At 43.5% G+C, this 72,089-nt stretch overlaps 1 pseudogene; it reads left to right on the forward strand.

Moving 5' to 3' along the window:
- The first annotated feature begins 9,343 nt into the window (after positions 1-9,343).
- On the forward strand, positions 9,344-51,555 carry LOC147709181 (uncharacterized; annotated as a pseudogene).
- The last annotated feature ends 20,534 nt before the right edge of the window (positions 51,556-72,089 follow it).

Genomic DNA, 72,089 nt, shown 5'->3' on the forward strand with positions numbered 1-72,089 from the left:
GCGGGTTTTGGCACTGTTCTAGGTCTTTAAATACAGCTTGCTCAAAAGCAGTTATGGCCGCTGGTATTGTATGTGAGGGCGGGATAAAGGTGGAGTTAGGTCTTAGACCTGTGTCACCTTTCCTAACCGATTCCAATGGGTCGATTTTTCCATCAAAAAATGCTTTTAGTTTCAATTTGCGGAAAAACCCTGCTAATTCGCAGTGCATTTTGAATTTATCAGGTTTGGCTGTGGGGACAAAACCTAGCCCCTTTTCCAAAACTTTGATCTCCGCCGGAGTTAGTATTCTGGTGGATAGGTTGGTTACTAGACTCAGACTCCGCTCGGACCCGGTTGTTGGTTGCTCCGGGTGTGATTCGCCACTGAGTCGTCTTCCTGCCAGGTTACTCTGGTGTTCCCTCTCCTCTTGCCTCTGCCTCTCCGGCCGCTCTCTAAAAAAGGCTGTCTGTACTGTTGTTGATAATTGGCCTGGGGCATGAAGCCTGGGTTCCAGCCCATGAATGGATAAGGTGGCTGTTGGAAAGCATAGGGGTGGGGACCCATCCCCATTTGTGGGGGGTACCACTGTTGGTGGTTGCCTTGATTTCCATGTCCACTTCTGTTGGTTCTGTTGCCACGGTTCCCTCTTCTTTTTGTTTGTTTGAAGGAGTTGTTACTAGAACCGCTGCTATTCGATGAATCATCATCCGAGTAGTCTGAGTTGTTGGCATTGCGTGCTGGCGGGGTGAACGAAGCTGCAGAGTAGGGATATACTTTCTCGAACTCGAACTTTTTTTGGTCTTTTTGAAGTTTTGTCACCTTTGATTGCATTAGGTTGTCTTTGTATTCGTTCAACTCCTTGTTGAGTTCATCTAGTCGTTTTTTGTAGCCGGTGATAGTGGCTTTGAAGTGAGACTCTGTTTCTCTGATCTCTATCATAATGGATTCCGAGAGTCTTAGGGCTGTTTTGATTATTAAGACCATCCAATCGCGTGTGCAGTGCCATGCGATTGCGGCCCAGTCCTTCCGGAAGGCTGCATCATTCAGGAAGATGCGTGGGGCATTAGCCACCAGCAGGCCTTTCGGGGCTGTGTTGGTTGTTAGATAGCCCTTCAGGATTGTGCCATGAAGGACAGTACGTATGTGCTCTTTCTTTTTTTCTGACAGGTTGTCCCATTCAGCAGTGTTGGCTATTGCCTGTGATATGTGAGGGTCTGCAAAGACTGCAGCATCCGACATCAACTCCTCGATCTCCGCCTCAGAGTATGTCAGACCCAGGTTCGCCATCGTGAGATGTAGGTTAAAAAGAACAAGTAACAATAACGAACTATTATTGTCTTGCTCACAGTAAAAGAGAGCTCTCACAGCTGTGCGCTGCTATGATATATATCAACAAGGAGAGAGGTAGGGAGAGTCAGGGACACTCTCTTAATCCCCGGTTAAATGTCAAACAACAAAAGAAGAGAGGTCTAGTCTGGTTAAGCACAAGGGTACCAGAAATTAGGAGCGAGAAGATAGGTGGATAGTATAGATCACAGTCACTCTAATTCAGTGGGATCACAGTCACTCTATTTGAGTAGGAAAGCCCTCACACACCGACCTGGTCAGTGTCATGCTTCATCATCGGGCCCCACCGAAGAGACCGAGAAATACTGCGGAGCTGGTCGTGTGGGGAGGACGTGTTGTGAAAATTAGTAATTGTATGTATGTCTATATCTGTTTGTTTGTATATCTTCTCTTGCAGGTGCTGATACACCCCTGAATTTGGGGTTTTTTGGATTGAGCAATTTGCTCTCCTAACTTTTTAAGCACTTTTTCACCTTTTCCTTTTTCACTTTCACGTCCCCAGGTTAGGGTGGACTATTAGAGTGTCCATACCGCCGGGGTTTTAGTCCTGAAGAATGCCATGGTGAATATATACCACATTAAAGGCAGAAACATGTTGACTGATTATTTTAAACTCGTGGTATCTAGCTGAATTTAAACAAAATCCTAATAACCTTGGCTCTTAAATTCAGACACATATACCACTTACACGTGCCTTAGGGATCACTCATTAAAGTTTTTTTGATACCCTGTAAGTCACTTTTAAATTTATAATTTTCACAACACGTCCTCCCCACACGACCAGCTCCGCAGTATTTCTGGCGTCGCAGCACACCGAAGAGACACTCGGTCTCTTCGGTGGGGCCCGATGATGAAGCATGACACTGACCAGGTCGGTGTGTGAGGGCTTTCCTACTCAAATAGAGTGACTGTGATCCCACTGAATTAGAGTGACTGTGATCTATACTATCCACCTATCTTCTCGCTCCTAATTTCTGGTACCCTTGTGCTTAACCAGACTAGACCTCTCTTCTTTTGTTGTTTGACATTTAACCGGGGATTAAGAGAGTGTCCCTGACTCTCCCTACCTCTCTCCTTGTTGATATATATTCCAATATATGCCAAAGACAGAAATGGAGGTGGTCCAATCAAATTTCTCCACAAATTGAGAAAGCGAGGAAGCATGTAAATAAGTCTGTTTCAGCTTATATGAGAGACCATGGAATGGGTGCCATCTACAACAACAACTTGCGTTATTACATGCAAGATATCTACAGAGGAGATGGTGTGCACTTCTCAGATGAGGGCAACAGAGTTTTCATACAAAATTTAAGACTGTGTTTTGGTACCTACTTATAAGTACCTAGAACTTACACAGAACCCAAAAGCTCTTTTCAGAGCTACCTTAACTATAATTACTCTTTTAAAATTTCGAATGTACCTTTTTTCACTAATTTTCCCTTATGTTTGCTTCCCGGTTCGCTACCCGGTTCGCGTAACGGCAGCTAACCGCGTGAAAAATTCAAAAAAAAATTTTTTTCCGACATATATGAGCCTCCTCAGCCACCCTCAGAAAGCCTAGGGGGTCAGGATACATCTCCCGTGCCCCCTTATACTCATTTCCCCACATTGTTTTTCCGCCATCTTGTGATAAAATTCGACTGAAACACAAAATGGCGAACTCCCGTTACGCTACCGGTAAGCTACCCGGTTTGCGTACCGGGACGCGCCTCTACGGCAAAAAATCGGGGCACTTTAATATCCCCCTCATCAATCCTAGGGGGTCAGGAGGGGTCTACCTTGACCCCTTTCATCAAATTCCCCCTTCGTTTTTCTCCACCTCTTGTCTCTCGATCCTACCGAGAGACAAGATGGCGGCCATTCCGGACTGTTTAGAATGTTGACAGACACCGGAGATCCACTCAGCTTCGCTTCATGAAGTTCCGTTACGCGTCAGGTACGCAAACCGGAGCGCTAACCGGAGCGCTGTTACAGATATGTCTGTTTTTAAAAACGTTAATTTCTCAAAATCCACTGGAGCACATATATTGAGACATAGCAAAGGCACGTCGGGCAAACCATATCTACAATTTTGCCAAGTTTCGTGTAAATCCATTCAGCCGTTCGAGCTAAAAGTGATTCCAACCGCCCTATGGAAAAATAAATGGGAAAAACGTGTTTTGGGACCCCCCTTTTTTCTCGACCCCCCCTTGACGAACCCCCCCCCCAATTTTCAGGGGCTACTCAGAAACAAAATGTGCCATTTTCCTGGAAATTTCAGCCAATTCCGTATAAAAACGCCAAAGTTATTCGACATAGAATTTTCAGAAATCCCATAGGAAAAAAATCCTAACTATATATACCTACTGGCGACCGCCAGTAGGTAATATATATATCTCCACCTCTCTGCAACACAGCTCCCTGGTGCATACTGGAGGTTCCTGGTGGGCTAGTTGGCTCCCAGGGACCCATAGTATTTAAGGGGAACTAGTTCCCATCTGCAAACGCGCCAGGGAGAGTGTTTGCGGAGTGCTGCAGGGAGGGGGCGGGGGCATCCGGCGCGATTATGTTTTTTTAAATTGATTTATTTTTAAGAAGGGGGGCTGTGTGTCCCCCCTTCTTTTCCTAATTTATTGGCCCTGGGGATCCCATTTCCCAGGACCTGAGCCCTTTTTTTCAAAGTTTCGAAGGGGGCCGCATGGCCCCCTCCCGAGGCCATAATTGGCCCTGGGGAGCCCATCCCCCGGGACCTGGCCATTTTTTTAAATTACTTTTTTGAGGGGGGCTGTGCAGCCCCCCTCCTTCAGCCATTTATGGCCCCGAGGGCCCCATCCCCCAGGGCCGGCCTTTCCTTTTTTTTAATACATTTTTTTAATAATTGTGAAGGGGGCCGCGTGGCCACCCTCCCGGGCTACTTTGGGTTTCGGGGACCCCATCCCCCGGGACTGGCCCTCTCCATTGGGGACCGAGGGGGTTTCCCCAATCCCCCCACGGTCCCACCGGCTCCCCGCGTCCTGCGGGAGCCGGCATTGCTTTTCAACATGGGGAGCTGCTAAGATAGAGCTCCCTGTGTGGAAAAGCAATTGTGTTTGGTATTTGGAAGAGAGAGCAGGTTTCCTACTCTCTCTTCCAAATACCAAAGCAGTTTGCTATGGCAAGGTGGGAGCAGCGAGGCTCCCGCCTTGCCATAGCAAACTACAGTGTCCCGGGGGTGGGCACCCCGGGACACTGCAGGAGCTGGCCCTGGGGGGTGGCGGTCCCCAAGGCCATCGAGGGCTCCAGGAGGGGGCCGCGTGGCCCCCCTGCCAACATTTACAAAGCCCTGCGGGTGGGGGGTCCCCGGAGTTTGGTGGTCCTTAATGGACCCCCAAATTTAAATACTTAGTGCCCCGGGGAGGCGGTGGTCCCCGGGGCGTGTGGGGGGCTCAAGCCTCCCACACAGGATTTTTTATTTTAAAAAAAAATAGCCCCGGGGTGGCGGTCCCCGGGCAGTGGGGGCTGTGTGTCCCCCGCTATGCTTAAATTAATTAAGTAAAGCCCCAGGGGGTGGTGGTCCCTGGGGCTTGGGAGGGGCTTGGATGCCCCCCATGTTAAATATTAAAGCCTTGCGGGGTGGTGGTCACCAGGGCTGCGGGGGAGCCGTGAGCCCCCACAAATATTTTCTTAAAGCCCATGGCTGGCGTTCCCCGGGGCATGGGAGGCCTAAGAGCCCCCTACCCATGTGTTTTTAAAGCCCCACAGGGTGGCGGGGGCTGGGGGGGCTGTGAGTCCCCGCACATAATTTTGATAAGCCCCGTGGGTGGCGGTCACTGGGGCTTGGGGGCCCCTTCGGGCCCCCATCACAAATCAAAGATTGCCCCCGGGATCTGGCCCACCAGGGGGCTAATTATTAACGAAACGCGGGAGCCCACGCTTCAGTTTATTTTTTTATGTCCGGATCCGTGCACCCTGCAACTACTGAACGGATTTACACCATTTAACAAAAAGGGTTCTTTCTGAACTAAGAACTACCTCTTTGCCAAATTTGGTGTAATTATGTTCAGCAGTTCGGGCTGTAGCCGTGTCTAAAGTTTTCAGAGGGAAATTGCATGGGGAAAACACGTTTTGGGGCCCCCCTTTTTTCTCGACCCCCACTTGCCGAATCACACCGAAACTTTAAAGATAGGAGCAGACCAGAGCGGGCCATCAGTTTTGAAAATTTCGCGAAGATTCATCAATCGGCGCCAAAGTTATTGGGAATATAATGCTGTAATGTTCCTATGGAAAATCGGTCCTAACTATAACTACCTACTGGCGACCGCCAGTAGGTAATATATATATAAATATATAGGATGACATATTTCAGCCATTAAAAAGAGTAGTAAATAATACGACTTTTTTGAGTACTCAGTATGCCCTCATATAACAAATGCTGTTTGGAGTAAACTGTCTATGATGTCACATGATTTGCACAACTATTGAAGCAAAACATATTCCTTATAGAGAAGGAGTTATTACATCAGTGGTAGCTGGCCCACGTGGGCATCAGGGCTCTATCCTACTTATTTTTTATGATAAAACAGAATAATAAAATGTTTTTTTTTTAAATGCAAATACTAACTGGCGCATCACGTGGCTTGAGTCTGCTGTGTCATGCTTGTGGAGAAGGCAGCAGTGTGAAGTTGGTAACGTCTCATGCGCTCATGCTTATGAGCCAGTACAGCATTCACAGAACCTACTCATTGCTCAACAATTGTTGCCCCCATTGTGCTACCCTTCCTGGGTTGGTTGGAGGTAGAGTGTGGAGGGGGAGGGAAGAGTCGAGTGCTATGGGTCTCACCTTGTCTTCCTGCAAACTAACTGAAATTTCCGCTGCAGCATTTTCCTTCTTTTTGCCGCTATTAGCCAGGAGCAATATATGGTGAAAAACGGAGCTTCTTCTGAGCTTGTAACACATCTTTAAACATCCTCATCACAGTATCTCACAAAATGCTGTCTCTGTAAGGTATTGCAGCCATACCAGGGTTTGCTCTCTGAGCCCTAAGCAGGTTTGTTGTTATTCACAGACAGACAACTGGTCACATAGGTTGTCCTCTGATTGCCATAAGAATGTTATGGGTTATGCCCTGAGAACTGAGCCAATAAGGCAGGTGACGAAGTGCAAATAGAGAGGAAGAAACACTACTCATATTAAAATCTCTCTTGGGAAAATGTGCCTCTCCCCTTACCCCGCTGTTTGCAGAAACATGTGCAGGGTGTCTTTTCCCGGCTTTCACAAGTTGGACTTGTGTAGCAAAGGCACAAAGACCACACAGAGTTCAAAATGGACTTACTCCTATGTGCATTACTGGTCCTATGTGCAAGAGAATCTGTGCAAAGAATAGTCACGGTACAGCACTGGCTAGTAGTGCCAATCCACAGTCTAAGTACTGTACATTGTTGCCCATATCCTTCCTCATCATATTCAAACTATGTATTCGATTCCACATTTTTCGCTTAATATGATTAATAAACTATTCAAATACCAATAATTATTTAACCAAAATAGTTTATTTCACTGAATAACGGTTAAAACACTGTTAAAACATCACAGACAATTGTGGCCAAGATAAAAGTAATACGTCAGCAATGACAATCAATGTAAAGTTAAAACGTGGTGTTCAGTCTTGGTGGCAATCCCCCTAGCTTCAGTATTCCCAATGTTGGAATAATAAAACAAGTGAGAAAATCGAAAGACCAAGTTCATTGACATAGCCTGACCATAGATTGCTGTTGCAGTACCAATTACTTTGGCGGCAAATGCACCTTGGACAGGTTAGGAGGAGCGGATCACCAGTGGTTCCTTGGTGGGTTTACTTAGGGGACAGACATTGTAGATTTATGTCCCATACTGCACTAGCCCCGTATTTTAACTTCACCACACATGCGACCAATCGGTCCTTCTGTCTTTTACAGACCTTTTGCATATGGTGCAAACCTGACCGACCTTTGAGCGGCAGTCTGCGGAAAATCTTTGTGACAGTGAAACGGCTGTTCCTGCCTCACAATTCCCGCCTTGATGGAATGCGGGTAAGCTCCTTAATCACATCCATTGTACAGGAGTTTGTTTGATGTGCCAGCTTATCTGATGTACCAGTACTGATAGCCACCCTTTCTTCCACTAGAGGAGGAATCACTTACCATGGCTTGGTTGCCCCATCCCCTTACATCCATGTCCTGAGGAAGGCTCGCAGGCCAAGGTTCAACTAGCCTATGTGCCACAAGCCGAGTCGAAACGTCGACGAACATATACCCTTTTACCTGGACCCTACCACCACCTATCCCTGATGTGCCTCACAAGATAACAATCTGTGATTGTAAAAATAATGTAAATAGACCTTGTAAAATACTTTGGGTCAGGCCAACAAGATTGATATGCTTAATCAATCCCACATTGAACTTCCCTATTCTTCTTCACCTTACTCTGGGATTACTTCCCGTCCACCAACTTTTGAGCACTCTCTTCTTTGCACGTTCCCCTTGGAGCAACCTCTTAAAGTGTTATTGCATCATTTGAAAAGCAATATATCCTTGCTACTCAATGGAATAAACTCATTGTTTTTCATGTACTATTGGCTGCTGCACATCCTCATTTTTCCTGTGGAATTATGGTTTACTAAAAGAGCGTGGTATACATTTAGCTCTTAACTAAAAAAAAATATGTAATTTATTTTGGCATTGGTTTGAGGACGATTGTTTTTCTATACCGAACTGTACCCAGGTCCAGAAACTTGTATTGGGTATACCCCTTAGCTGTAATGGCAGTAGAACCAAAAACATGGAAAAAAACTATACCAATAATAACGTATAACCATTAATTGGCTTTTGACTGTGATTTAATAAACTAATGTTCAATCACCCATTAACATTTTTATCCTGAATGATGTTGTTATAAATCTTGAAACTGAGTGAGTGATTAGTTTGGTGTTCAACTGAAGTAACGACAAACAGTGGCCTTCAATGTTGGAGGCCCAGTAAGCTTAAAAGGGGAATTAAATGTTTCATCCTCCATTGGTAAAAATAATAAAAATGAAGAAATGCAGGTGTGCACTGCTGGTTGGTAGTGGGCATGTCTACGGACTCCAGCTGTTGGTTTCTGGGAAATGGAGTCATCTGTGATGCTCCTACTCTTCTTCAAGCTACCAGCAAAGGAAGTTACGTTTGAATTCTATGTCAGGAGCGGAGGCTTCTGATTAGGCTGTCACTTTCTCCTATTTTTCCCCAGCAGCCATTAAAAAGGTATCAACAAACTCAACAACACTACATTTCCCATGAGCATCAGGGAAAATGGAAATAGAAAATGACTCTGCAACTGTCCAATCCTAGTCCAGGGCTTCCCAATATCCTTCCCTGCTGGCACTCTATCCTCCTCTTTCTTCGCTGCTCCAGCAGCATACAGATGAGTGTTTTTCTTTTCTGCCTAACTGTTTTACTGTTTTGCGGATTTATATGCTGAAGTGCTTAATATCACGCTGGTTAATGCACTGTGGTTTCTTCCCCGGGGGGGTTGACATAGCGACTTTGTGCGTGAGCCGCGGGAGCGTTTTCCGCTCCTTTCGCAGTGTGTTGTTCCTTCAAGCTCTGTGCGCGGGCGGCCTCCCACCACTAGGGGACCGCGCTTGCCTCGCTGCCACTCTGAGGAGCTTACCCCCCGGCAGGCACGAGTCGTCGAGTTCCGCTTTCTACTCGCCTCGGGAAAAGCGGCTCAACGGAGTCGCGCACCGCGGGGGAAGACTGGTGTGGTTCGATACTGAGAAAAGGAATTGAGCAGCGCTAAGGCTATTTCTGAAATCAGAGCCCCTGCCTGGAGCCTGAACACCCGCGAGGCGGGTAGGATATTGATCGAGTCTTCGGGACCGGCTCGGGCAGGTTTTTCACGTGTTGTCTCATAGCAGAGGCTGTTGGTCCCACCTTAAAATTAATTACCCCGCTTCGGTGGGAAGAAGTGAGAATTGTTCAGGGTTCTGCCCTACCTTTAACCCCTATTTACATTGGCTCCTTGGTGTGGCGCAGGGGCACTATGGAGTATGATGAGTACTACGAGGAGGAAGAGGAGCAACAAGTCATGTACCTACCAGTAGATGACCACTTCTGCCAGGTCATGGACTCTTCCATTCTAAAAGCGGTGTCGCGGGTGGTTGCACCCCTAGAGAAGAAGATTGACCAGCTACAGGCACAGTGCCAACCCCCTGGACAAGGGGCAGACCTTTTGGGGAACAAGGACCCCATACCTCAGAGCCAACCATTGACGGAGACCACAGATCCCAAGAGGAAGCGCCCTGCGGATGCGGGGGTGGATTCCGACGCGTTTTCACGATTAAAGAAAGCCTTTTTGGACGCAAAGACCGCGGATACCCCTTCCACCTCAAAGGAGGCACCGACTGGCGCTTTGGGGGGCGGTCTGGACGACGCGACCACCGTCGATCCGGATGAGTCACCCCAAACCTCGGATGGTGATAGGGAACCGGATATTTTGTGGCTCCCCGCCCAGCCCACTCAGGAGTCCAGCTCAAATCCCAGTTCTGACATGCTTAATCCTGACGAGTTGCTTCACCTGCGCTCGTCGCACTGGGTTCCCGCTCCTAAGGTGGCGGCCTATATGGCGGCTAGGCTTCGCAAACCTTTGGACCAGGAGGTACGTAGTTGCCTTCGGGCAGAGTGCCCACGACCCACCTTGGATGGTAAGGTTACGGTAACCCCTGAGATTGATCCCAAAATGTCTACCTTCTTAACTAAGTTTGTGAAGAACCCCAAGAAGGGTATCGACCATTCTTGGAGGGCCTGCTAAGATAAACTCTTGGACACGGCCGGGCCGTTGGTGAAAATTTTTGATATGGCCGAAGACGCCAAGGCCTCGGATCCTTGATCTCCCCGGAGATCCTTTCCGGGTGGGCGCAGAGAGCGATCATTTTCCTGGGAAATGCTAACGTGGCCATTTCGACGGAGAGAAGAAGACCTATTTTAATCAAGATAGACCCGAAGTTGGGGGAACTAGCCACATCAGAGGCAGGTCCGATGGCGGAGGGCAACCTCTTCGGGGACCCGTTCGTAAAGGAGCTGGGCAAATTCGTGAATACCTTCAATTCTTTGGACAAGGCTCAGACGTCCGTCAAACGAATCTTCATGCCACGCGTTTTTGGCGCAGCCAGTCGTGGAAGGGGCTGCTCGTCTGGCAGACCCTACAACAGAGGTTCCTACAAGGGAGGTGACGCACAGAGGTCAATACCAGGACCCAGAAAAGTTTGGGAATTTCTACCACAACAGAGGCTATCAATGCCGCCATGGTGGAAGAGGCCGAGGAGACAGCGGCTACAATAATCACAAAGGTGAGACTCCAGAATGTAACAGGCCTGAAAGTGGGGGGCAGACTTCAGTTTTGTCTTCAGGCATGGTCTTCGCTCACCTCCGACGCCTGGGTCTTACAGACCGTCGGTGGGTTCCAAATAGAATACTCAGGTCTGCCCAGGCAGCCCGTTCGTCCCAGACCTATCAGCTTCACGCAAGACCAATGCTTTCTGATAGACAGATGGTAGCGGATCTCCTGCGGAAGGGGGCCATTGTGCAGACGGAACTGCACCCGCGAGGTTTCCTCAGCAACATTTTCATTGTAGAGAAGCAGGACGAGGGCTATCGCCCAGTGATAAATCTCAAGGAATTCAATTGCTGGCTCATTTACCGCCATTTCAAGATGGAGGGCATTCACCTCCTGCGGGATCTGCTTCAGGAAGGGGACTGGATGGTCCGGTTGGACCTGAAGGATGCCTACCTCACGATCCCCATCTTTGCTCCCCACAGACGTTTTCCTCAGTTACAGTGGGGTCAGCAGATTTACGAGTTTGCCTCCCTTCCTTTCGGACTGTCGTCCGTTCCATGGTGTTTTACCAAGGTGCTGAAACCGGTAGTGGAGCACTTGCGTACGGAGGGCATCCGTCTTATAATTTATCTGGACGACATGCTCCTCCTGAATCAATGCCCGCGGACGTTGCTGACCCACCTTCAGAGGGCAGTCAACCTTCTAGAATCCTTGGGGTTCATAGTCAACCAAGTCAAGTCGGACCTAATCCCATCCAGGAGAATGCAGTTCCTAGGTTTTCTGATAGATTCAGTGGAGGCCACCTTGTCCCTGCCTTCTCGGAAACTTTCCAAGATCAGGCACGAGTTGAGACGCACCCTGGCACGTCCAACGATCCCGTTGCGACACCTAGCCAGGGTGGTGGGTCTCTTATCGTCATCCATTTAGGCGATATTCCCGGGACCCCTTCATTACCGAGCCCTTCAACGCCTCAAAGCGTTTCATCTCCGCAAAGGTCTCACCTACTCCCAGGTCGTTCCCCTTACGGAAGAAGCCAGGACGGAGCTTCGATGGTGGATAGAACATATGGAGGCCTGGAATGGTCGGGCGATCTTCGGTTCCAAACCAGACTTGGTGATAGAATCAGACGCCAGCGTCCTGGGCTGGGGAGCGCGTTGCGGCGCTGTTTCTACAGGCGGAGTATGGTCATCCGCAGAAAGAGATCTTCACATCAACTGTCTGGAGTTGATGGCGGGGTCGTTTGTGGTGAAGTGTTGGACAAAAGACAGAGTTCAGTGCTGTGTCCTTTTGAAGATGGACAACGTGGCGGCGGTGTGCTACATCAACCACCTGGGAGGAACCAGGTCCAGGGCCTTATCCGATCTTGCCCGGACTCTTTGGGAGTATTGCTTATCCAACGAAATATCCCTGGGGGCGGAGCACCTGCCAGGCTCAGCCAATCAGGTGGCGGACTGGTGGTCTCATCATTGGACGGACACCAGTCTATGGCAACTTCGCCCGGATGTGTTCAAGGCGATCCAGGACAAATGGGGTCCGTTCACAGTGGACCTCTTTGCTTCCCGTCTGGACGCCCAGCTGGAGCGTTATTTCAGTTGGCGACCAGACCTGGAAGCAGCGGCGATATATGCGTTTCTGCAGGATTGGAGCATGGAGAGGGGCTACGCGTTCCCTTCTTTTGCAATGATCATGAGAGTGTTAACCCAGGTACAGAGACACCGAGCGGATCTGGTGGTGATCACCCCAATCTGGAGGTCGCAAGCCTGGCTTCCGGTTCTGATGGAACTTTCCTGGGATTTTCCAATCCCTCTACCCCTCCAGATCTCCTCATGAATCCTCAGGGGGATCCTCACCACCTCCTGACCACAGGCAAACTGTGTCTGATGGCCTGGCGAGTTACAGGCAGCGCTGGCAAGTCCTGGGACTTTCGGAGGACGCTGCCACGCTGTTGGCCAAATCCTGGGCAGACAGTACCAACAAGAGGTACCGATCAGCATGGTCTCGGTGGAGTAGTTGGTGTCTGAGACTACAGATTGTTCCAGTGGGGGCAGACATTGTCCACGTCCTCAATTTTTTAGCCTCCCTGGCAAAGGAAGGCTTAGCGTACAGATCAATCAATACCTTTAGGTCAGCCATATCGGCAGGGCATATCCCGTTGGAGAACCACCCGATAGGGGAACACCCCCTGGTCTGCAAACTGCTGCGGGGGATTAGGTTATCAGTTCCTCTGGAACCCCGCTATTCAGTTTTATGGGATGTAAATAAGGTCCTTAACTTATTTCGAGAGTGGCCGTCCAATAAATACCTGTCGAGGAAGCAGATTTCAGCAAAGCTGGCAATGCTGCTTTGTCTGATCTCGTGTCGCAGAGTCTCAGACATGAGGGCCTTGGACATTACAGGTCGTGTCTTAACCCCGGATGGGGTTACCTTCCATATTTCTAGGCGCACCAAAGGGGACTTCCCGTCTATCTCGTATCCTGCATTCCCGGGTGCCCCGAAGCCATGTGTGGTTAGGGCGCTGAAGGCCTATGAAGTGGCGACGATCGATATACGCCCACAGGGTGTCAAACAACTGTTTATTGCTCTTACTAAACCACACGGGCGGTTTCATCCCCTACTATTGCGCGATGGGTGCGATGGGTTATGCAGGAAGCTCGCATAGATATTTCCCAGTTTGGAGCCCATTCTGTGAGGGGAGCGATGGCGTCCAAGGCATATTCCCTGGGAGCTCGCCTGGAAGACATTCTGAAAGCTGCAGACTGGTCTTCAGACTCCACCTTCAAGAGATTTTACTTTAAGCCAGTGGCGTCTCTGGCTTCCCTGGTGGTGGATAAGCTTTGAACTAGCCTAATGAGAAGCCTCCGCTCCTGACATAGAATGAGATATTTCCTAGCTAACGTACAGGAATGTTTCAATTCTATTAAGGAGGCGGAGGCGAGGATTAGCCCACCCGGTCTTCATTTCAACCCGCCCAGAATTACTGCGTTGGGACGGTAAGTAAAATCTTTATGATGCAGTTTCCTACTGTACTGTTGAAGGTTATGACGTTCTACTGTTCACTGTCCTGTTCAAGGATGTTGTTATGCTCATACGTCGATTATCTTGTAAACTAATGTGATTGGGCGTTCACTTCCTGGTGCCTTACGTAATCTGTTTGTACCATAGGTTTTGAGACGGGCAAGCAGGAATAACGGATGAAAAACTGTGGCAGTGTCGCAGGAAGAAAGAGGAGGATAGAGTGCCAGCAGGGAAGGATATTTGGAAGCCATGGACTAGGATTGGACAGATGCAGAGTCATTTTCTATTTCCATTTTCCCTGATGCTCCTGGGAAATGTAGTGTTGTTGAGTTTGTTGATACCTTTTTAATGGCGGCTGGAGAAAAATAAAGGAGAAAGTGACAGCCTAATCCTCGCCTCCACCTCCTTAATAGAATTGAAACTTTCCTGTACTTTAGCTAGGAAATTTTTCATTGTCATTCAAATAGTATCTTCAACTATACCGCCGACATGTGTTTCCCAACTTTTGAGATACTTACTCTAGACAAAGTTTGGATTGCTTTTTTGCGTTTTATTTCTCGTTTTATTGCACCTGGGGCAATCCTGAGACCGTGCCATTGCACTGATTCTCTAGATTTGGACTTGGTAGGCTCCGGCGTTGGAGCAGTCTGCACGTGCTTGGCACTGATAGATCTTCCTGACAGGGGAGTTGCTATACCAATGGTGTAGCAGGTTCAGTTACCAATGGGCTAAGGGTCCCACTGCACCCAATATTACTACCCATTTTCCTTATTTGCATTAGGGACCATTGTCCTCTCCCCATGCCATTGAGTAAAGTTTGCGCCATATAAAATCGCATTAAATAAATAAATACATAAGGGGGCTCCTACATAGCTCTACATTTCTTGCTGCCAGATGAATTACCTACCACAACACGCATGTCACCTTTGTGAAAAAGTGACCAGATGCGTTTGTACTAAGAGCAGAAAAATGTAGATTTGGCCATCAATGATTTATGCGAATCTCTAAGAATGAGCATGGGGTGAAAAGTCCCTGTGAGGCCTCTGTAGAGCTCTGCGAAGATCATTATAGAAATACATTGAGAAACAGAGAGATAAGGTCAGGACTGAGACTGAAAAATGGCCGAGGTGTGAATATAAATTAGAGCAAAGATGTGACTGCAGGAGAGAAAATAGAAATGAAAATATGCTTCTGAAGGGAAACTAGTGGGGTGTGCGACGTTGCATGGAAACTTTCATATATTTGAATTATGCTGCACTATTTCTCTGTAATGTCACGGTGAGTCCTAACATAAATCAATATATATTCTCTACAAATTTGGCAACTCTATTTATACTGTCCTCGGCTGGATGACCCTACGCACCTATAAACAACTGACACCTCAGTGCTCCTTAAACAACCCCTACAACTAAAGGTCAAAGCTACCCTTCATGAAGCTGAGGATGGGGGTAATCCCCATTGCCGGTCACCTCCCAGCCTGGAAAACGGGCAAGGTTCAGGCAATGTGTCGGCTCTGCAATTAACATAAAGAGGACATAATACACGTATTGTGCCTGTGTCCCACTCTTCTTGAGGATAGGAGGGCTCTGCTATGAAGGGGTTTGATAGCTAAAGATATAGGCCTAGATGTATCAAGCCTTTTGCGAATCGCAAAGGCCAAAATTCGCAAACGGTGTTTTTGCATGTTTTGGCATGCATCAAAAATTCGCAAAATAAGGAATCGCAATAATTTGCGATTCCTTATTTAGGCATAGCATTTAAGGAATCACAATTTTGCGATTCCTTAAATGCTATGGATGTCGCATTTTTCATTTGCGAATTTTGGTTAAGAAATCGCAAATTACCACCAACTTGTAGTTGATGGTAATTTGCTAATTCTTCTAAAAATGCACAATTTGGCATTTTTGAAGGTGGCATGTGACGCACACACATGCCCATAGGGCATGTATGTGCGTCATATGCACACACATGTACATTTCTGGGGTGCAGCAGGGTGTTCTTGACACTCCCTTGAAATAATTCTCAAATTTGCGATTAGCAAATTGCGAATCACAAATTGAGATTTATTTCACAATCATTCCTATGGGCCTCCTGGCCCATAGGAATGAATGGGAAAGTAGGCCCACATGCATCAAGCATTTTTGGAGTCGCAAACGGTGCGATTCCTTAAAATCGGCCGTTTGCGATTCCAAAAATGCTTTTTGGAATGCATCAAGCATTTTTAGAAATCGCAACATTTTTGCGATTTCTAAAAATGCGATTGCTTTTAAGAAATCGCAAATGTGCGATTTCTTAAAAGCAATGCATGATTACTTTTATAATTGCGAATTCGCAATGAGGGTGTCAAATTTACCGAGTGGTTGAACCTCTCGGTAAATTTGCAAAAAGTGTTAAAAACGCTGCAAAAGCATTTTTTACACATTCATGTTACGGACACACATGTCCTTAGGACATGTGTGTGTGCAACATGATGCGAAAACAACATTTCATGGGTGCAGGGGGGGTCTTTAAACACCCCTCTCCACCCTTGAAATGCAATCAGGAATTGCGATATTCTAAGTGCGAATTCGCACTTTGCTAATCGCATAATATTTGAGAATCGGTAAAAATTGCGATTTTTACCGATTCTCAAATATTTTGAGAAAATGTACATGCATCCCATTTTGCATTTCCTAATTTGCGATTCCCTAAAAATCGCAAATTAGGAAGTGCAAAATGAAACAATTATGCATGTGGGCCTTATTCCTTAATTGAAAATTCGCAAATTGCGAATTCGCAAATAAGGAAGATTAAGAAATCGCTAAAAAATAGTGAATTTCTACATACATTCCATTTTGCAGTTTCTAAATAGCGATTCCTTAAAAATCGCTTTTTATAAATCGCAAAATGGAATCTTGATACATCTGCCCCATAAGATCTTGCAGAGAAGCAGTCCTGGCCTGCTACGATCCTTTGAACATCATCCTAAATTGTGCCTTGGTTAAATGTATTGACCGTTTCTCTAGGAAGATACAGGCTCACTATCGTGCAAGTGATGGGGTAACAAATAATTTGACAACTATTGGGTCCTCGCCCCGACCACTCCCTCCCAATAATATTCCCCCCTTTCTTCTGCCTACTGACAATCGGACACGTCCCAGCTCATAGAAAGGGGTTATGCACATTAGTTGCTTATCTATTTGCATAAAGTTTCCATATATTCATGTCCCATTCTCCCATTAGAGTAAAAATGCTAACTTCCGGTCTTTTAACTTTACACATGTGTAAGTAACATGTAATATAGGCCACCTTATATGATTCCGTTTTTTTTTTACTTTTACTGTGTTAAAAATGTATTTTTAAAAAGAGGCAATTTTATGGAATATGTAAACTGTGATCTGATGCCATCTTTTCTAGTTGCAAAGGTTTTAACTAATCATGCAATAAAGTCTTTAATGTATAGATTGTGCATGAGAAATTTATAGCTCAAACCCATTGCTTTTGATTAGCTCGTAGCAGTATTTTCAGGGCATTTATTTGCCAAGGGGCGGGGAGGTTTAATGCAAATTTGGAAAATGACTTAACAGAGTCTTGCCACCCTAAAGTGAATCGGGAGAAGCATGTGTACCAGAGCTTTAAAGTCCTTGGCGGAGTGGTTAAGATTTCTGCAAAATATATTTATCCGGAGAGTGCATTCAGGGAGAATGTGATGGCGTTTTGTGTCGCCCTGCTTCCCCTTGCATGACACAAGGGTGAAGCAAAACCTTTGATAAATCTGGCCCATTAGGCACAACCTCGAACCTCTTTGCATGTTCAATAAGATCTCTCTCAAACAACACAATGTGATCTTAGAATACCAAGACTACCTTCATCTCCCTCAAGATCTCACCCATAAGCCTTTGGGAAAAGCTACAATTATGGCTAGCCCATGAGAGAGCGCAATTTGAATGAAATGTATATCGTAGCCACATTTAGACGTATATGTTATAAACGAAGGAATGAAACGCATATCGTAATGTGAAGTTGAGGACTACAGCATAAAGTCAACTAAAGTGATAACATGATATAGGAAATGTAAATGTATTTACTGTTAAACATGTATTAGATTTAGGAGGCCCATATACATAATGGGTAAATGAAGAAATACTTACGAAATGTAAACATGCACAGTAGAATTCATGTACGTGTGTAACTTTTAAACGGAGAAACGTGGAGAAATGTATGGAGAAAATATGAGGATAACGAATAAGCATAAAACCTCGTATTCTGTGTATTATATATTCTATGTAAGTTGTATTCAAATAGAGGAAAGGATATACTAAAAGCGAATATATAAATGTATGTTAAAGGTTATACTGTGTAGCAGAAGTTTGTAGGAATGCTGGAAGAGTTTTAGGTCATTTGTGATTATAACCTGACTGACCAAGAGTTCGCAGGAGCGTAGTCCAATGTATGTAATTTAGTGGACTTACAGGAGTCGTAAATAGCTTGATGTGGACGTGAGAGCCAAGAAGTCTAGCACTTGTTAGATTTAAGGTGACAACGCCGGACGGAGTTTATGGCCTGAACGTGATGAGAAGCGCTTAGAATTTGAATTGTTTTTGAATGACCATTCACAGGACCTAGAAGGTCAAAGAATAGCAGTTGTAAGTTAAAGTCTTGTTTAAGTTCATATGACTTTTGATCTGAAAGTGTCAATAGAAGTCGCCAATAAGAAGACGAAGATGACATCTAAAGAAGAAAGGTCAACTTAACGGACGGCGAAAGAGATGAAGCAATGGAAGAAGCTAGAAGCTGACATCATCGGGGAAAGTCCGTGGTGGGCGTCAAGGGGCGTTCCACCCACACTGTGATTGTGTATTTTAGGGACAGCACCCCGGGGTGAAGATAGCAATTAGCCATTAGTGAAGGGAACAGCGAAGCGAATTGCTCAGAGAGAGAAGGGCGAAGGGTAGATGACTTGAGCAGATGCGCTGAGAGAGATCAGAGCGCAAGAGAGCAGTAGGCCGAGGACCCTTAAGAAGAGCGGATGGGTAGGCAGAGAGGGTACTGCTTCTTAAACTTAAGTTACCTTTAGAGGCTAAGAGAGTTTGAACTTCTTTGGGAGTCAAACTGCTGACACCTTTTTAGGTTAGGAACTTGCGAAGTAGGGATGTCACCTAGCATAGAGTAGGGACAGAGTTAACGTGATACTCTTCTCTTTCTGTAGATGACGCCAAGGAACCACTTCACATCGAAGCTTTAAATTGCTGATATTGGAATTGATTTTGTATTCTTTTGTATACTTTGAGGTTTATCCTGAGCAGATTGTAATCGCATCCAAATTTGACTTTTATATAAAACGTTTAAACTTTATCAGTTGTAAGTGGTTCTTCAGAGTGGCGTCAGTTAATGGGGTTTGTCTAACCTATGCGGGGGTTGTCTTTTACTCAATGACAGATACTAGCGGTCCAAAATAGATGAATGAGATAAGTTATTAAATTGATCATAAATTGATATCAAAATCTCATTCCCCGCAGTTGGTAGCAGAGTAATGATGGTTATCTTCTTGAGGAAGACGACCTAGGCCAGGTTAGTTTACCCCAAGGTCCCTAGTCATCGTCGACCAGAAGAAGAATTGCAGCCGAAGACGGTGCTGACGAAGCGTCGAGAGAAAAGCAGCAGAGTCGGTCGAGAGTGAGTATAAGGGTCATGCGTTGTAAGATTGCGGTGTTTTATGTTGTTCCAGTGTTGTAATGTCAAGCGGAGTTGAATGCCTGTAGTGTGATTGAGGGAAGGTTGTGAGCGCGCGCAACCGGATGAAATCTTATGTCCAGAGGACTTAAGTGGTTCGGGTGTATCGAACACCCAGAGTAATTTGTCTACCATTGAAAGGGAGTCATGAGGTACCATTGATTTCCCGACAGACCGATGATAGGGGGAGCGTAAGAGTGAGTGTATGAGTAACGGACGCTGGTCGTACGTTTACTGTGTGTAAGTAACCTATCAGTTGAGGCGATCGTCTGACCGTAAGAGGGAAGACGTTTCATCAGTTGAGGTGACAATTACAGTTAGACTGTGGCCGTACAGTCAGAGAAAAGTGATCGCTTGGACGGAAGTAGTCATTTTTCGGTGTATGAATGAAAACGCATGTGAAATCGTGAGACGGGTTGAGAAAGAAGGAGAACTGCTGCAGAGGGAACGAGTGACGTCAGCATAGAACCGCGCTGAGATTGGTTAGTTTGTCAGACGTCAGCGAAGAGTCGCACTGAGATAGGCCGATTAGCAAGAGCCGCGTAGGGATTGGTTGGTTGGTTGTCATCGGGACGTAAATAAGGAAGAGTAAAGGGAAAATTGTAGATTATTGAAAATGAAGTGTTTTAAGAGTTTAAGAGCACTCTTTAGGAGAAATAGAAGAAACTTATATGCCGGAGAGGAAGCTCCACCAGAAGGCACACCAGCTTATTATATGGCAGTGAATGTAGGCTTGCACTCGATATTATGGATTTCCGAGTGGAATAAGCTAACTGAAGGGAATAAGGAACTGGCGTTTCCGAGATTCGGAACGTTTAAGCTAGATGTGTTGAACGAACTAAAAGCGGTAATGCTTGCAACAAGACCTCTACCGAGGCCAACACAGTTCGAAGCACTTAGTGTATGGTTTAGAACAGCACACGAAAAGAGTGTAAAGAGGCGCCAAGAAAGAGTGAGAAGATCGGTAAAAGCAGTGCAGGATGCTAAATGGGACGATGAGGCTAAAAAGTGGAGGGTACAAAAGATAGAAGCAGACAAACTGTACCCGATGCTGGAAGTTACGGGAGAAAAGAAACCTCAAGAGGAAGATGAGGAAAGCGAGACAGAAGAGGACCTGATAGAGAGGCTGTTAACGGATAGACCACCTCCGTACAGCGGAGGGGCCGCAAGTCCTATATTACCACAAGAGGACGGAGCTAGATGGGGGGAATATAAATCGATCCCAGTAACGGATTGGGATGCCAAGAAAGTAGAGGAAGTACCTCAATCTAGTTCCGAACAGAGAGTAGTGGGAAGATTCGTGGTCCAGAAAATGCCAGAAACGCAACATGCAAGGTCTTATCAAATGCCGGATGCTCTACAGGTACCTGTTACCATAGGCCCTATTGTGTCAATCTACAACCCAGAAGGGGTCCAGCAGGAGGAACAGGCACGATGGGATAGGGAAAGAGCAGAGATGGAGAATAGGGATACCATGATGAATCCTCAGAGACAGATTCTAGCACCAATGAGTCGGAGTACCCCATTAGATTCCGCAACGGGTCCCAGGATAGAACAGGGAGGTCAAAGAGGGCCAATGGATTTGAGGGGTCCTAAACCGAAAACCCATAAGGAATTAAGGGAGTACCTGAGAGAATGGGATACGGCTGAAGAAGCTCGGAATAGAAATTTAGAAACGGGAGCTGAGTGGAGAGATCAGGATAACAGGATTCTCTCTCATTGTGGAGCTGGCGAGAGCAGCCCCGAGTGGGAGAGAGGGAGCCAAGAAAGCAGAAGAGATACTTGTCCTATTATTAGCGGCAATAGGCAAATGTGCGACGACAGGAGTGCAGGGGGTGGCGAAGTGCCTCGCGTCACCTTTAGTGAAGGAGAACGAAAGACGCAGGAGTACCGTAATACTTTCAGATGCACTCACCATACCCCGGATGAAACAGTGCAACATTGGAATCACGGAAACATGGAGAGTCGCGAAGCGTCTCGACATGCATCCGGTGATAGTGGACGAAGTCATGAGAATATAGGGAGTCGCGGAACGTCTCGCCACACTTCTGGTGATCAAGAACGAGATCACGGGAACATGGAAGACCGGCGAGGGCCTTTCATTTTATTGAGCGACACCAGACAGCAAGCGAGTTACAGTGATTTAGAACAGAACGGTGGATCCTATCTCGTATCTGGAGAAACCGAGCCGAAACGACGAAGTGTAGGGATGGGGGATGGAGTGATGTTCCACCACACCCCACGGGAAGATGGAAAGGCTTGGGATCTAGAGAGGTGGGAACAAAGGGATGGAAAGAAAACTCCTCATAACTCACCTGTGTTCAGGCGTAGGGCGCATAGTGGAGGTGAGAGGGGTATGAGCGAACCACCTAGGACTGACATACTGAGAGCTGAAATAAAAGCAAGACGGATTGATGTAATGAGCTTAAAATCAGACTTGGATGAAATCATTGATGGCACAGTGGCAATAGAAAGATTAGAATTGTACGCACCAGATGAAGTATTGTTCTTAGCCAAGGATGTTACTCGGAGAGCGAGGTCAGCTCATGAAAATTTATCTAATTTGGCAAATAGGTATATGATAGACCTGTCACGAACCAAAGCTTTACAGCCCAATCATAGGCTGAATTGCACAGACCTAGATTTGGATGAACGTAGAACGATTGGACTAAGAGTACACATACGGGAACTAGTCATGTGTATCAGAATATGGAAAGATCTGGAGAGATGGGAGGAAAAATGGTCTAAAAAGGGATCAGTCAGAAGAAGTACAATTGCGAAGTCCCAAGATACAGACCTAATGCGAATGGAAGCTTTCCCTTTGCGAGAAATCGCGAACGGAAACTACGTTCACGTACCATGGAGTAGGGGGGATTTGGCGGCATTTACCAATTCCTTCCCAAAGCTTAGAGAAAATCCCGTCGAGTGGTACAAACAGGTAGAAAGATTCGTGAAGATCTCGAAGGTACTGTGGATCGATTTGAACACATTGTTCGATATCGTAGTACCCGGAGATTTGTGGACGGCATGCAAGCTTAGTGTTGAATGGCCTACTTGTGAGCCTCCGAGAGATACCCGGACGAATGGTCCATCGGTCAGAGTCATGGAAAAATACGAGAGGGTCATAACATGGCTAAAAGAGAAAGTGCCAGTGCACGATATAGACTGGGTTAAGATAGATCGAACTACTCAGGAGCCGAAGGAAACAGTCCATGAGTTTTATGAGCGATTGCTGAAAGCATTCAAGCAGTACAGTGGGTTAGATGTAATGGATCCTAAGGACATAGGGCAGTTTGTGTCGAAGTTTGTTCTCGGATTGAGACCAGACATAAGCCTAATGATTCAACAGCATTTGATCTGTTGGCAAAACAAACCTTTAGACGAAATTCTGAGGTATGCAAGGTACTGTAGCGATGAGATAGATTCGAAAGCGAAGAAACTCAAGGAAAAGTTAATGCTGGTACAAATGCAAGCAGCTGGAAAGGGTGGACAGCGGCAACAGGGAATAGGAACGCAAGCAAAGAAACAAAATAATCAGAGCAGAGATGAGGAAGAAAGACCGAGACCAAGAATGGATATTGCGACACTGAAAAAGACAACGAGATGTCATCAGTGTAACGAAGTGGGACATTGGAGACGTGAGTGTCCTTACAATGTTGAGACAGGGGAATTAGAACAAGAGGAGGAAGAGGTACAGAATAACGTGGTTAAGGGAGCCGCAGCCCCGAAGGGAAAGTTTATCAAAGGGGGGACTCAGACTCCTCGAGCCCCGTTTCCTCAACCACCTCGCATTTCAAATGGAGGAAAAACCTACAGACAGATGCCATTGTTTGTAGGAGGAGAGGAATGCTACTACGTTGATCCACTTACAGGGCAGCGGGTGAATAGGGAGGAAGACTGTACTCTAGGAGCCGCCTTGGAAGTAGATCAGAGAGGACCATACGTAGAGGCTGAAGTAGCTGGATGTCCTACAACCTTTTTGGTGGATACGGGGGCCACTCGATCCACGCTGAGATCAGCGGTAGTCCCAGGTCTGCCAATATCGGGAGAGACGATTCAGGTGGTAGGAGTCGCAAACAAAAGGATGACGAATCCTCTGACCGAACCAGTGTCAGTAAAGATAGGGAATTACAGTGACGAACATCAGTTTGTGATCTGTGATTCTAGTCCTGTGTGTTTGCTAGGAAGAGATCTATTGTGTAAACTGAATTGTACAATACATTGTACACCTGAAGGAGTAGAAGTGCAGACCAATGATGAGGATGCCGACTTTAAGGTTGTAAACTCGCAGGAGTGCGTGGAACTATATCCTACCTTAACAGTGAAGGAACTTCCACAGGATTTGAGGGAGAAAGTCTCAACTGAAGTATGGGATTTTACTGGGGAAGAAATAGGATTGATCAAGGGAGTAGAACAGGTAAAGATCTTGGTAAGACCCAATGCTGAGTATCCAAGAACCCCACAATACAAGTTGACTCCAGAGACGATTGCAGGAATAAAGCCTGTGATCGAATCTATGATTAAACAGGGAATACTGAAGGAAATCGTGGGTAGTCCATGTAACTCCCCAATTATGGGTTTGCAGAAGCCTAGTGGAAAATACAGAATAGTGCAGGATCTTCGGAAGATTAATAATATTGTTGTCTCATGTTGTCCAGTGGTACCGAATCCATCAGTGATATTATTTCAGATACCGTTCCAAGCTGAATGGTTTACAGTGATAGATTTGTGCCAGGCTTTCTTTTCGATTCCTTTAGATGAAGAGAGTCAGTATCTTTTCGCTTTTAAGCTGGAAGATCGCGTCTTAACATGGTGTCGTATCCCTCAGGGGTATACAGAAAGCCCATCGATCTTTAACCAGTTATTAAAACGAAATCTTGAAAGTCTAGTACTGCCCAAGAATTCGGTTCTAGTCCAGTACATAGACGACCTCCTAGTTGCGTCAGAAACGGAGGAAGCTTGCAGAGAAGACACCATAACCTTGTTAAATCACTTGGCCGAGAATGGACACAAGGTGTCTCCAAGTAAATTGCAATATTGTATGACTGAGGTGCAATACTTGGGCCATAGGATTGAAAAGGGAAAGCGGAAGGTGTCTCCAGACAGAATAGAGGCGATCATGAAAATGAACGCGCCTACAACACAAAGAGAAGTCAGGATGTTTCTAGGTATGGTCGGTTATTGTCGGCAGTGGATAGCCAACTTCTCACTGAAGGCAAAACCCTTATTACAACTGACGCACAAAGGAGTAAGTGATCCGGTACCATGGGACAAGGATTGTTTGATGGCATTTTTGCAGCTGAGGGAGGACTTATGTCGCGCCCCGGCTTTAGGGATGCCTGATTACACAAAACCATTTTTGCTTTACTGCTGCGAAAGAGAGGGATGCGCTTTAGCAGTTTTAGCTCAGATCCACGGAGATGCACGTAGACCAGTGGCGTATTTCTCGGCTACATTAGATCCAGTAGCCGCAGCGTTGCCCGGATGTCTCAAATCCGTAGCTGCAACGGGTGTCAGCATTGAAAGATCGGAAAGCGTGGTGATGGGACACCAGTTAGTGGTGTACGTGCCGCATTCTGTGGAATTGTTAATGACCAGGACTAAGACTCAGCATCTGACAAATAGCAGGCTCACACGCTACGAGCAAGTCATACTGGCTGCCGAGAATGTGACCCTAAAAAGATGCTCTGTCTTGAATCCTGCAACTTTGATGCCACTTCCGAATGAGGTGGATGATGAAAATTGTACAGATCATGACTGCCTTGATGTGACTGAACTATGCACCAAACCAAGACCCGATATTGTGGATGAACCATTGACGGACCCAGATGAAATTTTCTTTGTTGATGGTTCATGTGTAAGAGACAATGTCGGTCAGCTGAGAGCAGCTTATGCAGTTTGCACAATTACCAGAGTTATAGAAGCCGCTTGCCTGGAAGGAGTACACTCCGCCCAGGTAGCTGAAATTGTTGCCTTGACTCGTGCTTGCTTAGCAGGCGACAAACTTCGAGTCACCATATACACCGATAGCCAGTATGGTTTCGGGGTAGTTCACGATTACGGGCAGTTATGGTCTCAAAGAGGTTACATGACCTCCTCGGGTTCTCCCATTAGGAATGGAGAATTCGTGAGACTTTTGTTAGAGGCATTGCAAGGACCAACAGCCATAGCAGTGGTCAAGTGTGCCGCGCATACGAAAAACATAGACTTTGTGTCACAAGGAAACCGCTATGCGGATGAAGTAGCGCGTTATTGCGCAGAGCAGGGATATTCTCACTCTGATGTTAAAGTGGGGGGAATCCAGGAAAGAACTGAATTGACAATGTTGCTAGATACTGTAGATACGTGGGATGAATTGAGATGTGTACAGGAGAATGCACCAGATGATGAGAAAAAGAGTTGGGAAACAGCGGGTTGTTCCAGAAGTGAGATGAATTTCTGGATCTCCGCCGATGGGAGAGCAGTTTTACCAAATGAACTTGTTAGTCCAATGGCAAGGAAATTGCATGGATCAGCACACATAGGAAGAGATGCCATGGTGAGAGTATTCAGACAAACATGGTTTAATCCCAAATTTAGAGTAGCGGCAGAAGCAGTGTGTCAGCGATGTGCGATCTGTCAGCAACTAAACGTGGGAAAAAGAACACCAGTTACCTTGAGTCACATAGGAAGGTCTGGGGGGCCTTTCAATAGAATGCAGCTTGACTTCATAGAAATGCCTAAATGCAATAGACTCAGATACGTTTTAGTGATTGTTTGCATATTTTCTAGATGGGTTGAGGCTTACCCTACACGTAGGTGCGATACACTTACAGTAGCAAAATTGTTACTTAGAGAGTTGATACCGAGGTTTGGGGTGCCATCCTCTTTGGAATCGGACAGAGGAACTCATTTTAACAGCGAAATAGTGAAGATGCTATGTTCAGCTTTGAATATCGATCAGAAGTTACACTGCAGCTATCGACCAGAAGCTTCAGGGATTGTAGAACAAATTAACAGTACAATCAAGTCCAGACTGGCTAAAATTTGTTCATCGACATCCCTGAGTTGGCCAGACGCACTTCCAGTGGTTCTTATGAGCATACGTAGCACACCTGATAGAAAAACAGGCCTCTCTCCACACGAGGTGTTAATGGGGAGAGCTATGAGATTGCCATCGGTTCCGACTGCAGCGTTAGTGAACATCACAGATGATTTGATCTTGGACTACTGTAAGGGACTATCTGATGCTGTTAATTCTGTGTCCCTCCAGGTCCAGGCTGCAGAGGTTCCATCAGCACAAGATTTGTGCCATGACCTGAGTCCGGGGGACTGGGTCCTGGTGAAGAAGCATGTCAGAAAGAACTGCTTAGACGTGCGCTGGAGAGGACCGTTCCAAGTCATACTTGTAACGAATACTGCAGTAAAGTGTGGAGGTCTGCCAAACTGGATACATGCCTCACACACCCGAAGAGTGCCAACACCTCTAGAAGAAACAGCTCCTCTCTCGGATGAGAATCCGGCGGGAAGCGGAGAAGCCATAGAGGGGGAAAGTCAAGCTGTAGAGGTGATCGAAGAAACTGAAACTGTGTTGGAACAGGACGACGAAGGTCAGGATACTAGTGGGACCGAAGTCGCCTCAGGAGAGGAAAGTAATTGGGAATCCGACACAGATATCGAGCAGACTGAGAGTGACCAAGAGACAAGTCCCAGAACAAGGAGCGGAAGGACAAGGAGTGACGAAGCCAGTTGGCCGGAAAGAAGGAAAAGGCCAAGCTCGGAAGGAAAGAAAGAAAGAACTCTTGTCCCGATCGCTGAAGAATCGGATCAGGAGGAAGAAACGACAGACTCAGGAACTGAGAGTCCACGAAGATCGAGAAGGGTACGTGTGCCCTGCAGAAGGTACGCCACCCCGGAGTGGACTTATCTAGCAGATGTCTTGGGGACAGAAATCTGGGAGAGTGAAGAGCGTGAAAGTAATCGATCTCGATCCATATGTGACCGATTTTGTACTGCTTGTGGGACTCAGAAGAGTCCCACCTACATACCAATTTACCGGTATCCATAATGTTACCGACTCGGTATTTTACATACTCGGTAAATTTACCTATCGGTAAATTTACCGAGTCTGTAAATTACAGGGACCTACATGTCAAATTGCTTTTACCGGGTGGTAACGGCCGAATTCGGCCGTTACCACCCGGTAAAAGCCTACCTACATCTGGCCCTAAGTGTTGAACAGATTACAATTTCCAACATTTGGTCATCAAATATCAGAGGAAGAAGATAAAGTCATTCGTTTTGAGTTGTTGGAACTTGTTGCAAGAGCTGCAGGTACAAGAATAATTGTTGATACATAAAGACTTTTGTATATAAGATAAGGAAGAAGATAACCTAGCGCCGAGTGGAAAGAAGAATAAAATTAGGGATTACATTTAGAGGACGGAGAAGGGCTAGGGTTGTCTGCTGCTAAAAAGAGAAAAGACATTGTTGTGAAAAAGAGACTTGGTTGATAAAAAGCACTTTAAAGATTGAGAAAGCAAATAAAGCAAACAAAGACTGCCGAAGGACAAACTTTTTCGCAAAAGAAGGAGGGAATTTGTTTTGATGACATGGAGAACGGCAACCCAAACCGAAAAGCTAGATGTATAGTAGGTACACTTATAGCAGTAGTGATATTTCTCATAATTACAGTAGTGACAATATCATACATCATAGGACAGGAGAACAACAAAGAAATAGGAAATATAAAAACTGTAACGACTTTGAAACCTGCTCTTGTGGGAAAAAAGGAGGAGAGCAATGTTATACGTGAAAAGGCGTTACTTGCAGATGAAGCTCGTAGATTACACGTAGACGAGTCACAGGGAAATTTTAGGTCAAACGCATATGCTAAACTGTTATATGAATATATCGATGCCATGGAGGCCAAAGATTGCTATGTTTGTATGCAATTGCCGGCTTCTGTAGACGAAGGCATTAGATATCACCATCTCCCATTGACTTATGGGATAACATGTAGTTTACTGCTTAGTATATTTTATGGTAGAGAAGGATTCGAGTACTACTTTTCAAATTATGATTCGGTACTGCCTGAAGTTCCGAATTATAAGCAAATGAATAAGTGGGACTATTACAAAAAGGAGGATAGACTGGCTAAATTCTTTCTTCCTTGGGATACATTAGATACCTCATATGCACGTAAGAATAATCTGACTTGCAAAGTGTCAGAGGTAGAGAAAAAGTTTATCGGACAAGTGGATGACCGATACAGAAGGCAGAAGATTCTAAAAATGTCAGGACAATGGAAAACCGATTGGACAGAAGAAGAGAAGGCACATAAAAAGAAAGGTAGCAATGGTCCAATAGCATTGGATAGAACGCAGAAGGGAAAGTTATGTTTAACTCGAAGCAAAACGTATTACGAGAGTGTATTTGTAGGTGAAGTGAATTGCGAACATGCTTTTAGATTGGAGTACTATACGAAAGACTTTATGAAGGAGATGCAAGTTATTCCGAATGTATATTTTGTATGCGGAAGAAATGCCTATGTAAAACTGCCTGACAATTGGTATGGTTCGTGTTACTTGGCAATTGTCTTCCCCAAAATATATCATGCAAAGGATTTAGCGATAATAGAAGGAAAGGCTTCGACGAGAACGAAAAGGGAAGTAGGAGATGCAGAGGTAGTAGGAGATGTATTTGGAGCGATGTTTCCATTGTTAGGTTTAATTCTTAATGATGTTAAGATTAGGAGGTTAGCGACAGTTGTGGATAGATTGTCTGCAAGTACTGCAAGGTCATTAATGCTAGTAGAAGGGGAGATGCAGTCGATTAGAGCAATGGTTCTTCAGAACCGACTTGCTTTAGATGTACTGCTAGCAAAGGAAGGTGGAGTTTGCAAGGCTTTGAAGGTTCAGGAATGTTGTACTTATATTCCTGATAATTCAAAACCATTTGAGAAAGTCATACGAAACATAACACAGATTCATCAAGAAATCGAAGATTTATCAAAAATAAATGTTTGGGAAAAGGTAGGAAATGGAGTAGGAAAGGTTGGGAGTTGGTTTGCTAATCTTGGCAAAAGTATAGTATGGTACATATTAAAGCCTGTATTAATAATATTGATTTGCATAATTACGTTATTAGGATTAGTAAAATTATATAAATGGTATAGGTCGAACCGGTTACAACGAACAATGAGAGAGCAAGAAAGGAGATTAGCTGCCTTACAAGATCAACAGTATAAAAGTCTGAGAGCACTCGAATCGATAAAAAGAGGAAATGATGTAACTAGTTCTGTGTAAAGGGTTGTATTCAAATTGCTTTTAGTGATGACTCCTAAAAGTCATCAAAGGGGGGAACTGAGAGAGCGCAATTTGAATGAAATGTATATCGTAGCCACATTTAGACGTATATGTAATAAACGAAGGAATGAAACGCATATCGTAATGTGAAGTTGAGGACTACAGCATAAAGTCAACTAAAGTGATAACATGATATAGGAAATGTAAATGTATTTACTGTTAAACATGTATTAGATTTAGGAGGCCCGTATACATAATGGGTAAATGAAGAAATGCTTACGAAATGTAAACATGCACAGTAGAATTCATGTACGTGTGTAACTTTTAAACGGAGAAACGTGGAGAAATGTATGGAGAAAATATGAGGATAACGAATAAGCATAAAACCTCGTATTCTGTGTATTATATATTCTATGTAAGTTGTATTCAAATAGAGGAAAGGATATACTAAAAGCGAATATATAAATGTATGTTAAAGGTTATACTGTGTAGCAGAAGTTTGTAGGAATGCTGGAAGAGTTTTAGGTCATTTGTGATTATAACCTGACTGACCAAGAGTTCGCAGGAGCGTAGTCCAATGTATGTAATTTAGTGGACTTACAGGAGTCGTAAATAGCTTGATGTGGACGTGAGAGCCAAGAAGTCTAGCACTTGTTAGATTTAAGGTGACAACGCCGGACGGAGTTTATGGCCTGAACGTGATGAGAAGCGCTTAGAATTTGAATTGTTTTTGAATGACCATTCACAGGACCTAGAAGGTCAAAGAATAGCAGTTGTAAGTTAAAGTCTTGTTTAAGTTCATATGACTTTTGATCTGAAAGTGTCAATAGAAGTCGCCAATAAGAAGACGAAGATGACATCTAAAGAAGAAAGGTCAACTTAACGGACGGCGAAAGAGATGAAGCAATGGAAGAAGCTAGAAGCTGACATCATCGGGGAAAGTCCGTGGTGGGCGTCAAGGGGCGTTCCACCCACACTGTGATTGTGTATTTTAGGGACAGCACCCCGGGGTGAAGATAGCAATTAGCCATTAGTGAAGGGAACAGCGAAGCGAATTGCTCAGAGAGAGAAGGGCGAAGGGTAGATGACTTGAGCAGATGCGCTGAGAGAGATCAGAGCGCAAGAGAGCAGTAGGCCGAGGACCCTTAAGAAGAGCGGATGGGTAGGCAGAGAGGGTACTGCTTCTTAAACTTAAGTTACCTTTAGAGGCTAAGAGAGTTTGAACTTCTTTGGGAGTCAAACTGCTGACACCTTTTTAGGTTAGGAACTTGCGAAGTAGGGATGTCACCTAGCATAGAGTAGGGACAGAGTTAACGTGATACTTTTCTCTTTCTGTAGATGACGCCAAGGAACCACTTCACATCGAAGCTTTAAATTGCTGATATTGGAATTGATTTTGTATTCTTTTGTATACTTTGAGGTTTATCCTGAGCAGATTGTAATCGCATCCAAATTTGACTTTTATATAAAACGTTTAAACTTTATCAGTTGTAAGTGGTTCTTCAGAGTGGCGTCAGTTAATGGGGTTTGTCTAACCTATGCGGGGGTTGTCTTTTACTCAATGACAGATACTAGCGGTCCAAAATAGATGAATGAGATAAGTTATTAAATTGATCATAAATTGATATCAAAATCTCATTCCCCGCACCCACATAGTTATAATAATACATCAAACACACAAAAGTTAACCAATGGCAATCAATTGGGATAGGATTCCAACGCATCGTTCTTTCATCAACCATGACACCTCTGTTTGGGCCCAGCAAATTAGTCTTGATCCTGCCAACATTCGGTAACTACCATATACTCCTCTTTTAATAACCTAACTGCCCATCCTGATTGAAAGCTCCATAGGTTAGTGTCCTAACTTCCAGGTTTAATCTCTTACATTTGTAAACCAGAGTAATCTCATTTCTCTTGTGGAATTATGTATTTTTTTAAATCAATTTGAATGTTAACCCTTTAAGTGCTGCTGTCGGCCAACGGTCGTCGCGAGCACTACCTTGCCAGTGCTGCGCACGACTGTTGGCCGACGGGGCCGCACCCGTTATTCGAAAGTTTAGCACTAGGCGCTGAACGTTCGTCGCTGCTAAGGTGTTAAGTCATGCTCTTTTGTTTGGCAATACCTTTAATCTCATCATTTTTTTTTTCAAATATCTCAGCGTTTTTCTATTATACATTTCATATGAAAGTTGCTATTCTCAATTCATTGGGATATCCCACTTTCTTCAAATTCATATTAGCTTTCTCTTGAATGCTGAGCAAACCTTATGCTTGGCATGAAATCTTAATCCACATCCAAACACATAATTTGCTCCCATTTACGTTTAGTATTACCCTGCAAAACTCTTGCTACTCTTACCTACACAAATAGAATACTCCCCGTGCTTGCCCAACTCCCTTCCAGAATCCCTCAACATTCAATATTATTTGCATTGCCTGTCGTTTTGGTTAATGATACTAAAAGGCATTCTTGGTTTTCTGTTACAGCCTCTAGTTACAAGCTGGCTTTTGCCAACAGATGAATCAAATAGTCAAATCCAAACTTCACTGTCAAGACCCTCCATGAAGCCAGATATATTTCAGTTGTTTTCCCAGCGGTTCTGTTGAGAATAACATATTCTGTTGCCAGAGGCGGCTCCTCTGCTAAGGCCAAGGAACGTTGCCCCACTGCCTTTCAGCACGGCAAAAAAGGAAAAATAAAATGGTAATAACGCAATGTTCTTATCATTTGATGTTTCGGTGCTGAGGCAGGTTTGTGGGATGTGGCTAGGCTGGGCAGCAGGGGGGAGTGGTGGCACACTCCTAAGTGTGCATGAATGTTTGGCCGGCCAAACTTTCATGCACACTTTGCATGTTTTCCACCGAGGCTGCATTACAGCCTGGGAGGAGGACATGCCCAGGCCCCTATTACCCATGTGAGCGCCGAACCGCGGAAATCAGACCAATTTTAACGCTGCATTGCAGCATTGGGATTGGCTTTGGGGAGCCTGGGTGCTTCCTTTCCCAATAGCAAAGGACAAGAGGACGGAAGAGTGGCGGCCGGCCAGCCTGCAGACTGGCAGGTAAGTGGTTTTTTAAATGTAGTTTTTAACACCCCTCCCCCTATCCCCCCCTCTTTACCCTCCTTCCCCCCTCTCTACCCCCTACCCACCCCACTCCTGGTTCATGGGAGAAGCGCGACTGACTGTTGCACAACTGCAATTGGCGATTTTATAAAATATTTCTCAAATCTCGCAACAGTTCCTTGATACTCCTCTGCTGTTCTTCATCGTATGGTTCTTGGACAAGCAAATGTTCAAAGATAGCCTGTCCATACTGCCTACAATGCATTAGAAGACATATTTTGTTTCTTCCTTAAACCTAAAACAATCTGTGGCACCCAGCTACTCATTGAACTCCCTAAAGTTCTGATTACATCTGATTGGCAGGTCCTCTGGACACTAAAGAAAAGATGGAGGTGATTCAATGCCTTCAGTGTGACATTAAATCAAATCAGCTAAACGGTCAATAGATGCAAATGAAAAAAATAACACAGCACAACACAGTGGATAAAGGTGTCAGAAGCGATAGGCCTCGCGCAAAGTTTCTGACTATAAATTAGGAAAAATTGTTTAGGAGAAAATACTTGATACATGAAAAATATAATGTACAGGCATGATTCACCTCTCCAGTAGTTTTAAAAACTGAATACACAGAACATGTACTAAACATAACACAACAGAATCAGCCAGTAAGTAATATGACATGCGTTATACGGTCAATGTAATAAGTGCACATGGTCTGATTCAGAGTATGGCATAGAGGGTACTCTGTCGCAACCCCTACTGAATACCCTCTCTGCCAAACTTTAGGTCTGTCAGCCTGATTTTGAGTTGGGCAGACCACTAGGTTTATGCTAACAGTAAAGTTTACTCTGTCGGCATAACCCTTTCTCCGAAGGAATGGGGCAGGTGAAAACAGCACATAATGCCATCCACCCTATTTAGAGTGGATGGCACTGTGTGTCTCTTTTACTGTCCAGACAGGTAAAACCTGTCTGTGACCGCCCCCACCACCACTATAAAAACTTTGGAAATGTTTGATGGACGCCCCCATGTTGTATTGAGGCGTCTGTCGAACTCTTCCATCATTGACAGAAACCACCATGACAGTAGTTGCTTTTAATGTATAGAGATGTTCACAGGCCCACAGATATCTCTCAATTTGTCTAACCATGTCTGCATTTATATTGGTAGACAAACACTTAATCAGGCCCATAGTACTGAATAGTAGCCTAAAAATGACAGACACAATCACCTGTTATATCGATGGTGTTTTCAGTTCTGTACATATACATTTGTAGCACGTCTCTGGTGTGCTCACATCTGCTTGTGACACTCTAACCTCCGAGTAGGGTTGTCAAAATCATGATGCACTGCAAAGAGCAGCACCATCCTCAAAAAGGCCAGCTGCAATGTCATCCATGTACACTTTACACTCCGTAGTGATAATAGCACTATGGTTGAAGAGAAGAGGTGCGTGTTCGTATGCCCATGTTTTTGCAACATGGCCACGTCATCCTGTGGATTCCTGGAATGCCTGACCTTCAAGTTGCTGTCTACGCAACTTTAGATCGACATGCTGATCAAGCATGTTCTCGGAGAAACCTTGTGTCATATCCAAAAAACCAGCAAGCAAGGACATGGCTAATGCACCAGTGAACTTGAGTTGCAGGATGGCTTGGCATCATAATTCCATCAAATTCTGCTGCCAGCCTCCAATCCGTTATATCATAAGTGTCAATCACTGAGACTACCTAGATCGTTTCTGAAACAAAGATGCCCCTGTGATGTGTCTGGCCTGACACCCCAACACTCCACTAATATAAAGTCAGGCGGAGAAGCAAAGGGCATCACAACAGATCCTTTTGTTCACATCACACACACGAGGCAGCTGTCGAGAGCTAGGACAGCAAGAAACTATTTGATTTAAAATGTATTAGAACTTGATATACAGACATTGTAAACGGAAGCACTAGAGCACTCTACATTGAAGGGAATCTGCACGCAAGACATTATCAAGAAACCGATCATAGCTGAATCAAGAAATTAAAATGTTAAGCGGATTTTTAAAGGGGAAATGAGGAAGGTGTCAATATCATGTGAACTTCAGTAGAAGTTCAGAAAATGGGCTGAGTGTTTAGCACTCAGGGAAATCAAGAAAGGTAGAGAGGTCGGCTCTCTGCAAAGTCAGAAAGGGTCTCTCCTAACTGCTAAGGAACCCTAATTAAAAAGCACACTATAACGTCCCGGAACATCCATAGCTCTTTCACTCAGTTCAGAACCAAACATTTGCTGAGAAACGGTAGACTACCTACATTTCCACTCTCACACACTTAGGTACACATCTGCTTGTGCTTGAGTGTTGCATCTCCCTAGTACACCGGATACAGGAGGCTTCTTTCATCCTCATGCTCTCATGCCTTCTGCCAGGGTTCTCCTCTCAGGCCTCACTGTCACTCTAGCACAGCATATTAAGTATTTATCTGACTAACTGACTTGATAACGCACCGGCAAAGAAAGAAATACGCAGCAATCTCAAAATGTGTACCACTCAGTTAAGGCCTAATGTCAGGCTAAGTTAGCTCGAGAATCGAAATGGAAGTACATTATAATTTTATGTTAATCATAAGAATGTGAACATTCAATAAATGTAAATGCATGTATTTATGTATTCAATTCACTACTCTACATAGTAATTTTGAAATCTGCATGCACAGCAACGTTATTCATGATAGTGCATACAGGTGAAACACGAGTTAATGAGTTGAGGCATACATTGAATATATGGCTTAAATGCTGTAACATATACAGCATAAACAGAGGATGACGTCTAAATCACACTGCTTCACAACATTATCATCCAACTCCTATTCTGTGTTGTCACAAAGCTCCACCATGTTCCTCTCCTTGCTGACAACAATGTAGGGCCGCTTATTATGCCTCTTCCAGATTATGAGCCAATACTAACCTACATAATCGAGTGCCTCATGGCTGAAAATATCAAGCCCAGGAGAAATCCCAAATACACCCCTTAAAACTGTCGAGAACCTTCCAAGTCTGTCTTTTACAGAAAATTCACCTCAAATTGCAAAGGAAGGCATTATATTTTGCACGGTGAAAATGTAAAACTGTGAATGGCAAATGGGGACAGACACACTCTGTGCATGCTCGTCCTGAAACTGGTGGAGTTGCAAACTAAACATCAGGCATCCAACCTGAATTACATATTTAACATGCCTGTTATACACACAAAATGGCGGCTGAGTTTCAAACACGGCTGTCCTTCATTATGCTTCCTAGCAATTGTAGAGTGAGGGTTTGACTTATATCACCTGGCTATTGGAATTAATTTTAAGTTCTTGAAGTTCATCACCCCAAACAGGTTGCTTGGCAGGAGTGCGTCATCCTTTAGCAGCACTAATGTTAAACGGCTTCCTCGCCGTGAGTATGTGATACACCAGACTATGTGCCGAGGTGGAACTTCTCTACCGAATAAACTACACTTATTACACACACCCACCTCCACAGTGTACTATACAGCTGTCAGTATAGGTTTGCTAGCCGTTACTCATTCACCATCTAGGATTAAGTCCTGGGCCTCCATGTTAAGGAGACTGCCACTTCCACCCCAACTTAACCATTGATGCTATAAAATGGAAGCTTTTCCACTAATGTCCCTTAAAAACCGACAAAAAAGGTTTGTTGTATCTTTGACTCTTGTGGACCATCTTCCTTCAACCCTTTCCCCGTGTTTTATTTATAGAAATTCCTTCTTCTAGTTTTCTTTTCCTGCTTCAGCCCTTCTCTTACACTCCTCTTTTCAGGATGATGGGCAGAAAACGCGTTGGGCATGGTGATCACTATATGTGCAGAAGTCAAGTGAGTGTGGGTGATTAGGGCAAGTAACCTAGGGTTTGCAACCCTTACCATATCAAGTCGGTGTTTACTTATTGAAAAGTAATTGATGGAGATCTATAATCAGAGGTCCACTTCCTGGGGGAAAAAAATGAAGATTGTGTGCGGTTGCCGTTAGCTAGTGAAGTTGTTGCTACACGGAGACATGTGAGGGGGATTACCTTAGGCGTCTGATTAGATCCTAGGAAGCAATTTCTAGGGGGTCCTTATTTGCAGCTGCTTGGTAGGTTGATTGCTAGGTGTATTTGGGGAGCGGCGTACTCATTCTGATGCGGCAGTTGATATTACTACGTAAACGGGGGAAAAAAAGGAGCAGGGTAAGTGGTGTGGGGAGCAATGGAGAAGCGTGGTGGCTTCATGTGGGAGCGGGGCAGGGTGCTCGTCTTACCTCAATGGAGTCTTGAGATGCAGGGCATCAGTGTGCTTCTGGGGTGGCGGCCACAACTTCTCCGTAAGCTGAGGAGAGAGATGTGGGGTAAGCGGGTTGGTAAGTCAAAAAGCATGTGAGCCTCATGTTAGAGCGGGGCGGGGCCGATGTCTTACCTCAATAGAGTCTGATTGGAGAAAAGCATTGATGTGCATCTGACGGTGTGTGCGCGATGGCAAGAAGGTACACGCCGTCTCCAGCTCTGTAGTTTTACGTCGAGCTGGAGGTCACGTGGGTGCCGGCTGAAAGTCACATGATCGTTCGGTAGAAGGCACTGTGGTGTGCGCCATGATGGATTGGGACTTAGCGCCAATATCGGCAGACATATTGGAAGGGTAGGCTTGTCAAGGAGAACGGCGGAAGTGACATAATAAAAGGCGAAAGTGATATAAAAACGGCGCAAGTGCTTTGTGATGCTCACTTTTTTACCAGCAGATCAAGGGTACATCCATGGGGGCTATTTTTGCCCCCAGTCTGGCTATCCTGTTTATGGACCATCTGGAAATGCATACCATTCTCACAGATGACAACCCTTTTCTTTCCGGGATTTGTCTATGGCGCAGATACATAGATGATATTTTCTACCGAACGATCATGTGACTTTCAGCCGGCACCCACGTGACCTCCAGCTCGATGTAAAACTACAGAGCTGGAGACGGCGTGTACGTTCTGGCCATCGTGCACAGACCATCAGATGCACATCAATGCTTTTCTCCAATCAGACTCTATTGAGGTAAGACATCGGCCCGCCTCACTCTAACATGAGGCTCACATGCATTTTGACTTACCAACCCGCTTACCCCACATATCTCTCCTCAGCTTACGGAGAAGTTGAGACCGCCACCCCAGAAGCACACTGATGCCCTGCACCTCAAGACTCTATTGAGGTAAGACGAGCATCCTGCCCCGCTCCCACATGAAGCCACCAGGCTTCTCCATTGCTCCCCACACCACTTACCCTGCCCCTTTTTTCCCCCAGTTTACATAGTAATATCAAGAATACGTAGTTCTACACCTGGTCGGTTGTAATTATGAGCCTGTTTCAGTGGTTATAATGTGTCAAACTAGTGCTCACATGCCGCAAAGTGCCACAGTGATCATGCTGAATCACTGTTTTTGTGTCTCCCCTTTTCTCCCTTTATCCATACAGGTGGCAACTATTAACACCAGGCAATTATATTGTCAGTCCTAATGATGATCCCCCTCATTAGGAGCTAGGGATCGAAACGTCACCTTTTTTCAAACAAAGCCAAAATTTGACCATTGTGTAAATTAGTTCTTTGTTGCTTTGTTGGATAGAGCTTGCTGTATTATTGTGTAAATTAAGTGCAAGCCGCCGTTTGTTCCAAATTATTGCCTGTTTATTGTTTGTCACACAGAATTCCTCTCCCTCACTACCTTCCCTTAAACCTTCCTCTTCCTACATACTTGGTACAGGATTGTGCCTTGCTGTATTTTGTTTGTCCTTGATTTTTCCTTATTTCTTAAATCTATTGAATAAACTTCCTTGTCCGGCTGGACATGTGAAAAATCCATATAGTACTTATCTAAGTCTATATCATTTCCTTCTCTACCCCTTACATACTGAGGACCACTGTTCTTTATAATATTGTCAAATACCCACAGTCCTTAGTTACCACTTGGGTTCCCTTGTTGACTTTCTATGCAGTAAGTTAGATGACAGCCAGGTGCTCAAACTAGAGAAAGCGCAATGTTAGATATAGAGGAAGTAAAATCCTCATAAAAGAGATCAAGTACAATCACCAACTCTGACTGCCCTTCAAACTACACCATTTGCATACCTGCCAACTTGAAGAACAATCTGACAATGTGAGGCGGAGGCGGGCCTTGACGAGGGCGAGGCCTCATGCTGAGAAGTACCTATGAGGCACGTTTGAACCCCACCCAGCCCCAAGCCCCTCCCCCCAAAAACAAGCTTATCGAGACTGATGCCGAGGTCCTGGGGTGAATTAAAAGGTAAAAGTGCCTGCAAGGGAATTTATTCTGATCGTTACTTAAACTTGTTAAGATCAATTGGAAGGACAATTCAATGGTCCCTGGTTGGAAATTTTATCCGCAAATTAAATAATGAATTTCTTCAAGCTGTGTAGGCATATTAAGACATACAGTATTACTTTGAAAGTCTTTAAGAAATGCACAAAAAAGAAACAAGCAAGCATAAACAAGCAAAAACGGGTGTATATGAAAGAATATCGATTTTATCAAAAAGAATAGGACAGGAATTCATACAATTATACAATCCGAACCACAGGGAATGTATTCAAAATAAATTAATCAACATCTCTGGCAACACCTTAACGGACGTTGACAGTTCAATGCCTCTGGAAAACAAGCTGAAAACCACTATTAACAGTGGGTTTCAGCTCGTTTTCCCTGCCACAGTGTGATATGGGCTCTTCTCCTTGTGACCGTGTGATGGGATCCAATATTGTGTGTCACACATTGGCACTGTGTGAGTTGTCAGGTATGCACCTGAATTGTGGAATAAAATCCCAGGTAACGTGAATACATTGTGACACCCATTCGCAGCACAGAGGATGTGATGTAAAAGGTGGCATGACAGGAACTAACGCATCAAGGGGAAATTAGTACAGAAGGTGGTAACGGGTGGTGGTCGACCCAAGAAAAGCTCACTACCACGGACGTCTGAGTGATTGCAGTGATCACAACACCAAAACACTGCAGCCCTAGAAATTCTGTCAACCCAAGTAAACAGTTGATAGAGCGCAACATTGCTCTTTCATTTGTAGGGGTGCATTATAATCATAGCTAGTCCACATCCGCATACAATTTGTTGTTGTATTAACATTAGGTAGTATAAGAAATAGAGAGTAACCCTTCAGCCAAAAGGGAACTGGGTAAGTCACAAGATTAAAACAAAAATGTTCCCTTTGTTTTATTTCGTTTACAATTTTTCAAAGTCAATAAACTAGTCTAATCATGTATGCTACATGGACCTATTTCATGTAGTTAGATCTCTTCTTTATCGTGTTCCAACATAAAAAAAAGTTGCAGTCACGAAAGATTTGAAGGTGAGGACATTACAAATGAGAGGTGCACGAGGTACATGGAAGGTGGATTTATGTTACTGTAAATAGTAGGGAAGGAAAAAGGTAGCCTGATAATGGAGGGCGGTTGCAGGATACTGGCAAGGATATGTTACAGCAGATGATACCTTTAAAATTGAGAGAAAGTACAATCAGTAAAACGCGTCCCACTGAATACAAAATATGGGTTTGAGCAAGAAAATAAAATTGAAGAACACAGAGCTATTTAGAGGGACAGGAAGCCCTTAAGCGTGAGACGGAGTGCACGTGTGTTTAGGGGTAATGTAAAAAAAAAAAAATTTACATTTGTGACAAAGCACAAGATGCAATTTATATGAAGAATCGATGATGGGTGCTCAAAGTGATGTTAAACAAATTAGAAAATAATAATGCATATGTAGTGCATAGAAGATATATTAACATGTTGATTGAGTTTAGTAACTAAAAACCTGTAAATAGGTGTAAACATTGACTAAAACCAAATAGGTGTTGTCTTTTCAGTGGTGACCCAAGGGACAATTGATTAAATCCCAGTGAACTGATGAATCAGACCTAGATGAAAGGAAGATGCGCCAATCTGATGCCGATATACGCCATTAAGAAAGAGTAAAGAGAAGCAAATTTGATTTAAGGTGAGCATTTTGCAACAAAATATACATTTAGAGAGAGGCTGCGATTTGAGTAAGAAAGCATTCTTTAACATAATGTTCACTTATTAGATTCTGAACATATATGATGATCTGACATATAAGAAAACAGAAGTAAAAGAAGCATAACAGGGGTGGTTTAAGAGTGCAAATTCGACTCCGCTACTCAGGTTGAATTTTTCACTAAATAAGAACATGTGAGATATGGAGAGAGAGAATATTAATGACAACTAATAGATAAATATACACTCATCTCACAGTTGCCAAAATTAAAAATTTATGAAGCATATTCCAGACCCCCAGATGGTATTACAGGGAACCTGTAAGAGTTTTTAAATAAAGGTATGCCAAACCAAGATCTAAATGCGTATATGTGGATGTGGTGTAAGGAACAGTCTGTAGAATAAGATAAAAGGGCTGTGTGTCAAATAAGATTTAAAGATTGACACATATAACATAAGACAATGTGATTGAAGGGAACCCATATTGAGCATCTAATAAAGTTACGTACCATAGAGCTCTAAGTGTCAGGACAGATAGGATTAGCCTATAGAAAAAGACTAAAGGGTCCGTGGTGAAGTATGAGTGGAAGAATGATACACAGAACAGCAGATAATGTGACTTAAGTGGGACTACAAACTGCAAAATAAATAAAGAAGTGGCATGTTTAATGAGGCCTTCATATAGAATATAGCATGTGAGATATTTAAATTGTAATCCAATGTACTATAGTGATTGTGAAATTTTGTAATTTTGTATTTTCAGATTATTGTGTTGGTTTTTAACTGTTCTGAGGAAGGTGGTACGCAAAGCAGAACCCTCCGAAACGCGCCGACAACAAACCTCTGTGGTTTTATGATTATTGTTTTTTATGTTTATGTTTTTAATGTCATGCTGAAGATCGATATAATGTACTGTAAGGCATAGGATTTCAGTATTTATAAATCAATTATAGATAATGTACGAGCTATTATGAAATGATAAGCAAAGAAAAAATCTTTTCTTTGATAAACTGAACATATGATGTTTTACAAAACTTTTTTTAATAAACTAACATAGAATGTACATTTGGAGTTGTGAGGTTGAATATCTCTACTGAACAAAGTGCCTCTTTGTGGTTTTACTTATATCTGCGTGGTGAGTGACTGTTGGAACACGATAAAGAAGAGTATTAACATTAGGGCATTAGAACGTAAATTGTAATAACATGTAAGTGAAGTGCTAGATATTTTCTTCATGTAAACAAAGAATTAACGTAGTAAAAGAACGTATTTAGATAGATCATATACGTGTAAAGTGTATTCATGACTAATGAACTTTGCATATAAAGGCTCATATAATGTATGTATATTAATGACTCATGTATGCTTAGTAAATGTGTGCACTGTTCTTATGTTAGCCAAATTTGATAGGACTTTTCATTTCTCCCTGTTCGCTCTTAAATCAAAATTGTTAATTAGGGTTTATGTGTCTGTGGAATATATCTATATATTTTTTTCAAGTTTCTGTTGCAGGTGCAAAAATGTGTCCTTCCTTAGTTAGAATAACGTCTTTGTTTCAGGAGTTAGTCAGATATAGGGAGGAGAGGATGCCTTTCAACGAGTGGAGCTGAAAATGAAGGAGGATGCCTTCCGTGTCAGGAAAGGCCTGGGAACCAAGGTCATCGAGCAAGAGTTTGGATGTATCGTTACTTCATGGAAAGTTGCCTGCAAGACGGTGCTCAACTCGACGAAGCAGTCAAGTGATGTAATTGGGGGCATGATTTTTGACTTTGGATGAGGGATAGGGACAGAGCCCAGTAGACTTCTGCCTTACCTGGAGAGGGTAGAGAATCTATCAGCTAGATTCATCATTGTCCCGTTTTGCGAGTCCTTAATAGCGATTAATAAGGAATCGCTATTAAGGACTTGCAAAACGGGATTCATGTAGGAATCGCTAAATAAATTGCGATTCCTACACATTCCTTATTTGCGATTAGCAAATTACTAATTGCAAATAAGGATGCGATTTCAAGGGTGCCAGGGGTGTCCAAAGGACACCCTGTAGCACCCCTGAAATGTAATTTAATACTTATGTTGCGCACACACATGTCCAAAGGACATGTGTGTGTGTAACATACAACTGAGAAAAATGCACAAAAGTGCACTTTTCTAAGTTTTCGCTATTTACCACGAAGTCAGACTTCGCGGTAAATAGCGGCAAAAAATAGCGAAATCGCAATTTTTTAATGGTTCATGAATAGCATTTATGGAATCTCAAATTGAGATTCCTTAAATGCGATCGTAATTTGAAAAATCGCAATTTTTTGCGATTTTTCAAATTGCGAGTTCATGACCCATTGATGAATTCCAAATGCCATTTTTGCGGGCGCAAACGGCCGAATTCAGCGATTCGCACCGTTTGCGCCCGCAAAAATGCTTGATGAATCTAGCTGTATGTCTTTATGCTATAAAGCGTTAAGCTCTATAGTTTTACGCTACTCGACCCATTCAACCTGAGTGAGCTTCTGAAGAAGTCTTTATGTGCTGTCACCTTTCTGGGAGTTTGTCTGGTGCATGCTAATTAGGGATATCACAACAGAAGTAGTGTAGGGACAGATAATGCTTTTGCTTATTACCTACCAACGAAGCAGGCCCTGGATGTTGTTTCTATAATCGTTTGTGTTCTGATTTTGGAATTGGTTATTCTGTGCATGTTGCACCCCTTAAATTTTATTCGTAGGTTTGGTTTTATATTAGTGCCCATATATCTGTACACTCTCGTTTTGAGGTGTTTATATGTCCAATTATTCTTGGCTTTACAATAAATATACAAAAATTTGGATTAGGAGTCTGTGTTGCTTTGGAGCCATGGGCAATAGCAAAGTATAATTGGCTAATGATTTTTCTCCCCTCTCACTTGCAAAGTAGGCAACAAGACCATCAGCCAGAGGTTCCTTAGGAATTATAGAACGTGGAACCTGGCTCATATCATACTACAATATGCAACTAAACATCTCAAGCAAATGCCAGAAGGTGACTTCAGTTCCAAGTGCAATTACAAATTCAGAGTATGTCCCTATCAGATAAATACAGTGCCTACACAGAAAACATAAAGCACATGCAGAGGGAACATACATTACAGTGAAAGGGGTGGGTTGTTCTGTCAGCCCAAAGTAAGCACTGTATCATCCTTCAGCATGTAACTAAACTTCTCAAGCAAGTGTTTAAAAATGACTTCATGTTGAAGTGCAGAAACACATGCATGGCACATGTTCCTCAATAGTTAGAGGCAGCCCCTACACGGGAAACATGCAGCACAGTGAAAGAGGTTGGAGTTGTAAGAGAGACACCATAATCATGTAAGAATTGTTGCATTCTGTAACTCACATTAATCAGAAAAAATAACATCATGTCCATATAAATGTAATATACATACAAAGAACATTACTGCCTGAATATATATTTATATATAGAATGTGTCAAATCATGAACCGTGCTAACACAGCTCATTATGATCCTACCAAATAGACCTACAGTACAGTGACTTCGAAAATCCATGTGCAATCTAAAACACCCCTGTGGTGCATAATGAAGCAACATAAATCTAGTATGCTTAACTGACAGTGTACCCAGGTCATTGCCAATAATCATTTAAATGTACTCCATGCATGGGTCCTTAACATCTATAGATATAAAGTTACATAGAAATAAACATGCCGTCACAGCGACCACTCTATATAGCCATGTATTTCCTTAAGGTCTAGGTGTAGCAATACCAGTTCAACATGCCACCAAGTTTCAGGATGCTGGCAATACTGACATATTCACAAGTAAAATGGTTCTGTATTGCCCCCTGTCTTCTCAGTAATCCATCCTATATGTCTATTAGAAATGGGGTTTCTGGTTGGCTAGGGTATTCACTTCAGCCAGGCAGAACCCACTACCTTAGTCAGGGTAAGAGAGTTACATACCCAAGATAACTCCTGCTCACCCCCTTGATAGCTTATCAGAGCTGTCAGGCTTATCCCAGAGGAAATGTGTAAAGCATTGCACAACACACACACCAGTGACACAACAGATACACTACAAAAGAGACTCCACACAAGGGTATATAAAAATATCTCATATAGTGTATTATATGCAAAACACATTAGACTACAATCACATAAATCACAATTAGCTTGCCAACTAGTCAAGTGTGATAAGCATAACAGTTGGAACATTTATAAAATGCACTTTCAGAAAGCTTTTTTCATAAAGTCACTTCTCCAGCACCCTCAGGCTGTTCCTGCTACAAGGAGAAACGTGCTCCACACACCAGAAAATGCTGGCTATTTCCATCAATAGCAAGAGTTAAATGCGGGAAAGGAACTGCCTCGAGCCCCACCTTGGCATTACCACCTTAGCGCTAATCAGCGACGAGCACACGGTCCCGGTGCGCTAGCGCTGACTGGCGAGTTTGTTAAAAAAAAGGTGGCAGGACAACCAGCAAGCACAATGCCCCCAGTGAGACCTCTGTGAGGGAGAGGGGTGGAACTCAAGCACCGCGTTGGGAGCCCTCCTCTGGTCTCCGATAGGAAAGGTTCGAGGGGCTTTTCGTCTCTGTGCACGTCGGCCTGGTGCAGCTAGGAGGGCTCTTGCGTGCCTCTGCAAGGTCCGCACCCAGGTTCTGTCTGCAGTGGCCCTCAGCTCTTGGTCTTCCTCTGGGCAATGGTCTCAGCGATCGCTTCTTGATTGCCTTGGGCAACAGAGGGGGGATCCTGCCAGGTAGGCTCCTGCTTGGTGGACCCGCCCCTTTTATTTTGCAGCTCTTCTCCCTCATGATACAGTTTGGTGGGCGGCATCAGGGTGGTGATCACTGAAGCACGAGGAGGCGTCCCAATGAGACAAGCTCCAGGAGGCTTTTTAAAGCAAAATCATGCACCAGGTGGTTTCAGGATAAGCACCTGAACTCCTCAGTAGAGCAAGGGAGTTCAGACAGGCCATAATAATTTCCAAATAAAGTGAAATCACCAGGAGCTTTCAAAATAAAGTGTAGGAAGGAAATCTTCTTTCCTAAGATGGAAAATATAGCACTCACCACGCCCTGTTTTGGAAAAAAGGTGAAAGAACAATCTAGTACTTTCTCCTGCTCCAGACAGGAGCAGCAACAGCACGCGGTACACTCCTCAGGGGCAGTGCTCCTCACACAGTCTTCTTCTCTCTTTTTAGATGTAGCAGGTTTATTTTGAGATCCAGCAAGAATCTGGCAAAGCCTTTTGTCTGCCTGAGACTTCCAACAGGAGGCAAACACCACAAGCCATTGGAGATTCTTCACAAGCAGGATACTACAGCAGACCAAAAAGAGTCAGTCCTTTTCCTCCACCACAGAAAGAAATGGCAACTGCAAGCCAACCACCCCTCCCACAGAAAAGGCAGTGCTCCTCACATAGCTCTTTAGCTGTTCTTCTTGGCAGAGTCCTCTTGTTTCCTGAACTAATCTAAAGTCTTGGGGTTTTAGGTTCAATACTTATACTCCATTTTGTCATTGTTCTCTTTGTGGAAGTGTCTCTAAGATAAGTCCATACCAGTTCTGTCCTCCCTGGTCCAGTATGACCACAGGGGGCGGAGACAGCATTGTGCAAAGGAGACACAACCTATTAAGGTGCTACCAAAATTCCTCCCACCACTCTAAATGCAGATCACGTCTATTCAGCCTAGCGATGAGCCATCCAGGCCAAGCAGGACACACCTCAACCCCCTTGTGACTGTCTAGAGCGAATGCACATCCCCATCTTCTGTCATTCCAAAACCAGATGCGAAATGGATAACCAGTAGAGGCACACAGAATGGTCAAGCAAGAAAATGCGCACTTTCTAAAAGTAAAGGGAAATAAACCCAGATGAGTATCCAGGAATACCTAGTGCAAAACAAACGAGTCACTTTATAGTGCACACAAGGTTGTCAAAAACTATTCTTTATAATACACAATTTTTCTTGTTGTAAACAACAATGAACCAGACAATTAACGATGAATCCGGAATTGCTAATGAAATCTTCAAACATGAAATTGATTGAGATCTGCTTTTATTCTTGATAGTTGCAGATGAAGATGTAATTCAAAGTTGCAAACAATACAGCTTGTAATCAACACAAAAAACTGCGTAAAAAAACAAAACTTCACATATCCCAGTGCGTTTTGGGCTTTTGGATAAGCCCTTCCTCAGGGGATCTCCAATATATCAATAATTTTGTATCAATACAAAATTTGAAATAACAAGAAATTTTCAAAGCGATCAATAGAAACATGGAACATCAGGGCTCACTGGAGGGCAGGAGAAAAGGTAAACAATAGATATAACTCATGCAGTGCCATGGAATTGACCTCTTGAGTACACAAACGGAAAATGAGAAATGTGCTGCAGTGAAACCTAAATGTGAAAGTCAACAAATAAACACAATGGTGCACAAGTGCCCGTGAATTGAAAAACGTTGTGATTGGAAAAGGCTATAAATTAATCACAGTATACCTCTAGTGCTTGAGTGAATGCACTCAGAGCAAAAATGGAAGCCGACAAGAAACCTGAAGAAAAAACAAAAATGTAGAGAGTTGGGTTTTGATAAAATCAAAAATGGTGAAAAGCAATGACTAAACTCCGATGCTTACAAATTATAATCCTAGTCGAGACGCATTCAAACAAACAATGGAGAGTCAAACATCTTTCTAAAAGTGGCATTTTCAAACACACAATTTAAAAACCACCTTTACCAAAAGGTGTGTTATTAAATTCTGAGTTCAGAGAGCCTAAACTAAATTTGTCTACCATGTCCCAATTGAAAATTACACATGTAAAATGTTACAGTATAGCCCTAATGATAGCCTATGAGACAGACAGTTTTTCAACAGTGAAAAATGAAACGCACAGTAGTTCACTGTCAAGACATATAAAACACACCTACCTTTCACATACACAGCAAGCTGCCCATGGGGTTACCTTGGGCCTACTTCAGGGGTGCCTTACATGTAAGAAAAGAGATGGTTAGGGCCTGGCAAGTAGGCGCACTTGCCCGGTCATCATAGTTGTGCAAAACTGCTCATGCAGACACTGCAGTGACAGGTCTGAGACACATTTACAGGGCTACTCATGTGGGTGGCACAACCAGTGCTTCAGGCCCACTAGTCAGTGCACTGTACTAGGGACTCACCAGTAAATCAAATATACCAATCACGGATCACCAATCAGAGGACAATTTAAACAGAGAGCATATGCACTTTAGCACTGATCAGCCTTGGTAAAGTGCCCAGATCCTATAGCCAATGAAAACGGTGTCTGAAAAATAGGAGTCAAGAGGCAAAATGCTTGTGGATAAATTTTAAAAAAAGGCCAGGTCTAACAGTGTCTGTGTCAGTGCTCAAACCTCATAGATGGGTCCAGAATATTGGAGTTTTTTGTGCAAATCTTGCCATAACTGTGTTGTTTGTGGTTGAGGGGGGAAAGTTTTAAAAGTGTGTCATCTTGTTTATTGGTACTTAGTAGAGACGTCAGAGGCAAAGTCATTTGCTAGCAGAACATAGAACTACTGATAGGTGCATCACACAACTGCTGTTATGGGTGGTGTTTGGATAAAATAATGGATTAAATATATTGGGAGGCTGAAATATTGGAAGCTAAATATTGTATTTTTTAAGTAAGTGATATCGTTTTTAATAATATTGATGTTTTAAATATTGTTTGCAATAATATGATGGTAATAATATACATTTTTAATTATTTGAATGTGTTTTAATCTAATATTAATTGTATGTGTTTCTATTGTTTATAAAAAAGGGTTAAAGTGATTTACATTAAAAAAACATGTTATATAGTAATTTATAGTGTTGTAGCAGATTGTTGGCTTTATAGGGGAATAGCTTGGGAAAGTGAATTAGTTAATAATAATTATGGACTATTTAATACATTTTATTGAATTATATGATTGATATTTATTATGTAAATTATGTTATTTTGATTTATTGTTATAAGTTAGTCGTGCGATGCTAGGTTTAAAGGAGTCTAGGGTGGAAAGTTAATTAAATAATAATTGAATAACAATTATTTATTAATTGATCATTCATTATTTCAATAGATAGTAACTATGTAAATTGATTAATGTTTTTATTACATGTACACATATATTTATGTTAATTAATCTTTCTATTAAGAGTTGAATGTTGTTTTACATTCATGGTGTGACTTATTTATGCAATGTGCCATAAGTTATGTTATGTTATGTGGGACTTATAGAGCATGCAGCTACTCAAAAAAGTGCCCTGGCGCTAACAGAACAGTAAGAGCACTAGAGAGCTAGCAACTGGACAAAGAGCCTGGTTTTAAGCATTTTGCTGAGTAGTCTTTCCTCCTCCATACACCTGAGTTCTAAAGGAAGGTTATTCCAGCCCACTAGCCGCAAAAGAGAGAAAGACCGCCTACCCTTCAAGCTGGACTCTCGGGACCATGGTCAAGAGAATGTTGGAGGACTGCAAATTTTTCAATAGGCTGTAGAAGGATATCCTCAACAACAAATAATCTGGTTCTTCGTTGTAAAGCTCTCTGTGCATAAGGAGAGAAGTCTTAAAAAGAATCCGCATGTGCACAGGAAGCCAGTGCAAATTCCTCAAATGGGGGGAAATGTGCGCCCTTCTAGGACCCAGAATGTGCCGCCTAGCCACAGAATTCTGCACAGTTGGAAGTTTCCTCAACAAATAATGTGGAAGGCCACCATAAAATGCATTGACATAGTTCAGCCTGGACATGACCAATGCCAAGATCACCATAATCCAAATTGGGACATACCAAAAGTGTAGGATTTTTTTGAGCATACACAGTATGCCAAAACATTTGCCAGCCACAGAATTATTCTGATTATGAAAGGACATTTTATCACCAAATTTCACACCCAGTGAAGTAGTTTCCTGTTAGACTGGTCAGCCTTACGGCGGTCTTCCCTCAAACCTTTTGCTTGCTTGCCTCCAATTTTGATGAATTCGATTTTGTTGGCCTTAGGACTGTGCACTTTGCCATGCTAATCAGTGCTAAAGTGCTTGTGTGCTCTCCCCATAACATGGTTTAATTGACTTATCCACAATTGGCAAATTTAATTTACCAAAAAAGTCCCTAGTAGAGTGCACCTCATGTACCTAGGAATAAAAAAAACCACTTACATTAAATCCTACTACTGGGCCTGCAGCGCTGATTGTGCCACCAACTTCAGTAGCCCCTTCAATATGGCTCAGGGCTTCCAATGCAGAGCCTATGGCCTGGCATTTTAACCCCCTAGTCACGCTTTAAACTCCCATTTCATTACATATAAGTCACCACAAAGGTAGATGCTAGCTAGCCCATAGGTCCAGATGCTGTGTAAATGAAAGGTTGGATCTGTACTTATAAGTTTTACATGTCCTAGTAATGAAAGCTCCAAAATTCGTTTTTCACTACTGTGAGGCCTACCCTTCAATAGGTTATCATTGGGGATCGCTTACAACATCTATTAAGCTGTAATTCCCAATTGGAAGGAAGTAGATTGGTCATGTTCATTACCTATGGAATTTTAATGATAAATCCTCTTTATTAGCAAAGTCAAATTTATCATTACACTTTAAAAAATGCCACTTTTAGAAAGATTAGTCATACAAGGGGTGGGCCCTTAATCACACAGCTAGAATGGACCGGTAAATACTAAATAATCAAAAACATCTAGCTGACTATTTATTAGGCTGCCAGCTATTTCAGCAGACTAAGACCAAACTCACAAAGAAGATGGTCTACATCATTTAATTATTCATTTCGCTCATTAATCTTCATTTTATAAATTCACAAGACAGATATCAATACACTTCACAATTACATAACATCTAGACAAAGTTGAAACAACAAATAACGAATAACAATCATTTGAAAAATGTTTCCAGTCATGAACAAACAACAATAAGTAACCCACAACAACAATTTCAGAAGAACAAACAAGGGTTACCAACCACCGGGTTAAAGACATTTCGAGCAACAGAGGATATAAACTTTAAGTGCATTCTTCTCTCAGTTGCTATACAAATTTCTATTGAAAGTCTTCTCCTGGTGGTAAATTATGGCATAATTTCCAATCAGGGGGAAGAGTTTCAATAGAAAAATGTATAACAACTGAGAAAAAAATTTACTTAAAGTGTATATCCTATGTTGCTAGAAATATCTTTACCCCCGGTGGTTGGTAACCCTTGTTTGTTTTTCTGAAATTGTTGTTGTGGGTTGCAGACCATCTTATTTGTGAGTTTGGTCTTAGTCTGCTTAAATAGTTGGAAGCCTAATAAATAGTCAGCTAGATTGTTTTGATTATTTAGTACTTTTAGAAAGATTACATTTTTCTGCTCTTAGCCCTGAGTGCCTGTAGCCTGTCTCTGATACATGTCTGGGGAGGGTGACAGCTGGACTTGGTGTATTCCATCTTGACAGCCACACACACTGGAAGCTTAGGTGTGACTTGATGGGACATCTTGGGAGGATAGGAGAGAGGAGCTTTGTACAGTCTCAACCTTGCACCTGAATAGGCTATGCCCTGTCCCCACACAAAGGGCTGCAGACCACTCTGTAGTGAGCCTGGACCAGGGCAGGAAGAGAGGAGCTCTATGCTCTTCATAAACCATTCTTTCAAGTCTTCTCCACTTCAAAGGTACCACTGAGTATAAGAACTGGACCTCAGACCTTCCACTTCAAGAAAGTTATGGACATATGGATACTCTGTCAGGATGTCAGGAAGAAGGACTACTGTTCAGCTGAAGGACTGGCACTTAGCTGGACTGCTGCTCTGAAATAACTGCTTTCTTGCTGTACTGACCTGCTTCCTGCTGCTCTTCTGGTCTGGGTGAGAAGAACTGGACCTGCATCTCTTGACTCCCAGAGCCCAGAGTGACTCCAGGGGCTAGTTGGATTGCCTCCTGATCTGAGGTCTCAGGGCCATAACAGACTTCCAACTATCCTTATCTGCACCTGTACTCTTCCCTCTGTGAGTCTACCCTGCCAAGTGGTGCCACCCCAGTCCGAACCCATGGAAGTGTTCCTACGGTGCTTGCTGTACAATTGATTGCTGCTGCGGAGACGGACCCAGTACCTTGTCGTTACTGCATGGTCAGCACCAACTCATCTTTGACACTGTGCAGATTGGAACCATTGCATAGCCCCTGTTTGTGTGCACCAGAACGGACACATCGCTGCATCTGCATGGCCGGGAACAGCTGCTCTTCCTTTGGAACCATCACTGCACAGCGCTCTTCAAGGAAGTTCCTCACATCTCTCTCGATGACAGCATCAACATCGAAGCCTGAAACTCTGCATCGCATCGGAGCCGACGCATTGTTGTTGTTGTGCCACCAGGACCAGTGCATTGCTCCTGAATGTGTGGATCGACATCGGCGCATCACCCCCTCTGCACTCCGCTGCCACTCCATCAACAGGATCTTCGACATCAACGCAGCCCGGACTAAGGTTCTTCTGTCTGTTCAGCAGGCCCAACCTGGTCACTTTAGCTGTCTCCTGCTGAATCCCTGTCGGCCTGAACCTTTAACTTTGTTCTGGTCCAGCGCAACCACATAGCTCGTTAGCACTTTGTACTTTTTTGGCACTATTTTTACTTAGTTCTTCTAAAATCAATATCTCCATTTCTACTTATTGGATTTTTGTTGTTTTGGTGTCAAATAATGTATCAAAATATAATCTGTTTATCCATTCTTTTAGGCGATTTTTCTTGTGATATATATATACTTCATTATTGTTTGTGTGCTGCACAAATACTTTACACATTGCCTCTGTGTTAAAACCGACAGTTATTTTTGTGCCAAGCTACCCAGGTTTAAGTACAGGTTAATTTAGTGAGTTTTTGTGGTTCACCCTTCAGGAGATTGTGGCTGTTGCTTGACCAGGGCTCACATCCCAGGCAACCAACAACCCAATTTCTCACACTGACTGTTTATTGAGATTTGCTGAAAAGCAGCAAGGAGGATGATAGTGGCGAAGAGACTATACTTTTTGAGGAAGAGGATGGTGATTTTAGTGTTTGTAAGGTGCTGAAGGACATTGTGAGTGAAGAGGAATTGAGAACTATAACCATCAAAGATGTAGTGCTTTAAGAGGCTGTAGGGGAAAGAAGGGACGAGTGAGAGGGAGTAGTATTGACTGTTTAAATTATTGGGAAGTGAGAGATGAGCAGTCAGAATGTGTTGGATGCAGGCAGGTACCTCCAACGTGGGTCAATGATGCTTTGATAAGGAGAGAGCATGAAGGGCATAAGAGTATTTCCAAGAAAAAGGAAACATTTAGACTCCGTTATTGGTGGACAGGCCTGTATTTTAAGGTAGAGAGAGAACTAAGGAATTGCATGGAACTACTCTGAAGTCACAAAGGATGCAAAACTACAGTGTTAGATATTTTGGGCACTATCCAAAGTGAAAATGATATATGGTTTGTGACAATCTTGATAGATATGTTCTAAAGGTTAAAGGAGTTAGAATTTACAAACCACATTGGTACTGGTAATATAATTAGCTTTTTTGGACACATTGGCCAGAAATGAGGGGTTTCCCAGGGGCTTATGGGTAGATGTTTGGAAGGAAGTAGACTTTCAATTTGAATGCAATTTACAGAGTGCAGCGATTACCCTATAGTTTTCCCCCAAGGAATGTAAAATTAGGGTGCAACCTTTTGTAGTGAGCACCCAAGCTGGTGGGCATGGGGAACATATAGTATTAGATATTTCAAGTCCTATCCAGAGTGAAAAACATGTAACCTAGAATTTACAAACCACATGACACTGGTTATGTATTTAGATTTTTGGACAAATTGTCAGCCATGAGGGCTGTTAAAGGACTCATGAATGCGTTTTTGCAAGAAAGTAGAATTTGATTTTGATTAAAATTGATAGAGTGCAGTAATTACCCAATAGGGTATCCTAGCACTAACTTGAAGGCACAACTGAATAGAAAATGTAGTTCAATATCTATGTTTTGATTTTTTGGGGAATAAAATATGAAATGGATCTCCTTCCATTTTGAGCTTCCCTATTTTTAGGAACATATAGTAGTGACCTAAAGTTAAACAAAGAGTCTGTGATGGACGATAGGGTGGAATATTGATTCTTCTGACAGTATGGAAGCAATGTAAATTGCAAACATGAGCTGAGATATAATGTTTCAGTGAAAAACATAGAAAAAGTCTGATGGCGTTCTTTTGAATCCATTGCATTGTATTTATAGACGTCTCGAGGAAGCCTACATCCAGATAGTAAAAATAGTCCAATCTAGAATCCCTGGTAAATGGCCCTAGTTGATCTAAAGTCACTTAAGGCAGAGACGTAAATAGTAGAAACAGGTCAAACTAATTTTATTGATTGGGAAACAGGAAGATAGCTTGCTGTTAAAGATCACCCTAAAATCGGACGTTCAAAATGTGTTTTGTACAACCTGAATGAGGTTGAGCATCTGTATAGGGTCCTAAAAGATGCATAAATCAGAAGGAATTGCTGAAAGAAGTTTGAAGAAAATTGAGATGTGCACATTGATCCCTCTTTTGGTTATGGTTAAAATTTAGTTTTAGGTGTTTAAAGATAGAAAACTGAACACTTTGGTAAGCAAAGGATCGGTGGTAAACTCAACAAATAAGGAAGAAGAAATGTACACCACACAGGATGCTCAGAGAGGTAAGGAACAGAAAAAAACCTGATTCTAGGAAGGTGTAATTTGACAAAACGAGGGTTATAAATTAGACCTAAATGAATCCTGGGTGATCTAGTCCGGTTACAATTGCCATAAGGTAGAAGTAGGGACTCAAGATATTCGAAACCCTTGAAAGTAATCAATCTGTTCATGAATGCTGAGAAAACAAAAGATTCAAGGATCTGTAATCTGAACAGATTGGCAGGGTGCAATGGGATTCTGAAGGATAGTGGTGTTGAGGCTATGGGAGATGATGGTGTTGTGTCCGGGGCTGATATGAAATGTCAGAATTATGCGGGCAAGAAGGAGAGGAAGGTTGTGAGTGGTGTGGTGAGAAGATGTCACAGATGTGTTTGTGAGTCAAAGATCCTAAAAGACGACATTTGGTCTTCAAGTCAGCTGCTGCTAAGTCTACATTCAGCTAGTTACGTTTGATCTCTTCAAGTATGCATATTCACATCTTAGGCGCCTATTAGGATGGCGGACGGACCTGCGTCCGTCCGCCACCCCCGAGGTGGAGGGACCGTCCGCAGGGGCAGCGGCGGTCCCTCCATACCAATTAGTATGTGACCGTCACCCTGGCGGTCACATCCTGTATCTTTAACCTTGCGGCGGGTGCTGCTTGAAGCAGCACCCGCCGCAAGGTTAAAAATGCAGGATTCGCATTTACATGCACAAAGCTGCAGGCACCGCGCGGTGCCTGCCGCTCTGTGGATGTAAATGCAGGGGGTACCATAGGTACCCCCCATGTGCACCCCCACCCCCGACACCCTGGGGGCCCGCAAGGGCCCCCCAGAAGCTATTGTCCACATGCTTTTCCACGGCAGTAAATCCGTCGTGGAAAAGCATGTTTTCAAACCCATCGTAATTTGGCTGGCGGTGTCTTGCAGACACCGCCACCAAATTGCGGCCAACACCCCGCGGATCAGCGGCGGATGGACCTGCCGTCCGCTTCTGATCCCACCGCCATCATAATCTGGCGGTGGGGGTTTTGAAGGTCCGCAGCGATGATTCCGCATCCTCCGGCCTGGCGGTGGCTTCCACCGGCCCGGAGGATGCGGAATCACCGCAATCATAATCGACCCCTTAGTTTTTTTCCAGAATTTATATATGTATGACACATTTTATATTAGCTATTGCTGCCTAGGGAACCTAGCGTATATAGCTATGTTACATTTTACATTAATTGTGAATGTGTAGGTAACTGAGTCCCAAGGGTTTGTAAACATGTGTTATGTGTTGTCAACATATGCTATGTGTTGTCATAATGAAATAGAGGAGATGCATGGTATCCAGTAGTGTGTCACTGGCCATGATACCATGGCATTCCTGAATGGAATAGAGGCCATCAGTATGTTGGAGGCAGAAGACTAAGTAGGCAGAGTAATGCGGATGTTCAAACTGGCCCTGCTGGTGGATGTGTTGCATATTGGAAATAAACTTGACTTCTTATATTTTATCCAACCCTCCAGCTGTGACTTATTCCACAGGCCCTTACCTGGGACGGTGGCCTGGACATTTTTTATCCTCGTATTAGCCAAAATCAGCAAGTAGTAAATAAGTAAGTAAGTAAGTAAGTCTTTATTGCTCAGTTCATTAAAACCATTGCAAATGTTAGCATATGAAAAAAACATTAGTTAAATACAATATAAAATGTAAATAACTTCATATTAAAAATAAATAAATAGTAATTAATACAGGCATTTATGTTTGTTTCAGGCTAAGCATAGAATTAAAATATCATAAGATTGAACCCTTTGCCATGACCATTTGAGTCTTAGATTAGCGTCATCATGTTTCTGCCCTCTGTCGGTCTTGTTTCTTTTCTGCTTCCGCCAGGAATTTGACAACATGACTTGCTAGTTGAATGTTCGTTCCATCAAAGCAAGCCTTTACCGCCTGCCGATGTGTTATTATACCCAGCCTGTTGAAGTGCTGTTTTAGGTGGGTTCTGTGCTCTGTGTCCAAGCCTTTGCAGGAACATATTAGGTGCAGGATGTCTTCTTTTGTGTTCCCACATACTCGGCAGTTGATTGATTCTTGGGGCCTTTTCCATGGGGGGAGATGATTCTGAACTGGAAGTTGGCCCAGCCGTAAACGTAGGAACTTCTCCTTTGTGCGCCTAGTGAGCCCGACCCCTAGATAACTTTGGCACATGCTGCTTGAGTAGCTTTGGATGACTGTCCAGCCATGGGCCCGGGTTGCTAGACTTGCTTTATCTTCGATTAGCGACATAGATCTGACTGATTTGTTAACGAGCTGTTTAAAAGTATGGTGAGATCAACTGAGTTTCCAGGCTTCTTGTAGGCACAGGGAGTTTAAGGAGTGCTTAAGATATATTGCAGCCTCACTGTTGCTCTTGCTTTCCATCTCGTTCCCTAGATGGTGGTTTTAGGCTTTTGGGTTCTCCTCTCTGGATCTTATGCCATCTTTTGGCATAGGCACCCATTCGCTCCAACGTTTGATTTCTCAGGCCAAATTCCAGCCTTATTTGTGCCTGAGAGGTGTAGTTAGGCAGGCTGAAGATCATTCTCATGGCCTTTGCTATTGTGCTGTTCAATTGCTGGGTGTCCCTTCCTCTGAGGCATTCACTTCTGTAGGTTAAGGCAGGTGTTAGTTTTGCCTGTATCACTTGAAGCAGGGGGGTGAAGCTTCAGCCAACTGCTTTTGTTTTGAGGCTCCTTAGTGCAATCCCTATGCTAATGCCCCTCCGTTTTATTGCTTCCTTTTGCTGACGGAATGTGCCCTTTCTGTCAAGAATTACCCCCAGGTACCTGTACTCCTCCACTGTTTCCAGTGTGGTCCCTCCCATGAGCCAATGAAATCCTGCTGATGATGATTTTGCGTTAATCCTCATTATTTTGGATTTTGAGAGGTTAATGCTTAGGCTGTTGTCTGTTGAGTACTTAAACGTGGTGCTGATCAGATGTTGCAGCCCTATTGGTGTTCTACTAATTAAGACAAGATCGTCAGCGTACATTACGTTGGAGAGAGTGAGACCGCCTATGATTGGAGCATGAGAGTTAGTTTGGTCCAGCTGCTGTGCAAGGTCAGACATAAAGTTGTTAAATAGTGTCGGCGCTAGGACGCAGCCTTGTTTTAAACCTTTTGTGGTTATTATTTTTCTTGACAGGAGATCCCCTGGCCCTAGCTTGACTTGGACCCATGTGTCAGTGTGTAGTAAAAATCAGCTGTGTGAGAAGGCCTGATGGAATGTTCCTTTCTTCCAGCTTTGACCATAATAAGTTTCTGTTGACCGTGTCAAATGCTGAGGTGAAATTAATGAAGCATACATTCAGGGGCAGATTGGCTGCCTTTATGGCATCAATGAGGAGCGAGAGAGCTAATGTTTGATGTTGTACCCATTTGTTTGCGGAATCCTGTCTGGGTAATAGGGATTACTGCGTTTTCTTCTGTCCAATCCAAGAGCTCCTCTAATAGGAGACCAGCGTAGTATTTCGCTTCGTTGTCGATTAGGGCTATTAGTCTGTAGTTTTTTGGATCTTTTACGTTGCCCTTCTTGTGTATTGGCGCTATTATCGATCCTTTCCATGACGCTTGGATTGTAGCAGTGTCTATTATTTGTTTGAAAAGTGGCACTAGAGCCGCTGCCCAGTAAACCGGGTTTTGTTTATACAGTATTGGGGGAATCCCGTTGGGGCCTGGCGCTTCCTCCGCTTTCCCCTTCATGATCCTGCTTATTATTTGTTTTTCAGTTGGATCTAATGAATTACTGACCAATTGTCGTGACCATGCTGTAGGTTTTGTAACCTTATCCGGTCGACTGGTCATTGCAGGCTGTAACACTGTGTTAAAGTGTGTCTGAAGATAGTTGGCCCAGGCTTCCTCGGTTACATAGGAATAGATGGTGTTAGACCTGGAGTTCTGGAGTGAGTTGACTGTTTTCCAGAATCTTCCGCTTGTGTTGGTTCCTTTGACGTCATGTAGAAGTCTCGCCCATAGCTCGTCCTCTGCTTCCCTTTTTCCCTGCCAGATTATTCACTTTTTGCTCCATTTTAAGTTTTGTCAGTTCCGATTGAATCTCAGTGTCCGGTCTGTCGTGATATAGTTTCCGCAGTAATTTGTTGATGTTACTTTTCAGGAGCTTTATGTTGATGTTTTGATTTAAGGCTTTGTAGCTGTTTCCAGCTAAATCGGTTCTCTTTTCTTTGCTTTTGCAGCATTGTCGATAAGTCTTAGGTTTCCTTGTATGAGCCTGTCCCAGGCTCCTCGTGAATTGCTCCCAGGCACTCTGGTACTCTGATTTATTTGTGATGCACTTTTCCCACCTGCTTTTTGCGTCACTTGTGAAGCTTTCCAAGTATGACGTATTGCATTTAATTCTTTTCTGAGCCACCGACAATGAGCATCCCAAATTTGTCGCCGGCCTAGATTGCACAACCCCCTAGAAGTTAAGGCCGAATTCTTGAGGTAGGTGGTCGCTGGCTGACATTGTGCCTATTCGGAAGTCTGTGAGTTTCGCAAAGAGTTGCAGGGATACAAATGTAAAATCTATGGTGGGACTAACTGTTGAGTTGTGAAAAGTAGCAGATGGGGGGCTGTCGTTTGAGAAGCGGCCGTTTAGTGCTGTGTTGTTTATTGATTCTTCTTGTAATATGGCTGACAGTAGTCATTAGCCCTTCCTTACTGTTTTCACCTTCTCAGACTCCCAGAATACATGTGAGTGTTCTAACCTGTACCAGAGTGTTCTATCTGTGTCAGTTGATGGTCTGGTCAGCTGGCGAGGTTTGTACTCAGCTGTGTCCTACAATAAATCTACATGTAATCAACTTGAAGTATCCTGTCATCTATCCTCATCTATTTACAACATTTTGGCGAAGTTTTCTGCTGACCAGACCAGAGAGAAAACCATCTAACACAGCCTGAGCTTCACCTCACGAAGAGAACCCACTGTGGTCCACCTATCTGCTGCCAGTAACATTATCAAAAGAAGCATGACATTGGATGAATGACGAAAAGTCTAAGGAAATTAAAGCAAGTAAAGAACAGTGAGTCCATTTCTCATCCCTGGCAGCACTGTGCAACAAGAAGTAAAGAATCATTATCACCCAACTGCAGTTAGAAGTAAGGGGTAGAGAAACTAAGCTGTCAAGTAACCAGAAATCTTTGAATCGCCGTGAAAAATTAAGAAACCAGCCGCAAGCATTTGAAGAGCATTGAAAAGTTAAGAAACCTGTTTAAAGTGGCAGCAAAAGTCAAACTAAACTACTTTGCAAGCAGCTGCAGCTAAAATCAAGAAAAAAGGCACTGCCTATACTGTGAAACTCATCACAAGTTTGAAAAAGAAACCAGTAGCTTTAAAAAATAACTCAAGAAAATCTCTCCTCTGTTTCCTATATTGTTACTAATGAAGTGTTAGACTCGAGAATCTGTACAGATTGGAGCGAAGTACTTTTAAAGTTCAAGCCACAGCTGTTGTCAATAACGAGGAAGACACAGATATTTATGGTGAATACCAATGCTGCCAAAAGCGAGGGAATCATAAATAGATAACGAACATTCTGCCAAAAAGAAGAGAATTACAGACATATACGGTGAAAGAAGAAGAAGCCAGATGTGACTTCTCCTACTGTGAGTCTGTCATGCAGTTAAATTTCCGTTTGATTGTAAATACTGTTTGACTGTGGGTCTGTGCGTCTCCTTCGGTGTCGATCCGGTCTTCACCATGGCAGTTTTACTACTGATGACGTCTTAGAATCTCTGTGGGACTCAGCGGAGTAGCAGTCTGTTCCAAAGTGTTGTTCTGTGCCCAGCGTCATTCCAGCGTGTGGAAGAAGCCTGCGTGCATCATCCCGCAAGCCGTGCAGCGTGAAACGTCACTGCGCGACGTCAAGTATCCATTTTGTAATTTCATTCTCAGTGTCTTTTTGTTTCCATGACAACATGGTTTCCAGAACACAACCCAACTCTCTCTACGGGCGGTGTGTAGAGCTGCATTAACTCACCACGAGTGTTAAGGCTCTTAAAAAAATCAAGCCTGTCTTCAACGTAAGGTTAAAAGATGAGGACATTAACGCGCAGACTGACCGATGATCAGACAGTGAGAGAAGTGAAAGGAGTGCTGCGTGTGTTTTGTTTAAGAAGGATGTGTGCCGGATATTATTACATGTGGAAGCATGCCGGATATCATTACATGTAAAAGTACGCTATGCTTTTATTAAGGTTAAAGTGCACGTTTTTCTAGTGTCACGCTGCTCAACAAATCGCGAAGAAACTATCCCACATTAGAGAAGCTCAATCTACTCGAAGAGCTGTTACCTTGTGAACTCTTTCACAACAGTGCCATCCAGTGGATTTCTGTACTTATAACAGTTATCTGGAATATTCTAGATACGTGTCTTGGAGCTAGATGTATCAAGGTACACTTTTGCGATTCTCAAATAGCGATTTTTAGGAATCGCTATTTGAGAATTGCAAAATGGTATGTATGTAGAAATTCGCAATTTTTTTGCGATTTCTTCAAATTCCTTAATTGCGATTAGCAATTTGCTAATCGCAATTAAGGAATAATTTCCCATTAATTTCTATGGGCCGGGAGGCCCATAGGAATGAATGTGAAATTATTCTCAATTTGCGATTCGCAATTTGCTAATCGCAAATTGAGAATAATTTCAAGGGTGCAAGGGTGTCCAAAGGCCACCCTGTTGCACTACTGAAATAAGCATGGGTGCGCATGCGGTGCACATACATGCCCTAAGGGCATGTATGTGCATCACATGGCACTTTGAAAAATGCAAAAATGGGCATTTTTCAAGAAATTCGCAAATTACCACCAACTTGAAGTTGGTGGTAATTTGTGATTCCTTAGGAACAATTAGCAATTTTTTTTTGCATCATACATTGCATTTAAGGAATCGCAAATTTTGCAATTCCTTACATGCAATCGCAAAATAAGGAATTGCAAATTTGCGATTCCTTATTTTGCACTCAAATTTGCTATATACATACCATTTTGCTCAAATGAGTTCGCAAACGCGAAATTCTGCGAATTTCAGCGTTTGCGAACCCATTTGAGCTTCATACATCTAGCCCTGAGAGCCTAGAACAAACTGGCTTTGTATTAAGAAATTACAATTTTATAAAGGATTAACGTTCCAGGTACAGGATTGGTCAAAGGTTCCAGACCAAGAAAAGAACATAGGGTCCTGTAACAAGTTGGACAGTGCTCCCAGGACCAAGATGAGGACAAAGTCCTAGAAACAGGTGTGGTTAGAGGTTACAAAACTTTGAGGGGACAAAGGTTTCAGGTAATAAAGTGAACAGAGCTTCTAGAAACAGGTTGGACAGTGGTCTCAAGACCAAGAGGGGACAAAGGTCATAAAAAAAAATAGGAATGGACAATGACTGTGCTAAAGAGACAAGGTCGTCCCGCAGAAAGGAGCGAAATCTCACAGTACTCAAATGGAAAGACTGGACAGAAAGTAGGCCATTCCAAAAACAAAAGAATGGACAATGGTCGTACAAAGTGGAGGCAAAGTTGTCTCGGAACAAGGAGTGTGGAATGTCTCTTTATCAAGATGGAGAGTTTGGACAGTAAGTCCACAACAGGGACAAATGTCCCAGGTGAGACTCTGGACAGCAAGTCCACAACGGGGACAAAGGTCCCAGGTCAGAGTTTGGACAGTATGTCCACAACGGAGGCAAAGTCGGAAAGCCTGAGTTTTGTAAAAAGGTTCCAGGATTACCACTGAGGATGGACAGTGGTCCAGATTGCATCTAAGCTAGTCACATTTAGGACTATGTATCCATCTTTTGAAGTGAAAGCTTCAAGCAAAAATAAAAAAATGTATTTCTTTACATCGTTTGTGATACTGCACTTAGTAATCTTGAAGAATACCTATGTTTGGAATCTTCAAATTGTATCTAAGACTGTGGTATTTGTAAAGCACGAAGGCGTATGTTGAACTGTCTATCTTCAACTCAGAGCGTAAACTGTTGATGGACGGAAACAGATTTGAGGGAGTTGACTGTCTCTTCCTGTTTTGCTGGTCAAAGACGGATTGGACGAGTGGACTATCTTTTCCTATTTTGTCAGTCTAAGGGTAGTAGGTAGTGGTGAGGCCTATTAGTTGTTTTGAGTGTTGTGCCTCACCTCACACTTCATTTGTACACTCTTTGCCCCCAAAATGCTCTTTTGCCTTCATGAACTAAAATAGTTCAAGTCGTCTTAGACCTCCTATCTGTCTTTAATATTATTGTTGCTGTCTCACATACTTTAAGCCTACCTTTTATGTTTGTTTCATTTCTTTTCTGTAAAAGAGGAAGATGTGTTGTATATTGATTCTTCTTGTAATATGGCTGACAGTAGTCATTAGCACTTCCTTAGTGTTTACCTTCTCAGACTCCCAGAATACCTGTGAGTGTTCTAGCCTGTACCAGAGTGTTCTACCTGTGTCAGTTGATGGTCTGGTCAGCTGGTGAGGTTTGTACTCAGCTGTGTCCTACAATAAATCCCGACAGAGAATCTTTTTAGAAAGGCTCTAAAAACATGGATTTTTAAACTTACTGACTCAGCATGTCTGGCCCTCATCTAAACTATCTCCCCAGGATCGCCATTCTGTTACACCGGCATATGACTAGTTCCCTGGCCATACTCCTTTCAGACACATCGGTCAGCGCCAAGATGCTCCGTGGAGTGTAAGTTGCGCTTTACAAAAATAAAATTACATTACAAAATTACATTACATAAATCTACATGTATTCAACTAGAAGTATCCTGTCATCTATCATCGTCTATTTACAACTTGCTGCCAGATTGAGATATTCTAAATCCTTAATGCTTTCCCTTGCCAACCGGTTTTGGTTGCCCCATTTGCTTATTGCTTGTTGTTGAATGTCCCATGCCAGGAACAGTTCTTCTAACGGTGTGTCCCTTGTTTGAGGCATTCCCAGGAACATGTTGAAATCCCCTGTTACTATGAGGCTGGGAGTTGCTGTCTCTGTCAATGTTTTTGAGATCTCTTCCACCAGGAGGTTCATTCCTGTTTTTTCCCCTGGGAATGTAGGTATACATTCATCAGCCTTAGTTTTTGTTTTAGTTCTTTTCCCCTCACTTCTAGTTCTATTGTGAGGGTGCAGTTATTGCCTGTCTGTTTTGCGTTTATATACTTCGATTGGTTGAAACTCTTTATAGCAGTATATATAGTTAGGCCGCCTTTTGGGTGGCCGTATTTGACATTTCTTATCGCTGGCAGATGATATGTGTTAAAGCCTTGAATGTGATGTGCTTTTTGTAGCCAGGTTTCCTGTAGGGCTATTATGTCGAATTCTTGGAAGTAGGATAACAGCTGAACGTTGTCTCTTTTGTTTCCTAAGCCGTTTATATTCCAAGAGCAAATTCTTAATTGTTGCTGTGTTAAGGTATTTTGTTTAGTATTTTGTCAGAACTTTGGGGCTCTTGTGTTAATAGTCCTTGCTATCCAGTTCCAGTTGTCTTGTTCAGTTAATGCCTGCTTCAACCTGTTGGACTGAGGGGTCCTGGACACTGAGAGGCTTCTGGCCCCCTTTAAGACACTTTCAGTTTTTGATGAAAGTAGCTTACTTGTTGAGTTATGGGCTTGTCTCTCTTTGGGTGCCTGGCATAGTGGTTCCAGATACCCGTTTTTTCCATTTGTTTAAGTGTATCCCTCAAGATAGAAAATGTGGTTCAAATTCCATAATTCTCTTCGATGTTTCATTCCTTGCCCATGTTGTTTTTGTGACCTCCAGATTTGACAGGTGGTTGCTACGGATAAATTCCACTGCCGCTAGATCATTGGTGCGGATGTCAGTCAGACTGCTGAAGGTTGATAGTAGGAGTAAGATATTACCTCGATTGAGGATATATCCTCTCCCTCTTGACTTATAGTCTGGAATGAACAGGATTATGCTGCTATCGGCTTCCGCCTGAACGGTCTCCCGTTTTTCGCCGTCTTTTGTGCCCATTTTCATCTGTGGGATATTGTATCTTTTGGCAGGTTTTGGGTCCTCCCCCTGCCCTTCCCTATTTGTCATGTTAGCCATAGCTCTGGGATCTTGTTTCAAGGGAGGGCCCTTGCTTCTATCTGCCGATGGTCCCGCTCTTGATTTTGAATGGTTGGGATTTTCACTTTGTGTTGGACTTTCCGTCTTCCTGGCCGGTGATGTTTTTATGGTCGTAAGCGGACTTTCTGTTTCTTCTGCTGCGTCTTTTTCTGATGCTTCTGCTGCTACTACTTCTGGGGTCGTGATAGACCTGTGGAAGAATGTTTTTATGGTGGCCGTCTTTTTTCTTCCTTTTTTTGTTGTTTTTGTGGTCTTTTGTTTACTGCCCAGAATTCTTCCTTGCTTGCCTTTCCGACGAGGTCATTGTGGGGAGTTGTCGCTGTATCAGATTCTAGCCCTTGTGTGTGTTTGTTTGTTTGCACCGGAGCTTCACTTTTTTGTTTGGCGAGAGGCTGCCTTAAGGATTTCCCAAGGGCCTCCGCGTAGGTCTCTTTAGTCGATTTATTGACTTCTGGGCCAGGTGGCCGGTTTGCCTCAAGTTTTCCTGTTTGGCTATTCGGTGAAGTTAGTGGGTTCTGTACGTTTGCAGTCGGTAAGTGTTCTCTGGGGTATGTGAGGTGTTGATTTTGGCCCTTTTTCCCAATTCCTGGGTTGCTTGGGGTTGATTTTTCCGTTTTCTGTTTTAGGTCCGCCAAAAGCCTCCTAGGAGCTGAGGGATGGTGGTGAGTTTATCCCCTATTGAATAGCATGCACAGCTCGGCTGCTCTATTTTTGTTTCCGCTTGCACCCTCTTTATCATCCAATTCATGTCTGCCAGCTTGTTGTCAATTTTGGCTACATGTATGGCCAAGAAATTTAAGAGGGATAGTTGGATATCCATTTTTTCCGAGAGGTACTGCATAACCTTTATGGATAGTTAAAGCGTGTTTAGCAAAGATGACCATAATACCTCAGCGCTTTTTGGGAGGTCATCAATTGATGGATTCTTCTCAGGGTCTTGCTCACTCTCTGATTTGCTGCCGTCGTGCTGAATGACAGCTGGTGAGTATGATGCTACCAGCCTCTCCCACTCTTCTATTATTACCAGCGAGTTCTCTTCAATGTTAGAGGGTGCAGGTTTGGTGAGATCCTGGGTTGTGTCGGTTATTCTAGTTGTTTCTATAAGCTCGATTGCTTCTGTTCGCCCCCTTTCCTGTGCTTTTTCCGGCTCACTTGCCCACCCCGTGTGGACTGGGTCAGGAATTACGATTTTTGGTGTATCTTTGGTTGCTTCGGTTTCCTCACCTTCCGGCATTGATTCTGTCTCACTGTCCCACCCCAAGTGTGAAAGATCTTGGCCTAGCTGGATCCCCAAGTTGGCGTCCTGATCCCGAGGTAAGGCCTGGGCCGTCCTCATGAAGCTGATGCTGTTCCCTAGATTGGGTTCTGTTTTAGTTTTTGGTTCCGTCACCTTGGGGGGCTCCGGATCTGGCTCGGTGGGAGTTTGTTGCTCAGTAATTCCGGGTGGATCTATTTTACTCGTGATGGTTAACTCGTCATGGTTGTTCTCATCCCCTGCTACTATGGCTTGGGGCTGCGAGGTTACCCGGATTACAATGTTAGGCTCCAGGGGGTAACCCCTTTGGTTGGTAGCATCTGTGATCGTGATGTTATCCACCCTGCTGTAGCAGTTGTTTGAGTTTTCTAATTGTGCGCTGCATTCCTTGTGTATATTAGAATCCCTCTTTTTGGTGCCTTTCTTGTCTTCTGTGCCTTCAGAGTGATTACTTTGCGAGCACCCTTCCGGAACCATTGGGGAGGGCAGCCCCTTAAGATTGTTGTTTGTGGAGCTTAGGTATGAGCCGGGTTCTTTCAGAAATGAGAAAAAGGAATACATTTTGGGTTGAGCGCTCTTTCTTTCCGTTTTGCTGGGGTTGAGGCAGTTTGTTCCGTCATTTCTGTTGTCGGGTCTAGTAGTAGAGTCTCTTCTTGTTCTATCTGCATCCTGTCTGTGTCGGTGTCGGTGTTAAGTTTCCGCTTGTTGGCCCTGCGACGCTTGGCGGGGACGTCGTCAGTTGATTCCTAATTTTGCCTGACCTCATGACGTGCTTGGGTAGGCGCTGTTCTTGCAGGTCTTTGGGGTTTTCTGAGTTAACGACCAACAGGATTGTGATTCCTTTGTTGTGATGAATTAGTGGTGAAGAATTTTTTTTTTTTTGAGTTTGCAATATCTTGCGAAAAGACAAAGACAGAAGTCCTTTGTTTCTTTGTATTGCTATTGGAGCACCTTCTAACCAGCTAACCAGCTAATTGCTTTTGTTTGCTATTAGTTATCTGCTTTTTTTTTTTTTTTGCTGATTATGAGATGATGGTAATTTTTTTTTTGCTCCGGTTTCTTCGGTTGTTCCTTGGGTGTACCACAGTTGTTTAGTTTTTATTAGATTTTTTATTGGTTAATGTTTGTTGATTCATTGTTTTCCTGGTTAGTGGTGTTTGTTGTGGAGTTTTTTTTCCTGATTAGTAGCCACTGGCGTTAGCACTATGCTCTTTGTTCTTACTTGGCTGCCTGAGGATTTGGAGAGTTTTTTAGAGAGTTGTTCGTTTTGGCTGATGTTAGCTAATAGCTAATAGCTACTGTTGGCTGCTGTTCTCTCTGCTCTGCTCTCTCTGCTGTTCGTCCACTGTTCAGCAACCCCTTTGTTTTTAAATTTTAAACCAAGCCCCTCATTCCTGCCTAGCTCTACAGCCCTCTCTCGATTGTGTTTTGCCCGACCACTAAGCTCGCTGGCCTGCTGGCCTTGTGAGAGCAGTGGAAGCAAGGGACAATAGACAAGACTTTTGTGGGGGGCAAGGGTGCGCGGGGGCAGGCAGGGGCTAGCGGGGTCATGGTGGGAGCAAGCACCGCTCTCTAGTCTCCACCCTCCGCGCTCCGCTGTGCCTGTCTCTCCTCCCACTACCCCCTGAGCTTCCCCCGAGGTACAGGTGGAGGTGCAACAGGTATCTGGTGTCGAGTTTCACGCCGTGAAGATGCGGTGAGAAAGTAAGTGCGGGGCCGCGGGCAGGGACCACGAACAGACTCACCTGCCCGTAATTGACGCGTAGACTGCTCACTGCTTTCTCGCCTTGGCTTGCCTTGACTCGGCTCCTGCCACTCTTGTCGCGCTGACCCGCCCGGATGCTGGAAATCAGAGCCAGGTATTGAGCCGGGTGCTGTGTTCCGCTCAGGGGGTTGGGAGCAAGACTCAATCGTGGGAAGGGATGAGGGCTCTCCTCCTTGCTCCCTTTCCCTGTCCCGGCTATACTCGTTCTCTGCAACCCGCGCTCCTGCTCGGCTGCTCGCTCACTGCTCAGCTGCTCGCTCACTGCTCAGCTGCTCGCACACTGCTCGGCCTGAACTAATGGGTCAGCAAGTAGAAAAACTATCCTTATTGGCTTAGTCACATGCTGAAAAGAGACATAGCCTATCAATCTCTGCTTTAAGTTTCTAACTATCGGACTGAAGACCAGAACTTAAGCCCTACCATTACAATTACAACTTTCATGTCCAGTGATACACAGGACACATCAACTTTATCTAATCTGAAAGCCAAGTGTACCCAATCTAAATGAGAGGGAGGGCTAATCTCATTCCAATGTTTGCACATCCTAGTTATTGCTAATGAAAATAAGTTTTAAAAAAGGTCAATGATTTCAGTTACTTGTTGGTTTCACCTCTTGGTCTAAATCTACAAAAATATTGTGCAAAATAATCACCTTTACCTGTGGCTCTCCACACAGTAACCATTTATGTACCTGGAAGATCTTCTTCCAAAAGACATTCAGCTTTGGGCACCTACTGAACATGTAAAGATTGTTGGCATCAATAACCCCACATTTCACACATTGGACAGTTGCTGAGGGGTTACATTCCTTGATCTTCTCTTAAGACCAGTAGCTCCTAAATGTGGTGAACAAGTGTTTTCTTTTATGAGGTGCAAATTGCAACACTCTAGGTATATAATCAATAGATACCTGCCATTGGTAGCTCTTCGCCCGCATTGGCAAGTCATCTTTACAACATACATCCAGTGCTGTCTTTGTGGCTTCTTCATGATATGGAAATAGATCAAGATCATACTCCTTTGACATTTCTTTGTTTGTATTTCCCATCTTATCTAATTCCTTTTTGACATTAAAACTAGTTAGACTTTCTTCCAAATCCAAGTTATTACCCATGTGGCTCTCTGATAGTATTTAAGTTTTGCTAAGTGACATCTTGTTCTTGCATCCCCTTTCTTCCCATGTTAGAAGTTCACCATTCTTTATAAGCCCCACACCATTTCAAAGACAGCCTCTTTCCGTGGGAAATTCAGTCCATCTTTCAATAGATAATTTGGGGATGCTGATAATGGATGAAAGGGCCCGAGGGTTTGGTAATAGCTAGTCCTGAAACGCTATTTAGCACCACATACATATTCTTCTATTAATTATTTTTTTAACCTTAACTGAAGCACATTTTTTACAGTATTCTTCTCTGTGGGTCTTTACCCACCTCTGCCTTCAGCCTCTCTTTAAGTATCTTGTTACCTCTGATGACTGCCATCAGGGATCTAACATATTTCATCCGCAAAGCTCAGTTGTATTGCTTCACATTCGGAAGTGCCCACTCAACCTTTTTTCCTAACTTGACTGAGTTCAATCAATCAATAATGACTTTATTCGGTAGTTTTACAAAAACACCATAAAAGTTCAGAAAAAACAGTTACAAATTTATCAAAAAAAGTTAAAAACCGTTAAGTATGCATTTGTTTAAAAAAAAAGCATTTTAAAAATAGCAAATACTTCTCAGTTCAGTTTGTGCAAGTTTTTCGGCATTTATAGTAACATACAGTTTTCCTGTTATCTTAGTTTCTTTCGTTTGTGCAAAATAGCAATGTTATTCGTACTGATAAATTCGTGCGATGACGTATACAAAATTTAAGATAAAATATAATTGCTTTAGCATAGTTTTCATTTTCAAGGTACTGAAGTGCCAGATACGCTGGGCGACATTGACGAAAACCCCAGAATTTCAAAATAGGCAGTATCCAGCGTTTACGGGGTTCAGTAAAGAATTTACAGAATAACATTGTATGTATCGTTGATTGTGAGGACACTAGATCGCAAGGGCACATAGGAAGTGTGGAAGTCCTAACATTTTGCTTTGGGAATGCAACCAATAGATGAAACAGGTCAAATCTGAAACGGGTGAGCAACATTTTTTCAAACTGTGTTAATTTAAAGTTCAAGTAGGGTTCAACAGTAAACACAGTCTGGACTAATAAGGAGTGTTGGACAGATGGTTTATGGACTTCGGATAGTAAACGTAGCTGGCGCAGATGAACAAGGCACTCCCTTTTTAGGTTCTTTTTTGGGATTTCTTTTATCAGCAACGGATGATCAAAATACTTCCTATATCCTAGATCTGTTAGTAGCGCTTTGACATAGGACAACCATTTAATCTTCTTAGAATAGTCTAATGTTAGGATGTCTTGAATGATCGCCCTAGTCAAGTGACATTGCTCAGTGACCCATATTCTGCGCCACAACATTATTGGCTGCAATTTTATAATGTCTGTGATGTAATCAATGCCCAACTCAGTATGGCAGGCATAGGTGGAACAAGTTTTTGGTACCGCCAACAAATATCTCAGGAAAAAGTTCTCTATTCTTTGTATTGAGTCCACATTTGTAAAGCCCCAAATCCCCGCCCCATATGTTGCTGTACTTACACATTTTGAGTTATATATTTGCAATAATTCTTTAATTGGTCGCTGCCCCAATCTCTGTGAAAAGGTTTTTAGCGAAGATGTCTCTCGGAGGAATACCAATTTCCTTGCATTGATAGCTGGGCTCCATTTAAATTTTTCATCAATGACGATCCCTAAATAGGGATAGGTAGTGGTCCTATCCAAGTGTTCACCCTGTACCAATAGTTTCCTGTGTTTTACATTTCTTTTCTCACCTGCATGCATTGTATAGGTTTTTTTTGCATTTAATTTCAGATTCAGACTTGCCATGAAGGCGCAATATCTGTTCAAGGCCAGCTGTAGTTCATTTAGTGTTCTTGCTAAAATAACGGCATCGTCGGCGTATAGGAGTGCTGGTATCTGCCGACGAGCTATTAAAGGAAGGTCCTTACTGCCTTGTAGCATGGCAGCCTCCAAGCCGTTCGTATAAAGGGTGAATAGAAAGGGGGCCAGGACGCACCCCTGCCTGACCCCCTTTTCCACCCTAAAAGTGTCAGTGAGCTCACCCCTCACCCCGAATCTTACCCTGCCTATGGTGCCTGTATACAATTCTCGGAGAAAGTCCACGATTGGGGTAGGAACTCCCATTTTCAAGATAGTTCTCCACAACGTTGAGTGTGCCACACAATCGAACGCTGCGGAGAGATCGACGTATGCCATATGGAAAGAAGACACTTTAGCTTCCAGATATTTGCCCGCCAGTAGGGACAGGTTTAGGGCCTGGTCAACTGTTCCTAGCCCCTCCCGGAAACCGTATTGTAGGTCTGAGATGATTTTGTGATCGGTAGCCCACTCCTGGAGGCGCTCGAGGAGTATTCGTCCTGCCATCTTGCCTAACGAATGCAGGAGGGAGATCGGCCTATAGCATGATGGACTGTTTCGATCTCCTTTTTTAAAAATAGGTACCAACGTTGATGTTTTCCAAGAGTCCAAGAGGCCCACTTCAATGGTGGCGTTCAGGACGTTAGTCAATAGAGGAGTCCAAAGATCTGGGAGATGTTTAAAAACGTCAACGGGGACGCCATCCGGGCCTGGGGCTTTAGCTATTTTTGAGAATTTTAAGGCTTTTTGAACCTCTTCATGGGAGAAATAAAGGTTTAAAGGATAGGCGATGTGTGGCAGAGATTCAGGTTGATCTGTGTCTTCTGGCGGATCTTTCACGAAGACTTTTGTAAAATGGCTCACCCATTCATGTTGACTTATAGCAACATCAATTGATGGAGAGTTGTCTTTGTCTGTTAAGAATGGGGAACGAACTACCTGAGTTTTTACAGGATAGTCTATGGCCTCTACTACCCTAAATGAAGTTGATCAATATTGACTGCATCTAAAGATCTGTGTTTTTTACTCAAATATAAAGGTATGCAATGGAACAAAAATTTATATTCAGGCATTATAGGCATCTTAATGGTTTTGAATCTCCCTTTAAAAGTTGGCTCTATCCTTGCCTGTCTCATCAGTCGTACTATGACTTCTTTATTCAATGTATCCAAGTTGGAATCATTTCCTCCATTTTAAATGTAAATGTACTTCCAAAATACCTTAGCTCATATTGTTGGTGAGGCATATTGCTCATTCCAATTTGTTACACCTTGACTAAAGCTTATTAACCTTCTAACCTGTAACAGAAGAGAAATGACTAATTAATTGAGCAAGAGCTTAAGGCTTGTGAATTCAGTGGGAGTATAATTGCTTGTATATAAAACTACTTGAACAGTGTGCTCTTTATATTAAAACTAGCAGTCCGCCCCAGCGTTGCCTGGGGCAGAAGGGGGCTGGGGGCAGCATTTCAGGCTTGCGATGGCTCCCGCCCGTCCCTCCGCCCGTCCCTCGGTGCGCACCCGCGGCTCTTGGCTGGTTCACTTACCTCACCCGCCGCTCCTCCTCGCGCTGCTGATTTTACCGCTCCACTG

This window comes from Lissotriton vulgaris, chromosome 6, assembly GCF_964263255.1.
Source record: "Lissotriton vulgaris chromosome 6, aLisVul1.2, whole genome shotgun sequence".
In the NCBI taxonomy this organism is placed as follows: Eukaryota; Metazoa; Chordata; class Amphibia; order Caudata; family Salamandridae; genus Lissotriton; species Lissotriton vulgaris.